The sequence below is a fragment of the Carcharhinus amblyrhynchos genome, chromosome 9 (assembly GCF_965287045.1).
Source record: "Carcharhinus amblyrhynchos chromosome 9, sCarAmb.v2.hapA, whole genome shotgun sequence".
Classification (NCBI taxonomy): Eukaryota; Metazoa; Chordata; class Chondrichthyes; order Carcharhiniformes; family Carcharhinidae; genus Carcharhinus; species Carcharhinus amblyrhynchos.
This window is the reverse complement of record NC_137332.1, coordinates 96,500,934-96,573,022: the sequence shown is the minus strand read 5'-3', so window position 1 is coordinate 96,573,022 and position 72,089 is coordinate 96,500,934. Positions and strand designations below refer to the sequence as shown.

The window sequence follows — 72,089 nt, the reverse complement described above, 5'->3', positions numbered from 1 at the left end:
GTGCATTTCTTGGTGCCACTCGTAGGCTTATATTAACACTGCAATGAAGTTGCTGCGAAAATCCTACAGTCGCCACAATCGGGTACACTCGGAGAGAATTTAGCATGGCCAATGCACCTAACCAGTACGTCTTTCAGAATGTGGGAGGAAGCCTGAGCAATCAGAGAAAACCCACGCGGCAACGAAGAAAACTTGCAGACTCTGCACAGACAATGATCCAAGTCAGGAGTTAGGCGTGCCCTGTTATTCAACGAGATCACGACTGATCTGTGCCAGCTTCAAATCATGTTCTGCTAACACGCTGTCCCCAATTCCGTGAGATTTGGGGAGCTAATAACACTACGAATGACTCTGAGTTTTCAAGATATACTCAACAAACTTCTCTCCATCCAATCCTCTAATGTTATGGCTGTCCTCGTTAAAGTCCCCGACTGTTACCGCCTTTTTTTTACCTGCAGCTATTTATAATCTACTTACATATTTGCTCCTAAATTTCCCGCTGACTATTTGAGGGCCTGTTGCACAATCTTATCAAAGTGATCTTTCCATTATTGCTTTTCAGTTATACCCACACAGACTCAGAGGGCGAACGATTGGATATAGTCCCTTTCAGTACTGATGTTCTCCCTAATGAGAAACGCAAATTCCTCCCCCACCCCCACCCCGCTCCTTTCTTGCTGCTCGTCTATCTTTCTCGAAGCATTCTACACTGGAACGTTGAGTTCTCAGTCTTGTCCCACCCTTGATCATGTTTAAGTAATAGCAATAATGTCCCAGTACCATGTAACTATCCATGCACCGAGTGGGTCTGCCTTGCCCATCGAGCCTCTTGCATTGTAATAAATGCAGTTTAATCCAGACTCCCCTTGGCCTCTGCCCGGCTTTCTCGGGCCATCTGTCCGATGATACTTTGTAAACTTTTCCATACCCATGGCTGATTATCTCTTTTCCTATACTCATTCCTTTTCACTGGTATATTTGATATGCTAAGCACTCTGAAATATCTCTCTAAAAATCCTCCACTGCTCCTCAATTGAACCACCATAAACTTTGTTCCCTGTCTGTCTTACCTAAGTCCTCCCTCATCCCATTGTAGTTTCCTTTGTTTAAGCACTAGCCACGGGTATTGGATTTTATCTTCTCACCCTTCATCTATATTTTAAACCATATAATGATCGTTCCTCCGTCTCTCTAACTGTGAGTCAATTCATTAAATCTGCCTCATTAAACAGGATCAGATCTAGGAAGCTTGCTCCCTCGTCAGTGTCATTGCATACTGTTAAGGAAACCGTAGCAGATGCATTCTATGAACTCCTCCTCAAGGCCATCTTCCCAGGCCTGGCTTGACCACGATGCCGCAATATATCGGCTAACATCCGAGATGATTATTGCCCTACCATTTTTACATGCATCAGATGTTTCTTTGTTTATTGTCGGTCCCACCGTGGTTATTATTCGGTGGTCTATCGGCTATACCTATCCGTGACTTTTTTTGCATTAATATTTCTGATCTCCACCCAAATTGGTAAAGCAATTACCTACAGAAAACCTAATTCATCTCTTACTACCGCTGTGATGTCATCCTTAAATATCAGAGCTACATCACATCCCTTACCTTCCTATCTGTCATTCTGAATATCTGATACACCTGGATATTTAACTCGAAGTCGTCAACACCCTGAAGCTATGCCTCTATAATTGCCAATAAATAATACTCATTCACGACGATTTGTGTGGTCAATATGGATTGTGTGGTGTATCTGGATTTTAGCAAAGCGTTTGATAAGGTTACCCCTGGTAGGCTATTGCAGAAAATACAAATGCATGGGATTGAGGCTGATTTAGCAGTTCGGTTCAGGAATTGGCTAGCTAATAGAAGACAGAGGGTGGTGGTTGATGGGAAATATTCAAGCTGGAGTTCAGTTACAAGTGGTGTACCTCAAGGATCTGTTTTAGGGCTACTGCTGTTTGTCATTATTATAAATGACCTAGATGAGGCTGTAGAAGGATGGATTAGTAAATTTGCTGACAACACCAAAGTCGGAGGAATTGTAGACAGTAAGGATGGATGTTACAGTTTGCATAGGGACATAGATAAGATGCAGAGCTGGGCCGAGAGGTGGCAGATGGAGTTTAATACGAAAAACTGTGAGGTGAATCACTTTGGTAAGAATAACATGAGTACAGAATATAGAGCTAATGGAAGGACTCTTAGTAGTGTTGACGAGCAGTGAGATCTCGGTGTACATGTGCATAGCTCCCTGAAAGTTGGCACCCAGGTTGATAAGGCTGTTAAGAAGGTGTACGGTGTGTTAGCTTTTATTGGTAGAGGGATTGAATTTCAGAGCTGTGAGGTCATGCTACAACTGTACAAAACTCTGGTGCGGCCACACTTGGAGTATTGCGCACAGTTCTGGTCGCTGCATTATAAGAAAGATGTGGAGGTATTGGAAAGGTTGCATAGGAGGTTTTCCAAGATGTTGCCTGGTATGGTAGGGTGGTCTTACGAGGAAAGTCTGAGGGACTGAGGTTAGTTCCATTGGAAAGAAGAAGATTACGAGGTGACCTGATGGAGGCATACAAGATGATCAAAGGATTGGATAGGGTGGGCTGTGAGAGCCTTTTACCTCGGATGGTGATGGCTAACAGAAGGGCACATAGCTTTAAATTAAGGGGTGGTAATTATAGGACGGATGTCAGAGGTAGGTGTTTTACTCAGAGGGTAGTAAGGTCGCGGAATGCCCTGCCTGCAGCAGTTGTGAACTCGCCAACTTTAAGGGCGTTCAAATGGTCAGTGGATAGGCATATGGATAACATTGGAATAGTTTAGGTCAGAGGGTCATTAGATTGGTTCCACTGGTCGGCACAACATCGAGGGCCGAAGGGCCTGTACTGCACTGTAATGTTCTATGTTCTATGTTCTAACTCATTGACCTTGTTTTAAGTGCTACGCGCATTTACGTAAATTGCTCTTATGTAAGTTTTTATACCTTCGTTTTGAATCCTAACTCCTCCATTATTAACGTCTTCTGTGTTCTTCTTTCCTTGAACATTTTTTCATAAGTTTTCCTGTAGTTGAATGCTCCTCCCCACATCCTAACTTTCTGCTTTGCTTCCCATTGACCATTATACTTGCCCTAGTTTTGCCTTTAGCTTCTCCCCCATTTGTTATATAAAAGTCCTTGCGACGAGCCCGTTTATACTTTCCGCTACAATTGTCCCAGATTGGTTCTGGCGAAAACTCTCCCAAGGGTAAGGATCCCTCCTATTCTAATGCTGATGCCAATGGACCGTGAAATACAACCCCTGTTTGCCGCACCACTCCTTTAGTCACGTGCTTACTTCTCTTTTTTCCCCCTCTCTAAGCCAATGCGCACGTGCCTCAGTTAATAATCCACATTTCTTCATCCAGACACATGGAACAGCCATGGGGACCAAATTCTGATCTTCGGGTAAGCGTTCTCCGAGGCAGCCTTCACGACACACGACAGCGCAGAGTCGCTGAGCAGAACCTGATAGCCAAGTTCCACACACGTGAGAACGGCCTCAACCAGGATCTTGGGTTCATGTCACATTATCTGTAACCCCCACAACTTGCCGGGACTTGCAAAATCTCACTAACTTTCCAATCTGGGAACAAAATACACAACTCTTTAACCTGTGCTTAAAGGTCTTTCCACTCACATTTTCTGTATCTTTAAAAATTGGTTAGCTGTAAAGGCTTACATTCCAATCATTATGCATGTAAATTGAGTTTGTGTCTTTGTGTCCTGTTTATGATCAGAACTCCCAGCCACCCGACGAAGGGACAGCTGTCCCGAAAGCGTGCGGCTTTTGTTACAGAAAATTCATTGCCAACATTGCATCAGCAGTTCTGGCCTCTTCCCATTTAGAATTTATTATTTAAATTGAATGCGTGTTTTTCTTGGACCTGATTTTCTTTTAAGTCTCTGCAGCACTTCTTACCACAAACCATTTTTCCAGCACTCCAGCCATGCCACTTATCAGCAGTAGGTTTCAAATGAAGTGGCAGTTCAGATTAATGGCATTGGAAACACTGAGTTAGGTAGGATGTGGAGAAAGAGTAAAAACAGCCAAATTGAATTTTGAATGGCTTTCTTTATCAATGTTAATGTGTATAACAATCTCCTCTAAATTATTTATTGTTTTACCATTCCAGATGGAAGAAGTTCGATATGAATGAACAGAAATCAACTTAATTCTGTAAATGCACCAATTTTTTTATATGTATGTATATTATTTTCCCGCATGCCTAGCTCGAATTATGCAGCATTCAGTTATTCGATAATGGAAGGTTCCGTGAAACAAAAAAAAACTGTTCTCTGACTGCTACTATATTCGTCTCCAAACAAGATATTCGTGAACACCCAACTCTCATGCAAATGTTAATTTTACTTATGTATAATTCCAGGAGGACATTGTACTAATGTGTTTTATTCCCTAATCAAATTAGCCATAATGAAACAGGTGCAGCTCACTGTGCTCGCATGGCCATGGTTAATGTCAAGCATTATTTAATTAATTTACTCTTATGAGATGTTTGCAAGCTATAAATAAACGGTTGCATACAATATAAAATGCCTGCTTGCTTGTTGTTCAAGTCTATAGGCACATTGTACACATCATGCAAAATGGGACTGCGAATAATCGCACGGATAGAAGGAATTTATTACCCTCTGCTTGCATTGGTTGGTGTTCCAGGTAAATCAATTGCAATACTTTTTTATTCAGCATAGGGTCATGTTACTGCATCACTGCCACATGTGCCTGCAGAATAATATGTATTGTTATCTGCCCTGTTATGGGATTGTTGTCAGTATAGCTTCAGTGCGCCAAAATGGCCTCCTTCAGCACTGTGGGAATTCTATGATTCTATGATATTGCTGGAGTAACTCTTCTTAATTCTCTCGTCCGTTTGCTCATTTCACTTGAATTTGGATGAGTGTCAGGTACATAGATTTCCATTCTAGCTCATCTCCGACTCATAATATTAAGGTGCAAGGCAATAGTTTCTAATGTATGCATAAACATGTACATCCTTTCAAGGCAAGCGACTTTGCCAATACGCTTCGACTTTCAACCAATTCAGGCTTCTCATCTGGTCAGTTTTCTGGACCATCAATGATCCTTCTTCGCAGGATTAGACAAAAAAAAATCCATTTGCAGGACTGAGATACTCGTTAAAATATCATGGTGGAATTGGTGCCTCAAACCTGAGGAAAATGTAATTAAGTCCGTTACTTTTACCACTGGATGATGTGCAAATTCGCTTTGAAGCCAAAAGGCATGTCCATCATCTCCAGGGCTTCCAATTCAATGGTTTACCAACCTGACTTTGCCCATAGCATGAGACAAGCAGGCGGATGAGCTCAAAGTCACAAGTTTATCTGAGTGGCTGTTCATCTCACCTCTTAGCATTTCTTTGAAGTGGCCTTGTTACTGTGACCCAAGTGATTGTATATACTAAAATTCTCGAGTTTCCTCTCATCTATCCAAGGAAAACACACGTGAAGGTGGTTCTTTGCCCGACTGCCGTTCTTTTTTTTCAACAGTGGTGATGGTTGTTCATTCTGAAGAAAACGGACGACGTTGCGAGTGGATTTGTGCTTGTTCCAATCAGATATTAGGTCCACATCGTGAGAGTCGATTGTTTGCTGCCAAAGTAATGTCCTTCGTCTAAACCAGAGTGCCAAGCTCCATCGTGCGTCCTTACCCTTCATTGAAATGTCGCTGCCGAGAGTCAGATAAGAAGGGATATCAGATCAGGAGTAGGAATAGGCATTCAGGTCAGACAGCCAGAATTGATGAAAGAGACATAAAGTCTGTTGTGAGTTTTCCATTCGCAGGAAGTTGGTCGAAGTCGCAGTCAAGATGGAAACTTAGTCAGCTTCAGGACTAGTGTGAGTAGTCGGATCGAGAGCATAATCCGATCCTCAAGAATATTATCAGATCCAGTGTGTAGTTAGAGGCGTAGGCGCGTCTGTAGAGCCGTCAGCTCCAGAGAACAGTCGAGGCATGGGGAAGGCTAGTCAAACAAAAGAGGCAATTGGGATCGCGTTGGTTGGGGGCGGTTGGCGAGGAGTGGAAATGGGCGGGGTTGAGTGGTGTGGCGGGATGATTCGAGAATTGATAGGGATAGACTAATGAGTTCGAAAGTTGTGTTTGTTTATTTCCCCTCTCCTCGAACATGTTCAGCTTGTCCAATCAGCTCCATGCCATACAATTTCTGGATTCTCCGACTCAGGGAAGGAGGCATCTGACTAGATTCCTGAAATAGAATGATCCACAATCGATAATTGATTTTTTTGTGTGTGCAATTCCCAGTACTTCAGCATGCATCACATTTGAATACCATATGCCGTTCTCCGATGAACGAGAGACCAAAAGGTCTTGGCCCAATGCACTCAGTTCCTCGACAATACTTCTCGCCTATGTTTTAATTCCTGTCTTTCTGCAAATGGCCGTGTTTCCTAAAGGATGCACGAAGCTGCCAACCCGTCTTCATTCCTTATGAGATAATCGGATATTGGCATCACTAACGTCGCCAATATTTGTTTTCCTTCCCCAACTGCACTTAAGAAGTCGAAGTACAGTTCTCAACTGAAAATAAACAAACCGTAGTCCATGTTCTTCTAGTTACAGCAAGAGCGTTTTTGTGGATTTCCATGGTTTTGATCCAGCCGCAGCGCAAGAACGGTTAGGCTGTGCCACAGAAAATGAAGAAAAAACGCATCTGACTGCCGATGACAATTTTTATTAACGTACTTTTTTATTCAGGGCCAACTGGGTTCAGAGACGTGATCGTTTGCATGAATAGCGTGAGGGAAATTGCCAAAATAGGTCTGGCAGCAGTATCTAGTCAAGTACCTTGTCATTGAAAAAGGGGCAAAAAGACATAAACGCTATCATCTAAAACCTCCGCACATCTGCAAATCACGTTACACAAGTCGACTATTACTTACATCTTGAGAATACTGGCTTATGTTCCAAGTTCAACCCATTCCATTTGCTTGACCTGAGTCCTCTTGCCAGGGTTCAATTTGCCTTATTCACTCGTGCAAATGAAAATCGGCAGCCCATTTTGTACGCTGCATGGTTCCTTTAACATCAGTGCTGGGAACGCAATTGTTTACAATTTGCATAGATGGGTTGGAGGTGGGGACTAAGTGTGGTACGTCAAAATTCTTAGATGCCACTGAGATGGGTGGTAGAGTAAAACTTGCAGAGTGAAGTGAAAGCCTGTAAAGGGATTGATTGTTTAAGTTACTGGACAATGGTCTGGCAGATGGAGTGCAATGTTGGGAAATGTCAGATCATCCATTTTTGTCGGAATGACTGCAAAACGGACTATTGTTTAATTGATAAGAATTTGCAGCATGCTGCTGTGCAGAGAGACATACGTGTCCTTACACGTGATCGCAGAAGTGTTCCTTGCACATAATTAAAAGGCAAATGGAGTTGTGTCATTCATTGCTGGAGGGATGGAGTTCAAAAACAGGGAGGTCATATTGCAACTGAATAAGGTGTTGGTGAGGCCACGTCTAGAGTACTGTCTATAGGGTTGATCCCCTTACTTGAGAAAGGAATACTGGCACTGGACGGGATGCAGCGGAGATTCGCTTGGTTGATGCTGTAGTTGAGGACTGAGTGGAATTCAGGAGAATTAGCGGAAATCATATAAGATTAAGAAGAGAGTAGATAAGGTAGAAGCAGGGTGATTTTCACTGGCATGTAAATCTAGAACTAGAGTCTTAAAAATAAGGGGGAGGAGATTTAGGACTGAGTTGAGGAGGAACTCCTTCACCCAAATCTGTGGAATTCTGGAATTCCCTGCCCAGCGAAGCAGTTGATGCTACCTTATTGAATGTTTTTTAAGGAAAGGAAAGATAAACATTTTAATGGGATATAGTGAGTGGGTGGATAATGGAGCTGAGTCGGTGAAAAGATCAACCATCATGTTACTGAATGGCAAAGCAGGCTTGAGGAGCCAGGTGACCTAATCCTGCTCCGAGATCGTATGGTTTTATGTTATGCTCTTATTGTTAGTTAACCTGGACGTTGAAACAACGGCCGCCCAAGTGAAGCCAACATACCAACAACAGAAGAAAAGTAGACAGCGAGATTCAGTGCAGCTTCTCGATTTGCTTATTTTTCTCGACATGTCTGAAACGTATTTGAAATACAACTCGACTCCAGTTTTTGAAAATTGACCTTGATGTATATCAAGCGCGAATCGAGCAGTATGGTAAGGTTTAATATAATAACATCAGCACAATGTGACCACAGGTGAAAATATGTATTCAGGTTACTTTCTTGGTGCAGTGTCGTGAGGCTCCGTGATGTTCCATGGCAAGTTAAACTACAATACGTGCCCACAGTTAGTGGAGCTTCGGCTCAGCATTAAGATGTGGGAGGCTGAGTTGCACATCGTGCCCTTCATTAATGAGGAGAACATTAAGTTGGCATTCTGCTCCAGGAGAGCAGGAGCGAGCTTTGTTGATAAGTTGGACGAAGGTGATATTATTTACTTTTTAGGGGAATACCTGGAATTAGAATCAGTGCGTATAAGTAAGGGGTCGGCCATTTTTAACAGCGTTAAGTGGAATAATTTGCTCTGAGAAAGTTTTCAATTTCTGCAGCTCTCTCCCTCTCTCAGGATCGGTTGGAAGTGGAGTAATTGGATATAGTTGAGGCAGAGCTACATATGTTGTTGATAAGTAAACTAACCGGGAATATGGAGCTCAGGTTACAATCAGGTTAGCTATTTTGTAATTGAATGATGGTGAAGACTCAAGGGCTTTAAAGGCCTAAGCCTGCTCCCAAGGATAGAATCCGTTGACTGCAGTAAGTGGCCATTCGTCCGATCAAGACTGCACCAACTCTCCAGCAGAGCATTTCAGCCAGTTCCTATTCCCGTAACCCCACGCATTTACACCGTTAATCCGCCTCAACCAAGCGTCCTCAGACACTTAGAGTTGTAGTTCAGGAGTTAGGGGCAAGCGTAGCCCAACTAACTCTTGCAGGATAAGCCCTCCACCCACTATGATTCTGATGGTGGGCGGGAAAGAAAATTCCCCCAAAGTGTGCAATTAGCATGTCAATTTGGCAGGAAACCAGGTCAACTAGAGGAAACCCATTTAGACACGGGGGGGGGGGGGGGAGAGTGCAAACTCCACAAAGTCAACTATAGCCGGAATTGAACCCGGATCTCTGCCGTTGAGTAGTAGCAATGCTCGTCTGTGTGCCACTATTTCACAAATAATTAACATAGAACATAGAGCACTACAGCACTAACAGGCCCTTCGGCGCACAAGTTGTGCCGATCATATCCCTACCTACCAGAGCTATCTATAATCCTCAATCCCGTTAAATCCCATGTACTTATCCAGAAGTCTCTTAAAAGACCCCAACGAGTTCGCCTCCACCACCACCGACGGCAGCCGATTCCACTCGCTTACCACCCTCTGAGTGAAAAACTTACTCCTGACATCTCCTCTGTACCTACTCCCCAGCACTTTAAACCTATGTCCTCTCGTAGCGGCCATTTCAGCCCTGGGAAATAGGCTCCGAGAATCTACCCTATCTATACCTCTCAACATCTTGCAAACCTCTATCAGGTCACCTCTCATCCTTCGTCTCTCCAGGAAGGAAAGACCGAGCTCCCTCAATCTATCCTCATAAGGCATGCCACCCAATCCAGGCAACATCCTTGTAAATTTCCTCCGCAACCTTTCAATAGCTTCCACATCCTTCTTGTAGTGAGGCGACCAGTACTCCAAGTGAGGTCTGACAAGGGTCTGATAAAGTTGCAGCATATATCTCCCGACTCCGAAACTCAATTCCTCGTATAATGAAGGCTAGTACACCATACGCCTTCTTGACCACATCCTCCACCTGCAAGGCTGATTTTAAGAGTCCTATGGGCCTGGACCCCAAGGTCCTTCTGATCCTCTACACTGCTAAGAGTCCTACCTTTGGTATTATACTCCTTCATCCCATTGGGCCTGCCAAAATGGACCACTACACATTTAACCGTGTTGAAGTCCATCAGCCAATTTTCAGCCCAATTTTGCATCCTGTCTATGTCTCGCTGCAACTTCTGACATCCTTCCAGACTATCCACAACACCACCAACCTTCGTGTCGTCGGCAAACTTACCAACCCATCCCTCCACTTCCTCATCCAGGTCATTTATGAATATGACAAACAGCAAGGGTCCTAGAACAGATCCCTGGGGCACTCCACTCGTGACCGACCTCCGTGAAGAAAAAGGCCCATCCACAACCACTCTGTGCCTTCAGCAGGCAAGCCAGTTCCCGATCCACAAGGCAACAGCCCCTTGGATCCCATGCCCTCTTACTTTTTCAAGAAGACTTACATGGTTGAATGATTTCCAGAAGCCGTTCATTTGTAGCCGCCTAGCTAACATGCATGCAAGCTCCGCGAATCTTACCTCGACTTGTTTTCTTTGCATGTTATGGAATTTCCTCTGCATAACGAAAAAAACCTGTTTTCAAAAGAAAGTTGGACCCCGTGACTCACCCGTGATGGCACATTAGACGTACCTAATTGGAGTGGTACACAAATACGCTATTTTTTCTTTGTTCCGGGTAAAAATATTGAACAGAAAATTTCGCCAGAGCTTATGATTTTCCTGACTACCGTGCTGTGATCATTGAACGTCTTCCTGAATGGTTCTTTGATGCATGTGGCAATTTTGAGCAAAGTTACTTCCAATGGTATCTCCAACAATGCGGATATCAATGTACTCATTTCTTCCGACAGCCTTTCAGTCCTGAGATCCTGCTCTGCATGTTGCTCCCTGAAGAAAATTATGGATCGTCTTGTGCTCCTGAGACTGTTGAGAGAAGGACGAAGCGCTTCCTGTACATCATGCCATTTCTTTTTTTTCATTGCTTCTCTTTACTCGTCCCTGAGGATTCTATTGTTTGGTGGGAAAAACGCACTTTTGTTTTCAGTAGCGTAAAAATGGGTAGAATATGTAATACCCTCTTCCTGTATTTCAGGAAATTGATGACCACGTTAGTTCGTTTATTTAGAATATTGTTTTCGATGCTACAAATTTCACCGTCTTTTTTGCATTCTTTCCTGCAGCCAACGTACTGACGATTTGGATTCTATGTCGTGGAAAATGCAATCTCTCCAAATGCATCACACGATATCTGGTGGCCATGGCAGTAGCAGATCTACTTGTCCTGATATTTAGTATAATACTGCATGAAATCAATGACATTTATTTTCCAAATTCGTTCCTGAACAATACCGAACCCTGCAGTCTGAAACACGTCATGGGTTTCATTGCTGTTGATTTCTCCGTCTGGTTAACAGTCTGTTTCACACTTGACCGCTTTGTGGCCATTTGCTGCCAGAAGTTAAGAGTGAAATATTGCAGAGAAGATATGGCGACCTGCGTTATAGTAACAGTTTGTGGGTTGTGCATTTTAGAAAATGCTCCAATTTATTTTGTGTATGAGCCTGGGGAAATGGTTAATGATGTTTCGTGGCACTGCTCTTTAAAAATAAGCTTCTATACCACAATGGGTTGGGTTGCATATTCCTGGATTGACAGCATTCTAACACCATGTGCCCCGTTCGTCCTCATTCTTTTGTTTAATATTTTGACAATTAAACATATTTTACTTGCCAATGAAATCCGCAAGGGTCTGCGGAGTAGTTCTTGGGCTGAAAATCAAAGTGACTCAGAAGTCGAGAGCCGAAGAAAGTCCGTCATCTTATTGCTTGCTATATCCGCTACTTTTATCCTACTCTGGCTGACGGCCTACCTATATTTCATATGTGTCAACCTCACCGATGCTAAGCACTTCAACAATGACTTCAGCCATCTGCTCGCCATAATGGGAGAGGTTGGTTACATGCTGCAGCTTCTCAGCCCATGTACGAACACGTTTATTTATGCAGTGGCACAGTCAAAATTCAGAACAGAGCTGAAACGTGCGATTACATATCCGTTGGTTCTAATTATTAAGTTAATTAAATAATTATGATCATAATTGACAGCACATAATTGTAACGAATTCTGGACATAGTACAATTAAGATGTTGGCTTGGAATATGACACTGTTGTCCTATTATTTGGATCACACAGGTTTTGTTTTCAATAGGCTAGTCCATCAATTAATATAATCAGAAAGGTGCAGCACAGATGCAGTTATCAGCTCGAATAATTTTTTGACTTGTCCAATTACAAGGTAACTTGTAGAACAATATGGATTGTTTTGTTAAATTGCAATTAAAATTGTATAAATATATCCCGAGACGCATTTTAATTGATTGTTTTTGTGGTGTTAGCCGTTCGTGTTTGGTATCCTGATATTAATACCTTTAAAAAAAATGACTATGTATCCACGTATGACAGGTAAGTTACAATTAAGGTGAATTCAGGCTGCAACTCCAGTTCTCAGCTCTGAAGAATAACAAGAATAAATTTCAATTATGATTTCCTCGTGACAGTAGTGAAACAGAAAACACTGTCTTATACGTATTCTGTCGGCTTGTCTGTTTTCAGATGTTATCCCCTGCTTTTTATAATTATCTGTGAAATCTAAAGTCTTCAGGATCTTTTCCACACTCTAGTCTAGAGAGGCGACATGGCCAATCGCCGCCTTACGTGTTGATGTCATCATATTTCTCCGCTTCGTTGCAAAACAATTCGTCCTGCTTCGATATTTATATAAATGTTCTATTACCCCCTGATCTTGACGTCCCTCCGGGCAAAACTATCCTCACCTTGGATAACCAGCGCTAGCATCAACTCAATGACTAACCACATGATGACGCCATCTCAATACCATTCTTGCATCACCACAGTGACTTCAACCATAATCTGCCTACTTTCAATTTTGATATCAAACCTTAAGTCTGCCTCAAACTTTCTCACGGCGGGAACAAAATTCGAATGTTTTCCTTTCCTTAGGAGTTTGCGGTGGCGAATCAAACACTGAATGTCAGCGTGAAATAATATGTTTTGATTTTAGTAAACCTATCCTATGGGACAAATTAATGCTGCAAATTCATCGTTTGTTTTATTTCACAATCAGCTGGTGGTTACGCCATGAGAAGTGCAAAAATTAGGTCATTCAAGGATCATGCAATTGAAAACTTCAGCGTCCAGTTATAATTGGAAACAAAATCGTTAAAAATAATGCTGTGGTATTGTGGTTTACTTATAAACTTTAACCATCGTTTTTAACTCTGTTGGTTTCCAATTCGTTCCATGATGTTTAATTTTGGCTCGTCCCTGCATATGCAAATGACTTTCGTCATACGAAACTGGATCAATCCCGTGTCAGCCTCAAGTTTCCGATGTGGACTGGAAAGGTGTTTAATTTTCATTGGCCAGTTTTCCGCGTTCACTAGCCCTCAATACATATACCGGCTTTGCTCTCTTATTATTACGATTTCACTCTTCAAAAATGGTGGGGAGCTTCCAACAACACTGAAATCTTGAGTGTTCCTTGTGTCCATTTTTAATTCGCACAGCAAACTCAAAAGGAGATGAAATGAAATAGGATTGGTTTAATTTCACACCGAGATCCACGCAAGAGGAGTTTCACAATGTACAGGACTTTTCACTCACACAATTAACGGGATCATGAAAAGGAAGAGAATTCAGGGCACTAGCGCACTAAACAAAAACTCAAGTGTGTCAAGAGACCAAAATCAGACATCGGCTGGAATGCTCCTTTTGAGGGAAAGTCGAACAGATTGTTAATGGTCTGCCTTTCTTAGAGAGGGCCTCACACGATTGGGAGAATGCAGATCAGACAGAACGGGTGTCAATTAGTCTGGCGACACGAGCCCCAAACGTCCAGCTATTGGCAGTTTGAATAAGCGCATATGAGTTCATTGTGCTACCACCTGCTTGAGCTCACAAAGCAGAGGCTTATGCATGCAGTTCTGTTCACATTTGAGGCTGAAGAATTAAATTGTCTGAGTTCTGTCCTCACGGAGAATAAAACAATGTAGCTTGAAGAGACAACATATGGCACCTCCCACCACCAGTGTTCGAAGTGTAACAAAAATGGATGTTGACCGAGCTTCAAACTTGAGGCGTATAATTGGAGTTAGAAATGTTTTTGGTCTTGAATACACTAGTTTTGGGTTCTTCCATATGGATCCCCTGTGAAAACATTGATTAAAAGGTCGGACTTTACACTCTAAAACGTTGAAGCATTTGTTACTTTGGAAGGCAGCAGTTAATGCCTGACATTGGCTACAATTTAAAGTAGTGCTGCTGATGAAATGCCTACACATACTTCTCGACATAGACGAGCCTAATTAAGCATAAACAAGGGTCATGGGTGGAGGGGGGGGGGACTCAACATGTTAAAATGGCGGCGCGGGCTCGTTGGGCCGAAGGGCCTGTTTCCCGGGCTGTTTTGTTCTTTGTCCTTTGTTCTTTGCAATATTTGGAGTAAAATTGTTCCTCCCCGGAAAGGCTAACATTCTAACCGATAATTCGCACCCCACTTTGCAATTCATTCTTTGCTTTGCTTCACACAGCAATGAAAGGAAAATCAATTTCGAATCATGTGAAACGCCTGCTAACGCTCAAAGGTTTTGTGCTGCTGTCCGGGCGCCAGGAGCAGAAACCGATCCCCGAAGAAATCAGGAGAGGTAAATAAGGTGATTCGGAAGGTATATGTGATACTTGTCTTTATTAACTGAGACATTGAATATAAAAACAGAAAGGTTATAGTGGAGCTGAATGAAGCGACAGCTGTAGCAGTGCATCCTGTTCTGGTTGCCACGCTATATAAAGGAAGTACTCGCAATAAAGAAGACGCACAGGACAATCACCAGGATGTTGCCTGGCCCCTGGCGTTTCTACAATCAAAATAAAGTGGGATTTTTTCCCTGAGCAGAGAAAGTTGACTGTGGACCTGATTGAGGAGTATAAAATTATGAGGTCAATAGATAGACAGGACAGGAAGGAACCTTTCCACTTAACAAAGTGGCCAATACGTAGAGAGACGGGATTATGTATGGATGTAATTTCAAGGACAGAATGTTTATCGCAGATGTGAGGAAAAACGTTTATTTACAGAGAGTGTTCGAAAGCTGGGACTCCCTGCCAGAAAGGATGGTAGAGGAGGGAATCTTCACAAAATATGAGACATATTTAGATGAATAATTGACATGCCATGGCATATGAAGTTCCGGGCTAAAAACTACAAAAATTAATTCGAATAAATCGATATTTGGGCAGGGCCATGATTGTTCAAAGTTGTTTTTTATTTCATGCTGAAAACTCTATTACACTATCACTTGATGGCCGAAGAAAAAAAATGAATACCAGCAGAATTGCGGGGGGCGGGGGGGGGCAGAAATACAGTAAAAAGTAGTAGAGCCAAAGAACAGAGAAATCAGAATAAGATTAAAGTTTATCCACTATGTGTGAAGCAAACATGAGTGCACTGCTGGATTTTTTTTTTGCAAACGTGGCTTCATTTTAGTTGTTGTTTCCTTCAATGCTGAAGAATTCAATTGAGCTGCTCTATCTCCGCTTCACCAGGCCACAAAGGGGAACTTCATCAGAAGAAAGAATAAAGTACTCATGGACACACTGCAAATTGATTTCTTCTTGCTGACTGATTACAACAGTTACAAGTTTTGCACTGAACAAAATGTGGTGGATATAGGTGTTACGTTTATATACAACAAAAACAAAGAACAAAGAACAACCCAGCACGGGAAACAGGCCCTTCAGCCCAACAAGCCCGCGCCGCCGCATCACCCTACACCTATTCTACCCTGCGTATCTACAAATAGAACCCCTGACTTAGCCAGATTCAGGGGAGAATAGTGTCAACCTGGTAAAACCAATCAGCCTAAGAGCACATCTTTGGGGTGTGGGAGGAAACCGGAGCGCCCGGAGGAAACCCACGCAACCACAGAGAGGATGCACAAACTCCCACAGACACAGGCCCAAATCCATGTATCTGCACAGCTAGCAGTGCTAGTCACCGAGCTGTTGCGGCGCCCGTCTACCGGTCCAGGATCAAGCACACACACCGACACGAAGTACTAGGCCACTCCCGGAACCTCCAGGAGCAGCCCACGCACAACCCACCGTGTGCATGCCCCTCGTTTGACAACACGGTGGACCTCCACCTGCGGAATCAAAAGACAAAAACGTTAATCACAAGCCTGCCTTTCCGGTGTCTCCCGAGGTTCTAACCCTTATTCAATAACCCCTACCATAACCCTCCATCCTCGTTTCACTCATGTGCCTATCTAACTGAACCTTAAACGAGTCCAACGTTCCCGCCTCCACCACCCCACTCGGTAGCGCGTTCCATACCCCCACTACTCTCTGCGTAAAGAACCTTCCTCTCATATCCAAATTATACCTCTCCCCCTTCACCCTTAAATCATGTCCTCTTGTATTCGTAACCCATCTAGGGAGCAGTCTCTCACTATTGACCCTGTCTATTCCCTTCAGTATCTTATATACCTCTATCATATCACCCCTCAATCTCCGTCTTTCCAAAGAGAACAGTCCCAGTTTCTCCAACCTTTCCTCATAACCCAACCCCTCCATGCCAGGCAACATCCTGGTAAACTTCCTCTGCACCCTTTCCAGAGCCTCCACGTCCTTCCGGTAGTAAGGTGACCAGAACTGGACGCAGTACTCCAAATGCGGTCTAACCAACGTTCTATACAACTGAAGCATTAGATGGCAGCTTTTAAACCCTACACCTCTTCCTATAAAGGCTAGCACTCCATAAGCCTTCCTGACAACATTCTCCACTTGTGTCACAACTTCATGGATTTGTGAACCTGCACTCCCAGGTCCCTCTGTGTTTCTATACTCCTAATCTGTCTACCTTTAATCACATAGCTCCTCTCTACATTATTCCTTCCAAAATGCATCACCTCGCATTTGTCAGGATTAAATTCCATCTGCCACCTATCTGCCCAATGCACCAACCTATCTATATCCTGTTGTATCACCTGACAATCCACTTCAGTACCCACCAACCCTGCCTTCTTGGTGTCATCAGCAAACTTGCTGATCACACCACCTACGCTCTCTTCCAAGTCATTTATGTAGACTACAAAGAGGAGAGGTCCCAGTACCGAGCCCTGCGGCACACCACTGGTCACTGGCCTCCAGCTGGACAAAGTCCCCTCCACAACTACCCTCTGTCTCCTATTGCCCAGCCAGTTCTCAATCCACCTAGCTACCTGACCCCGTATCCCATGCGCCTTAACCTTTTCTACCAGCCTACCATGAGGGACTTTGTCAAACGCCTTACTGAAATCCATATAGATGACATCAACGGCTTGCCCATCGTCAACCGTTTTTGTCACCTCCTCAAAGAATTCCACCAGATTCGTAAGGCAAGACCTCCCTCTAACAAAGCCATGTTGCGTATCCCCAATCAGACCGCAACGCTCCAAATGCTCATACATCCTACCCCTAAGTACTTTTTCCATTAATTTCCCTACCACCGATGTCAAACTCACCGGTCTATAATTCCCAGGGTTATCCCTACTACCTTTTTTGAACAGCGGTACCACATTTGCCACCCTCCAGTCTTCTGGGACCTCACCTGTGTCCAAAGAAGAGACAAAGATTAGCGCCAGAGGCCCAGCAATTTCATCTTTCACCTCCCTAAGCAGCCTGGGATAAATACCATCAGGCCCCGGAGCTTTATCCGTCCTTACGCTACCTAAAAGCCCTAGCACTTCCTCCCTCGTAATAGATATTTCCTGCAGCTGATCCTCAGCTCCCTCTAACAGACCGCACGATTCCGAACCCCTCTCCTTCGTGAATACCGACGCAAAGTATTCATTCAGGAGCTCCCCCATTCCCTCCGACTCAATACATAACTCCCTGCTTTTGTCCCTAAGAGGACCAATTTTCCCTCTAACTACTCTCTTGCTCCTAATATAGGAATAAAATGCCTTTGGATTCTCCTTAATCCTACCAGCCAAAGCCATTTCATGCCCTCTCTTCTCCCTTCTAATTCCCCTTTTTAGCTCCCTCCTACTCTCTCTATATTCCTCCAGCGCACTCTCCGTACCCAGTCGTTTCGACCTAACATATGCCTCCCTCTTCTTCCTTACCAAGTCTTCGATACCCCCTGTAATCCACGGCTCTCTAATCCTACCTTTCCCATCCTTCCTCTTAACCGGAACATACCTCCCCTGCAACCATTTCATTTTGCCTTTAAAAGCCTCCCACTTGCCAACCGTGGCCTTGCCAGCTAACAGTCCTTCCCAATCAGTGTCCTGCAGCTCCCTCCTAATCCTGCTATAGCTCGCCTTTCCCCAGTTTAGCACACTCCCGTTCGGCCGGCACTCGTCCCTTTCCATTTTTATCCTAAAGTAGACGGACTTGTGGTCACTATTAGCCACATGTTCACCTACCTCTACCTCTCCCACCTGCCCCGGCTCATTACCCAACACTAAATCCAGTATAGCCCCTCCCCTAGTCGGACTAGTTACATACTGCTCTAGAGACCCTTCCAAAACACATTTCACAAACTCCTCTCCCTCCGTACCCCCAGCTCTAGCCCCCTCCAATTCACTCCAGGAAGATTAAAGTCACCCACTACAACCACCCTATTCTTCCTGCACCTATCCAAAATGCCCCTGCAAATACCTTCCTCCACTGACCTCGGGCTGTTGGGTGGCCTATAGTATACCCCTAGCAATGTAATCTCTCCCTTTTTATTCCTCAACTCCACCCACAGTGACTCAATCCCTATCTCTTCCATATTGTCCTCCCTCTGCACTACTGTGATGTTTTCCTTTACCAACAGTGCCACCCCTCCACCTCTCTTCAACCCTCTTCTGTGACACCTAAAACACTTGTACCCAGGAACATTCAGCTGCCAGTCCTGCCCTTCCCTTAACCATGTCTCTGTTACAGCCACCACATCTAACTGCCTCACACACATCAAGGCCCTAAGCTCATCTGTTTTCCCTGTCACACTCCTAGCATTGAAACAGACACAGTTCAACCCACAAGTGTCCCTTGGAACCTCCTTCTCCCTGATACTTTTCCTTTCACCCGACTCTCTCCCAGCCACCTCCCCACCCCCCCTCCATATTAGTTTAAACCCTTCGTAAACACCCTAGCTAACCTCCCGCTAAGACATTAGTTCCCCTCCCGTTCAAATTCTCCCCACCCTTCCTGTACAATTGCCCTTCTCTCCTAAACACCTCCCAGTGATCCACAAAAGTAAAGCCCTCTACCCTACACCAATCCCTCAACCATGCATTCAGCTGCATGATCTCTTCATTCTTTGCCCTGCTAGTACTGGGCAGCAATCCAGAGAGTGCCACCCTGGAGGTCCTACTCTTTAGTTTGGCCCCCAGCTCCCTAAATTGCCTACGTACCTCTACCCTACTGCTCCTTCCTATGTCCCCCTCCCCTACATGTACTATGACCTCAGCCTGTGCCCCCTCCCCTTTCAAAATTCCTTCTACCCTGTCCGTTACGTCCTTTACCCCTGCTCCAGGGAGGCAGACCACCATCCTGGAGTCACGCCTCTGTCCACAGAACCTCCTCTTGATACCTCTGACCCTCCCGTCCCCTACCACTATCACCTTACCGGCCCCCTTCTGTCCCTATAAGTTAGTCTCCCCCTCCTGCCTATCTTTCTGTGCCCCTGTCAACGAACCTTGGGGGGCCTCTGGGGAGGCTGGGGGACCCTGACTGCTCTTCTTCTTCCTCTTTCCCCTCCTCACAGTCGTCCATCCTCCCTTCTCTTCAGCCCTTGAGACCTCCTCCTTCTCATGGTTCCCAGCCATTATCTCCTCGTTCTCCCTGACTAGAAACGCATCTTCCAGCCGCCCCTTGAGTTGCCTGACCCGGGCCCTCAAGCGCTGCAGTTCCAAACATTTACTGCAGATGTGGACCTTGGGGACACGTGACACCACCATGAACTCCCACATGTGGCACCTGACACAACTTACATTCTTCCCTATATTCCCTGCCATGTCCCAACCTCCTGTAAGCTCCCAAAGGTAGAAATCTGTCACTCACCTTCTCTAAACCTGCTCTCCCCTAAGCCCAGCGAGCCAAAGCCCTTCTCACTCTGTTCCCACTCACTCCGCTGCCCGCTCTATGCTGCTACCCCTATTTTTATACCCCCCGCTCCCCCTTAACGGCAATCCCCTGGCCTAACTTCCGGTACGGAAGTAAACTACACTCTAACAAGCCCCGAGAACCGGAAGTACAGGAAAAAAGCGGTTTTTACTTTAAATCAGTCACTCACCACAGCCACAGCCACCAGGTTCAATGCTCCGGAGAACAATGAGACATATATGTGAGAAATATTGAGCTTTGTTCCCCACAATATGAGAACAGGGGTATTAGAAGTTTTCATTCGAATCACATGATTAATGTATCGTTTTTCTCACATGTACCTCGAACCGAATATCTTTCCTAACGTTCCAATGTGCAGGACACCTGGGAAAATTAAATAAAAACCTCAAGGGCATATGTTCAAAGATTTTATTGTCTGCCTTTCTCTTGGTTGCAAAGGAAATTATTCTCATTATTTTTATTATTTTCACGGAACCATTGCCTACTTCAATGTCTACAGGAGCGTAGACCGCACGCTAGTCAAAAGTGCTACTGCTATAGCAAAGTTCCGGGTTCAACTGGCGGTCTTGGTGACTGTCACGTACTCCCGGTTTCTGCTTGGGTTTCCTTCAGAGCGCTCCGGTTTCCTCCCACGCTACAAAGATTTGCAGCATGGTGTGATTAGCCTTAATTAATGCAGGGATCAAGGCAATGGGGCGGGAGAAGTGAGCCGAGGCAGAGTGCTAATTCGCAGGGCGGTGTCGACGTGAAGGGCAAATGACGCCCTTCTGCAGTGTAGGGATTCTGTGGATCTTGTGTCGTTCAGCCACTATTTACTTTGTCTGTTCCTCCTCAGATAATTAGCCACTCTCAGTAACGATAGGTTCTGATTGCACCGTTATTTCAGAGAGTACATTCCAGATGTTAATGAGAGGCTGTTTGGGGAACTAGCACACCGCACCTGCCCCTCCCTCTCCTCCCACCCCCTCCCCCCCAAAACACCATCCCTCCCCATCCTACCCGCACCGCAGTTCACCATTTCGCCATTTCTTCTTTTGCCAAACTACTAAAAATCAGGGCTATCTCATCAGCAATGTCGCGACAACAAAATGAAGTTGATGCTAAGTGCACTGCATCTTATTGCTTTGAATACATAGAGTTCACCTGGTCGAAAACAGCAAGTGCCAATAGAAAAACGTTCTACAACACATATTCCAAAATATCCCGAACATCTACCTGGATTATTACTAATATTGTCAGATCAATCGGAAAGTGTATTTAGAACTGGGAGCATTTTTGTCCTTGAGAGGAGTCTGTCCTTCATAATGTTTGTCATATACTCCTTGCCCTTGCACAGTTTATCGCAACTGTTCATCGAACCATAGAAATCTTACAGTGCAGAAGGTGGCCATTTGGCTCATCGAGCCTCCATCGACCACAATCCCATCCAGGTCCTACCGCCTTATCCCTACGTATTTACCCGCTAATCCCTCCAACCTACGCATCTCAGGACATTAAGGGACAGTATTACCACGGCTAATCAACATAAACCGCACATCTTTGGACTACGGGAGGAAACCTGAGCGCCTGGAGGAACACCACGCAAACATAAGGAGAATGGGCAAACTTCACACAGATAGTGACCCAAGCCGGGAATCGAACCCAGGTCCCTGGAGTTGTGAAGCAATAGTACTAACCACCATGCTACCGTACCGCCCCAAAATCTGAGTGGAGAATGATGGCACGATCAAGGCAATTGTTACTATTGACCGAACCCATATTTATTTGTATTGACCAAACTGTCAATGCCCCCAGCCAATTTTGATTACTTGCATATATGCCGAAGTGCATTGGCAGTCACTGAAACATAGAGTATTTCTTGCATTTTGTCTCCCTCCCCTTTTGACAGTAAAATTGACAACGAGATTGCAATGTTCTGTCCGTATTTTGGCTCAATTAGAGCTTCAAATTGGTTATTAATTAACCATGTACGGCTTTTTTTTCATACTGCCTCAATTTTCTGGGTGGCTGAATGAGTTCAGTAACAATTCGCGAGAAAGAAAAACATTCTGTTCAGGCCTTCGGCGGGTATGAGTTGGGGACATTTCTTTTGTGTCAGGCACCCGGATGCACATACTAATGAGATGTTAATGGGTTAACATTCCATGAATCTCCTATGATCTTGGCCGTTTGTAAAAAAGGTTTTGCAAGCTGGGGTCCTGCAAAATTACAAATGCAGCTGGTTGTTTTAAGATACAGTGAATGGTCTTCATTAGCTTAAAAGTTGTGATCAACTGCATCTTGTTTGAAACAACTTGTTCTGATATCAGTGCATATTCCCTATGCTGAACTGTCACCCTAGCCTTGTAAATAGCGAAACTCTCGCTTTGTTAAATCAGTTTAGACTGGGCTTGGCTAAATGTTGTCCTTGTTTGCAGGAGATGACACACGCTTCATGGGCAAAGTAACGTCCCAAGATATGTATGAGAAAGGTTGCCATCTCACACTGGAGCAATGGTGGGCGTGCAATTTCAATGGCAACCGGGGCTGGGTTTTCGACATAATTTTACTTACATGCTATATTTGTATTTACTTTTGCTGTTGCTAAGCACGTGATCTAGGTGAAGTTATAGTATGTGTACGTGACTAATTGCTGTAAGAAGAGTATAAAGGGGGAGATCCCCTCCCATTCGAGGCAGCATCGCTAGTTAATCTCAGAACACGGTGATGACTTGGTAAAGCGATCCTCCAAAGAGCTTGTACCTGCTTGAATATAAAGGACTATGTGTTCTTTTACAGATCAGTGTCTTCCTCTTTATTTAATTTCAACACGGAAATCCACGCGAGAGGAGTTTCACAATGAACACACCTCTTCACTTATACAATAAATGAGATCAGAAAAAAGGAAAAGGATGCACGGAACTCTCACAGTAAATAAAAAGTTTATGTTTCCATGTTTATCAAGAGTCCAGAATCAGATGTCAACTATAATGGTCCATTTGAGGGAAAGACTAACAGATCGTTAGTTGCTGCCTCCTGCATGAGCTCACAAAGCAAAAGCTAATGCCTGCAGTTCTGTTCACATCTGAGATTGAACAATAACAGCCTGAATTCAGTTCTCATGGAAGATAATGCAATGTAGCTTGGAGAGAGAGCATATGACACTTCCAACCACCAGAGCTCGATTTGGGACAAAGATGAATATACACCTAGTTGGAATTTTGAGGCGAATAATGGCAAGTAGAAATCTTTTTTGTTCTGAAATCATTAGTTTCGGGTTCTTCACCAAGAATTTCCTGTGAAAAAATTGCGGAAGAACAATTCATGTTTCGGCCAATAATATAGAAAGGCATAAAAAGGCAATACTTCGATAATCATACGGGAATTTTCTATCAGGTGGATTGGGAAAGTGAGGTAGGCAATGGATCCCAAGAAAAGGAATTCGTGGAATGTCTAAGAGGTTTTTTTTTGGATCAGCTTATGATAGAGCCTTCTAGGGAACAGGGAATCCTGGATTTGATAAAGTGTAATAAGCAGATTTGATTCGGGAACTTAAGGTGAAGGAACCCTCAGGGAGCAGTGACAACAATATGATAGAATTTACCTTGCAATTTGAGAGGATAAACTGGAATCAGATGTTACTGTCTTATAATTAAATAAAAGTAACTACAAAAAAAAAGATGGAAGAGCTGCCGAGAGTTCATTGGAAAATGAGCCTAGCAGGGAAGAGACTGGAACAGCAATGGCAGGTGTTTTTCAGATTTATTGGTAGGCACAACAGAAATTATCCCAAGGAGGAGGAAGCATGCTAAGGAGGGGAGGGAGGGGTGGGGGGGGGGGGGGATAGTTAGGGGACGAGGCATCCAAGACAGAAGAGGGAAATCAAGGGCAACATAAAAGCAAAATAACAAGCATATAATGTGGCAAAGATTAGTGGAAAGCCAAAGGATTAGGAATCCTATAAAAACGAGCAGGGGACAACTAAAGTAGCATTAAGGGGCAGAAGATGAAATATAAAAGTAATAGAAAAGAAAATAGGAAAAGTTTTTTCTTTCAATATTTTAAATGTAATAGAGAGGGGAAAATAGCTATTGGATTACTGGAAAATGAGTTGGAGAAGTAATAATAGGAAACAAGGCAATGGCAGAGGAATTGAATAGTTACTTTGTATCAGTCTTCACGTTGGAAGACAGCAGTGGGGTACCAGAGCTCCCGGAGAGTTGGGGGCACAGGTGAGTGTAGTGGTCTCACTAGGGAGAAGGTTCTGTTAAAACTGAAAGGTTTGAAGTTGTATAAATCACCTGGATCAGATGGACTACACACCTGGATTCTAAAAGTGATAGCTGAGGAGATTGTGGAGACATTGGTGATGATCTTTCCGGAGTCACTGGAGGCAGGAAGGGTACCAGAGGACTGGAAAGTAGCTAATATAACACCGTTGTTAAGAAAAGAGGGAGGCAAGGAAAAGATGGGAAATTATCGGCCGATTAACCTGACTTTGTCATTGGCAAGATGTCAGAGTCCATTAATAATGTTGAGAACACAGAATAATTGGAAGTGCATGATAAATTAGGGCTGAATCAGCACAGCTTTGTCAAGAAAAGGTCATGTCTGATGAATCTGTTACAGTTTTTTTTAAGTAGGTAACAAGGAAGTTAAAGAACAAAGAACAAAGAACAACCCAGCACGGGAAACGGGCCCTTCGGCCCAACAAGCCCGCGCCGCCGCATCACCCTACACCTATTCTACCCTGCGTATCTGCAAATAGAACCCCTGACTTAGCCAGATTCAGGGGAGAATAGTGTCAATTTGGTAAAACCAATCAGCCTAAGAGCACATCTTCGGGGTGTGGGAGGAAACCGGAGCGCCCGGAGGAAACCCACGCAACCACAGGGAGAATGCACAAACTCCCACAGACACAGGCCCAAATCTATGTATCTGTACAGCTAGCAGTGCTAGTCACCGAGCTGTTGCGGCGCCCGTCTACCGGTCCAGGATCAAGCACACACACCGACACGAAGTACTAGGCCACTCCCGGAACCTCCAGGAGCAGCCCACGCACGACCCACCGTGTGCATGCCCCTCGTTTGACAACGAGGTGGACCTCCACCTGCGGAATCAAAAGACAAAAACGTTAATCACTAGCCTGCCTTTCCGGTGTCTCCCGAGGTTCTAACCCTTATTCAATAACCCCTACCATAACCCTCCATCCTCGTTTCACTCATGTGCCTATCTAACTGAAACTTAAACGAGTCCAACGTTCCCGCCTCCACCACCCCACTCGGTAGCGCGTTCCACACCCCCAAGTTAGATAAAAGAGAACCAGTGTTTTTTTTTAGATTTCCAGAAGGCCTTTGTCAAGGTGCCGCATTGGAGACTGTTAAATATCTTAAATGCCCATGTATTAAGGGTATGATCCTGGCATGCACAGAGGATTGGCTGACTGGCAGAAGGCAGAAAGTGGTGTTAAAGGGGTCTTTTTCAGGATGGGAGCCAGTAAAAAGTGGTCTACCACAAGGACTAGTGCTGCGATAACAACTTTTCACAATGTCTATTAACGATTTGGAAGAAAGCACTGTTAATTTTGCAGATGATAAAAAGATATGTAAAGATACATGTAATATTGAAGAAGCGTGGGTCTGCAGAAGGATTTGGATAGGTTAACAGAGTGGGCACAGAAGTGGTAGGTGGAATGCAATGTAGAAAAATGTGAGATTATGCACTTTGGAAGGAGGAACAGAGGTATATATTTTTTCCTAAATGGGAAAATGCTTTGGAAATCAGAAACAAAGAGACACTTGGGAGTCAGCGTTCAAGATTCTCTCAACGTTCATGTGCATGTTCCATCGGCAGTTGGGTAGGAAATGCAATGTTAGCATTCATGTGAGGAGGGCTAGAATACAAGATCGGGGATGTATTTCTGAGGTTCTATAAGGATCTGGTCCGACCTCATTTGGAGTATTGTGAGCAGTTTTGAGCCCCATATCCAAAGAATGATGTGCTGGCCTTGGAAAGGGGGCAGAGCAGGTCACAAAACTGATCTCTGAAATGAAGAGCGTGTCGTCCTCAACAACGGTTGAGGACTCTGGGTCTGTACTCATTGGAGTTTACAACAATGACGGGGGACATTCTTGAAACAGGTTACTGCGAGCCCTGGATCGCGTGGACGTGGGAAGGATGTTTCCACTAGTAGGAAAAGGCAGAACCAGGGGGGTACAACCTCAGGCTAAAGGCACGATGGCTTGAAACAGAGATGAGGAGGAACTTCTTCAGCCTTAGAGTGGTGAATCTGTGGAATTCTTTGCCGCAGAAGGCTATGGAAGCCAGGTCATTGAGTGTATTTAACACAGATAGATAGGTTCTTGATTAATAAGAGGATCAGTGGTTATGTGGAAAGGGCAGGAGAATAGGAATGAGAAAATATTAGCCATGATTGAATGGCGGAGCACACTCGATGGACTGAGTGGCCTAAATCTGCTCCTATATATAATGGCCTTATTAACTCCATTATAACAGAATAGCATTTGTCTTCGTTCGAATTTGGCTGTACACGACGCATCATTTGTGCGGTCATGCTGCTGCATTGGGTGGAATGTTTATTTCGAGAGCAAAACTTTACATTCCAAAACGTTGAAGCTCCTGTTACTTTGGAAAGCGTTAGGTAACGACCGGAGCTGGCGGCTCAGTCGTGCTGGTGCTGTCGTAAAATAACACAGAAACGTCGTCCGGCTAATGAAGCGTGTATACATACGTCTGGTCCTAAATCAATTTAATTCCATTTGTGTCCCCCCCGCCCAAACCCCGACCTATGAGAGGACGAATCGCGAAGCAGAAAAGTATACAGGCAATCTTTCATTCACTTTACCATCTTTCATCTCGAACACAGTAACCAGGGGAGTTGCTAGTACTCCATTGTAACTGTGCTTACTTTCCAGCGATTTTGGTCATTCGAAGGTAATTTATATGAATCTGCCTTTTGAAGCTGGCACAATGCTTGATTCTGGCATCAACACCCTCTGTTGGACGCTTTGCTGGCCTTTCACTCTCCTACATCTTCGAATGTGTCTGTTTTTTTACAGTATAATGAACACTGAGTGGTCGAATGTGGATTACGAAACTCTGGACGATGCACACAACTTGCGCGAATTCTCATTTTCGGATGTCAGATCCTCTTATCATAATATTGACCTGTTGCAGTACCGATTAAAATCTGTCTGTTCGTTTAATTGACCTGGCGATTCAGCTAATCATAGGGACAGGGATCGCATCAATTGCTGGGAGAATTGAAAACTTTAAACAATCGTTGGCCGCTTATAGAGTATTGGCTTGGGAGCTGGCACCACTGGAGAGTTTCAAACGTTCGGTGGTAGTGCATCCCTTAACTAGTTTGAACCTTTGGAAGCCCAGATGACAAGAAGCTGTCTCTCCCCGCCCGCGTATCCGTGTTGGCTAAGGCTACAGTACAAAAGTATAGCGGGAAAGGCATTGGTTCCAAACTGTTTTGAGGACGCTCTGCACATGAGTTGGTTAATGGTTTATGTGCCGCTTGTGACAAGAATGAAGTTGGCTTATCGGTTGCATGAGCCATCCTACTCTCTGCTACTGGACGATTTTTGCACCTTCCGAATCCACAGTTTGTTTCGCCCTCAAGTAGTCCGCAAAAAGAGAAACTGCCTCCCTGTACAGGTACTTTGGTTTGGACGGTGCGCTACCCGAACTTGTTCCACGCCCTGCGGACCACAACTGCCTGACAACGGAAGTGAAAACTTAGCATGTTCTCGGCTGGCCCTACATATCTGGAGACAGTAGTCACCTCCACGCTTTTGGAGGTATTTGAAAATCCTTGGCTTAGTCGCCAGATTTGAAGACTGGGGTTTGGTAGCGAGACCGCCTGCCAGCACAACAATTTGTCAGCTCAATAGGGGGTTGATCTTGCTTGAGGTAAATTCCTCACTGGAACAGCCATGTTCGGGGAATTCCTACGCACCGTTCTTCAAAAACGGAAGAGAGATTTTCGGAAAATCGGACACCCTGCACATCGAGCAGGTTACGGCTTAACATTCCTTGCACCGTGGCTGGGAGTGTCTGAGGACGTTTTACGCATCGCTCTTTTAAACGTGAAAGTAAGATTTTTGCACATCAGGTCTCCAGTTCCCCAGGGGGGTTATAACCTCGTTTCATTTCAAAATGCCTTTCTGGGTATTCTCCTGACTGTTTCGTTTCTTGCATCAGGAATTCTCTGATTCAAGTTCAGCTTTGAGATTTTTGTAAGAACTATTATGCATTCCAGTTCGCTTCCCTGGACCTAGTTAAATTTATCTCACCTTGAATTGACTTTGCTGCATTCGAACAGCCCACCCCTTGCCAATTCGGGCGGCACGGTGGCACAGTGGCACTGCTGCCTCACAGAGCCAGGGACTTCGGTTTGATTCCCGGCGTGGATCACTGTGCGGAGTTTGCATGTTCTCTGTGTCTGCGTGTGTTTTCACCAGGTGCTCCACTTTCTTTCCACAGTCCTCAGATGCGCAGGTTGCGTGCAATGGTCATGTTAAGTTTTCCATCAGCGTACCGAATACTCCCCGCCAGAGTGTGGGAAATCGGGGATTTTTACAGTAACTTGATTACTGTGTGAACGTAAGCCTACTAATACATAAAATTTTCTGTAAACTTATTTACCTTTGCTAGCCTTACACCCTTCTGCAGATCATTTTTACTTGATCTTGGTGTCCTTTAATTTGTCTGGCTGAAAGCCTTCTGAAATCTAGATATATTTTCTGGAGACAGCACATTCCTGAGGATTTGATTCGCTCACTATTGGACGTCAAAAGTCTGTTTAACACTTCTGCCATGTGGCAAAGGACGATATGAAATGCCATCAGTTGTCCAGTCACTCCTGTATAATACCCTGTCTGGGAGCACAGTGCTTGGGTCTTCGCTAAGGCAATTCCGTGCAAATTCGCTTTTTCCGTCTTCCTTTGGGGAACTGCTTCGTTGCTTCTTGAGCTCTCAGTCTCATCCCCAGCGTTTTTTTCTTTTCTCTGGTCTTTCCTCTGTGCTTCTCTTCTTAAAAAGTTCTACTTCATTTGTTTACCAGCTGCTTCATAGCCAGGATACATATTTTGAAGCGGGTCCCTAATCATTTTTCGTTTTTGATTATCCTAATTGTTTTGTATACGGACTGAGGTTTAAATGCTGCAAAACGGTTTGGAGAGCTTCCGGATTTTACGCCTCAGGAGAAATTGTCATGACATTTTTCTGACTAAAATTCTGAATTCTCCCTGAATGATGAAGTTAGGACTTCACTTGTTCGTGGTTGCATAGCCGCCTTTGCAACATAATTCATCAAGTTTTTCTAAAATATATCGCTACGGTACGTTCATTTTCATACATCACTTCCAGCCACCAGTTTCTCTCTTTTGGTTTTCAAGTGCTGCTTGTATATGTAATATTGCTCAGCCCCTTTAAATTCAAATTGGATCAAGCCCGGACGAGCCCCTCAATTGCATTACCGACAGGGAGTTATTCAATTTATACTGCATTAAGCTCCTCAATGCGTACCAGTCCATAAACCTAAATAAGTTTGTATTTGCGTGTTTCCCAGGTCAGTAATATTGAAGTAATCTAAGGTGCCATTAATAATTCGAAGTAAGATTAAATACGAAAGGTTAGCGTATCTTTACGCACATACAAACAAAAACACACACGTACACACACAAAACGAATTTGGCAAAATCCGTCCCACTTCACATATACGATAAGCGGAAGAGTGGAAAATGATGGTTCAGGACATGACGATGACAAAATACAAGATGATATCAAAGTCACATACCATTGAAATATTCCTTTAGGAGGAAATGAGGGTAGTATGATCTTTCTTTCAAGAGTGGCAAGTCTACATTGGGAAAAGGCATGTAGGGTATTTTTTTTTCGGAGGAACCAATTCCAAGGTTCCACCAGTTATCAATGAGTGCCAATTTTTTTTTTGCGCTGCCACCGGATTGATGGTAGATAACACATGCTGTTCGCTGGAGTTCTACTCACACAGTAGATTAACAATCGGCGTTCAGTGTCACCAGACAATTTTGCAGTACAAGTTGAGGCCAGGTCATGTGAGGCACATTGCACCACCACTCCTGGACGTGACGCTAATGATGTTTCTTCCCATGGTACGTATTTTGCTTAATTCGAGTTAGGATATGTTTTGTTCTTGGACAAAGTGGTGTTGCGTTGTGAGTCGAGTTCCTACTTACGTTACTCGCAACTAAGATGTGAAGACTTGTTTTTTTTTTCGAGGCTGGATACAGCAAATCCATTGTTTATCGGGCACCATGTTACCTGGTTTGGATTATTAACCTTCTTCCAGAAATTTGAAGTTCCTTTGATGTTTTGAAGCTATTGGAAATAAGCAGTAACGAGGAAGCACCATCCGCTCAGCTGCGCAATTGTCCATTTAGAAAGAGTACTGAAGCATTGATATTATCAAAAATACCCTGAGAGTTCCAGAGCACGATCCTGTTTGTTTTCATAGCGTTCCAACGCTGAGAAAAATATTTTGTTGCTCATTTTTTTTTTCTATAACGTATATGCAGTTCATCAATGCGCTAGTTTCAATGTCATTTCACCTCTTTATGCCTTTGGCATTCTTTTTTTTTTGAAAAAGCAATGGCCTATAACTTCTACAGAATGGAAATAATAATAATAATAGTAATAATAATAATCGGAACCAGATTGGGGCTGCACAGTGTACTGCGGAGGGCAAACACAGAAGTGAGGTGCATGGACAATTGGGCGTATTTGGGATGCCCTTCTGGGGTCAACGTAAGACTAGTAGAATGTTTAGGAGTGAATGGGAAGAGGGGAGTACTGGAGCAGAATGAGACTGCTCGACCACCGGCCATGAATTCAAAAAGGGCCGAATATTTGACAGCATTGTTGGTACAGAGGTTTCAATTGCATGGTGTGTGCCGTCTTGCATTGAACTGGGTTCGGACCGAAGTGTGGAGTGGTTGGATCGGGCTATTGTCGTGCTGAGGCAGTTTTCGGAAAAGATATCAAGTCTGTACGGAATGACGGGAGAGGGGCTGGTGTTCAGATGGTGGCTGATGTGCTGTGCCAAATTGGACCATAGGTGTGTCAGACTCGAAACGGGTGATGCGGCTGATCCCGGGAGACCATCATCATTAGAAGGAAATAATATCGTACTGAATGGATACGTCTGCTAGAAAAGATGGTTCAAACGAAAATTCGCAAGGTTTCTCATTGGCTTCGAACGAACATTAGCGGTGATTTAGCCGCTGTTCTCAGAAGACACTGATCCGATCAATCCGAGATTAATAACACACAGACTTGAACAACACACCAAACAATTCATCCGCGTGTAACTCAACGGGCCTCAATAGTTTTCTCATCGGAACTCATATTCCCCACTCTACCTTTGCGGAAACTAAAACATGCAGCCCTCAAAACATGCGCAAGTTGAAGATCGAATACATTTGCAAGGAGAGTCGGGTTTCGAAGCATCATATCCACTTAATATCATGCCAGTTAAATCAGATAATCCATAACGAGGAGGTTCGTTTGTAATAAATGTACATATGTTTGGGCAAATGGGCAAATTGTGTCCGTATCAGATATGGTTAAATTGAAATGTCATTCAGAAGATGATAAAATAAAGTTTATTATCGAAATAAACGTTACAATGTTGAACAATTCAATGGGAGCCAAGCTGATCTAAGGCCTGAAGTCATTTACCAACCTTCACCCTACATCCATGACTAACTTTGGTCTTCCTAATTGATCGATCTCAGACTTGAAGCAGGCAATTGGTACGGCACAAGCTCTCATGGACAGAAGTGAATTCGTACCTTACCATAGAAGCCTACAGTGCAGGAAAAGACCATTTGATTCATGGAACCTGCACTGACACTCTAAAAGAGCATTTTCTACCACTAAATCCCCTTAAAGGAATGTGGCGGTGAGGCACATTCTTCGCCCGATGCATGCCGTTTGGTGCAGGCACACATCCAGATCTGTTCAAGGGGGGGAGCAGAAGGTACAACCAACGAAAGCGAGTATTTGGCCATATACTCAAGTTCTGAATGATGTGTGGATCAGAAAGGAACTTAGAGATGGCGTGTGCACATCCGGCTTCTGAGCTTATTCTATTGTGTGCTGCAGTTGCGAGTTTGGAAGCCGGCATCGAAGTTTCCTCAGTGGACTCTTCATATGGCACTCACTGTTAATCCTGTTATTCGAAGGGGCTGAACGAAGGACATTTGAAGAATATGCCATTGAAAGCTTGCTCTGCTTCTCGCCGGATAACAAAAAAAGGAGCTTAGGAAAAGGAGTCCCCCGTTTATTATCTCCATCGTGCTCCACCATCCAACCAGAATACAAGTGATCACCTACAATAATATTTCCCCGTGCTGTCTGCACCACAAGAAGACATGAGTGTCTAGAGATCTTTTGATTATTTCACTGAACATATTCAAGGATGTATCTTCTGCAGCGGACTTAGTTAAATAATTCAAGATATTACCAATCGCCTAGATGAAGGCAATGAAGAAAGTTGTCTGCAATTGCAACAGGATCTTGACCAATTGGGCCAGAAGGCTGACAAATGGCAGATGGAGTTTAATTTAGACAAATGTGAGGTGATGCATTTTGGTAGATTGAACCAGGGCAGGACTTATTCAGTTAATGGTACGGCGTTGGAGAGAGTTACAGAACAAAGAGATCTAGGAGTTCATAGCACCTAGACATTGGAGTCACATGTGGGCACAATGGTGAAGAAAGCCTTTGGCACGCTTGGTTTCATCGGAAAGAGCATTGAATACTGGATTTGGAATGTCTTGTTGAAGCTGTACAATGCATTGGTGAGGCGACACTTGGAATACAGTGTGCAGTTCTGGTCACCCATTATAGACTCGGTATTATTAAATTAGAAAGTGTTGAGAAAAAAAAAACTAGGATGTTACTGGGACTTAATGGTTTGAGTTATAAGGAGAGGATGCATAGACTGGGACTCGTTTGTTTTTTCTCTCTGGAGCGTATGAGGCTGAGGGGTGTTCTTCTAAAGGTCTATAAAATAATGAAGGGCTAGATAGTCAATATATTTTCCCAAAAGTAGGGAAGTCTCAAACTAGAGGGCATAGATTTAAGGTAAGAGGAGGAAATGCAAAATTGTCCAGAGGGGCAGGTTTAAGGTGAGTGTACAAAGGGGCAATTATTTTCGCACAGAGCATGGTGAGTGCCTGGAACGAACTGCCAGAGGTAGTAGTAGAGGTGGGTACAATTTTGTCCTTTAAAAAGCATTTAGCTAGTTACACGGGTAAATGGGTATCGAGGGATATGGAACAAATACAGGCAATTGGGATTAGCTTACGGGTTTAAAAGAAAAGTGAAATGGGCAAGTTGGGCCGAAGGGCCTGTTTCCGTGCTGCAAACCTCTATGATTCTATGATTATGAGTCTACGACATTTCTCCTCATTTCAGGCCTAAGCCTTGCTACTTATGGAAGTGGCCCAAAATTCTATACAGTGCTCCTGTTGCGAATATAAACTTTGGCTATATAATTGAAACAAAATGTCTTTACTCATGTACTCAGTGCACTATTTTGGTAAATGCCCACATGTCTGTTGTCTTTCCAACCATTTTCTGCAGCTGCGAGTTAGCTTTCATCGACTTATGATGAAGAACATCCTTTGGACATCAATGTTTCAGAATTTCCTATCATTTACGACTTTGTTAGCACGCCATTCTACCTAGAAAATGGATAACCGCACAAATCCAAACTGTACTCCGCCTGTCATAGAGTCACAGATTCAGAGAGGTTTACAGCATGCAAGTAGGCCCTTCTGTTCAACTTGTCCGTGCCACCCATTTTTAAATACTAAGCTAATCCCAATTGCCCACGTTTAGCCCAAATCCCTGTGTACAGATCTTACTCATGTAACTGTCTAAACGCATTTTAAAAAACAGTATTGCACCTGCCTCTACTACTGCCTCAGATAGCTTCTTCCAGACACTCTGTGTGAAAAAAAAACTGCCCTTCTGGGCGCTTTAGTATTTCTCCCCTCTCACATTAAACCAATGCCTTCTAGTTTCAGATTGGCCTACCTTTGGGAAATTATATTGACTATCTTGCTGATCTATGATCCTCATTAATTTATAGACCTCTAAAAGATCACCCTTAAGTCTCCTACACTCCAGAGTAAAAAAGTCCCAGTCGATCCAACCTCTCCTTATAGCTCAAACCATCAAATCCCGACAGCATCCTAGTAAATATTTTCTGCACTCTTTCTAGTTTAATAATATGCTTTCTATAAGAGGCCAGAACTGTACACAGTATTCCAAGTGTGGCCTTACTAATGTCTTATCCAACTTCAACAAGACGTCCCAACTTCTGTATTTAATGTTCTGACCAATGAAACCAAGCATGCAGAATGCCTTTTTCACCACTCTGCCCACCTGTGACTACACTTGCAAGGAGCTATCAACCTGTACCCCCAGATCTCTTTGTTCTACAACACTCTCCGAAGCCCTACTGTTAAATGAGTAAGTTCATTTAACGCAGCCAATCTACCAAAATGTGTCACCTCACATTTACCTAAATTAAACTCCATCTGTTATTCATCAGCTCACAATTCCAATTCATCACGATTCCTTGAAACCCTAAATAACCATCTTCACGATCAACTATGCCACCAATCTTGGTGTGAGCTGCAAACTTACTAACCATGTCTACTAAATTGTCATCAAAATCATTACTATAAATGGCAAATAACAGGGGAACTGGCAGCCATCCGCTGGTCACAGATCTCCAGTTTGATAAATTACTCTCCACAACCACCATCTGTCTCCTGTCATCAGACCAATTTTACATTGAACTGATCACCTCACACTGAATCCTGTGAGATTTAACTTTACATAGCAACATACAATGCGTTACCTTGTCAAAGGCCCTGCTAAAGTCTATGTAGACAACATCAACTGCACTGCCCTCATCAAACTGCTTGGTTGCCCCTTCAAAAAACTCAGTCACATTTGTGAAACATGATTTTCCATCCACAAAGCCATGTTGACTGTCCCTAATCAGTCCTTGCGTCTTTAAATGCCTGTAGGCCCTGTCTCTCAAAAAAAGAACTTCTTTCAACTTACCCACTATCGATGTGAGGCTCACTGGCCTGTAGTTCCCAAGCTAATCCCTGCAGTTCTTCTTAAAGAAAAGCACAACGTTTGCCTCTCTCCAATTTTCAGGCACCTCACGTGTAATTATCGATGATTCAAATATCTCTGCAAGGGGACCCGCAATTTCCTCCCTAGCCTCCAGCAATGTGTTGGGATACACTTCATCAGGTCCCGGGGATTTGTTTACCTTGGTGCGCTTTAAGACTTCCAGCACTTCCTTCTCTGTTACTGGTATACTCCTCAAGACATCACTCTTTATGTTCCCATGTTCCCTAACAACCATGTTTTTTTTTTCTCAGCAGTGAATACTGATGAGAAAATAATCATTTATGATCTCACCCATCTCTTGTGGATCCACACATAGATGGCCTTGTTGACCCTTAAGAGGTCTTACCTCTCCTCAATTACACTTTTTAACTTTGTGCATTCGTAGAACCTCTTTGGATTCTTATTTGCCATATCTACCAAAACAATCTTGTGGTCCCTTTTTGCTCTTCTGATTTCTGTCTCAACTCTACAGCTACACCCTCTATACTTTTCAAGGGATCTACTTTATCCCAGCTGCGTATGCATATCATATGCCCCCTTCTTCTTCTTGACCAGCTCGTCAATATCCCGAGTTATTCAGGGTTCCCTACTTCTACCAGACTTGTCCTTCACTCTAAGAGGAATGTACTTTCTCTGAATCATGGTTAACACCATTTTGAAAGCCTACCACTTATTACATGTCCCCTTGCATTCCCAGAGGCTCCCCCAAAGAACTGCTGAAAGTTCCTGCCTGACCCCATCAAACTTAGCCTTGCCCCAATTTAGAATTTTAACTTTCGGGCCAGATGAATTATTTTCCAAAGCTGCCTTAAAACTAATGGAACTATGGTCACTGGTCCCAAAGTTATTCCTCACGAACACTTCTGTCGTCTGTCTTTCCTTGTTTCCCAAGAGGAGGTCAAGTTTTGCCCCCTCTCTAATCGGGCCATCCACATCCTGAATGACAAATTCCTCTTGAGTACACGCAATAAATTTCTCTCCGCCCAAGCCTGTAATACAAATGTTGTCCTACACAATGTATGGATAGTCAAAATCCCTACTTTCACCACCCTATTTTCCCCCCTCTGGGAGCTATCTGTAATCTGGTTCTATACTTTCTCATCCATTTTCCACCTACTGTTTGGGGGCCGATAGTACCACTCTGTCAAAATGTTTCCCCCTTATTTCTCAGTTCTACCTATATAGACTGAGAGGGCGGAGCCTCAGATGTATCCCCTCTTAGTCCTGCCGTGATGTTTTCCTTAATCAAAAGTGCTGCTCTCCCTTCTCTCTTACCTCCTGTTCTGTCTTTCTGATTGCATCTGTGCCCTGGCACTTTATCCCATGTTCCATGTACCCATCCATGCCCTGGTTTCAACTGTCTTGCCCATCAGGCCTCTTGCACCGAAATAAATTATGTTTACTCTGGACGTCCTTTGATCTCTGTCTTGCTTTTGCCAGATCTTTCCATTATTAGGATTACTGACACGTCCTTCACCATTTATTGTTCTCGCTTTAACTTCTGTGCGGTCCTCCATCTTCTCTTCTGTCTGCCTTTGGATCCCACACCCCTGCCAAACGAGTTCAAACCCTCCCGAGTGGCTCCATGTAATGTCCCTCACACAGTCTGCTCGAACTGCTTCAGACCTCGTTACATCAGCCTAAGTTTGATTGTTGTCGAGTACTTGTCCAGTAGTTCCGCAATATATGCATGAGAGATGAATTATCTGCGGAGCTGTAATAGCAACTGAAGAAGTTTGTATTCCATTTCAACCTCCAAAATTTCAAAGTCTGTTTCTTTTTTTTGCGTAGCTAATCAGAAGTAAATTGTCGACCATACTACTTTACTGAAGTGAATTCTGAACACTGTTTAAATTTACTTGAACTGCAGTGTTTCTTGAAAAGAATAAAAATGAATTTGATAAGCTATTTATTATATCAAAGCAGAAAGCAACCGACAATTTTCTTGACTAAGACGAGCACATTTGAAATGTTCGAGTATTTATGGTTACTACATAAAATAGCTTTGAATGACCCTACAATGAAAATGTACTCAGGGCGTAGAATATTGCACTCGAAATTTAAAACTGAAAACTGGAAAAAAAAATCGACTGTCATGGGATGAAAATTCTATTCTGATCTCCATAATATTCCACCGATAGTACATTTCAGTTCCCTGGCCAATACAAGTTAAATTGTCTTGACTAAATATATTTGTTCAAATGACTGTAATTAATCTCCATCAGCAAGGCGTGTCCTTGCGGCACTTGTGCATTCGCCAGTGTATAAATACATTGTTTTTTGAAAACACGTGCACACCCACAGCAGGAAGAGAAGTTTTGTTTTAAGAAAATGGGTCTGCCGATAATCATACAGATAGAAAACATATACTACCCTATTCTAGCTGTGATTGGAATTCCTGGTAAGTCAATTATATCTAGTTGATATTTCGTATTTACATATTCAAATACATAGATCTCCTGCAGTTGCTGTAATGATATACTCTGACGTACACATATGATTATTTATGGGCATGTAGCATTGCCATAAAGTAAATAAAAATACAAGGTTCCAGGTTTTGGTAAGAAAAAAAGGGATAACAGAGCTTATCATGACATATATCAGCACTGTAATATCTCTAATGCCTTCACAACTAGACGTGGTAATCGAAATAGTTTCGCTGAAATTCTTCAAGGGTTGTTTTCTTGTATCTCGACGAGTTACTCGACAAATAGTCATATCAAATGACGAGACAGTGTTTTAAATAATTTATTTACAATCGTAATCTTCATTGATGTCGGCAATTGCTATTGACTACCAGTCATGAAATAAAAATAAATGACCTTGGGCATCCCACCTTACTCATCTGGCATAAAATGCATTAATCATAGTATCGGTTGCAATTTTCTAAAAATGTAATAATTTAAACTCTGTCAATGTTGACGGACACAAATATAGAAAAAGAAATCCAGTGACCATGATGTAAACCCTTGTATTGCTCATCCCACAATTTAACATTTTTTCCCTGAAGAGCAATTCGAGAAAAGAAAAACATCAGCATATCTGCAATATCTCGTACTTCGTAATCATCTCCCGATTTATGGAAAAGAAATAGATCACTCGAACGTGTAACAATGTTAACCGTTGTCATGAGATATAGAATTTTAAGAATGGGAGGCCTTCTCAGTGTATATTTCTCCGAGCACCGGGGAAGAGGTTCTGATTTTCTGGATTCTGCTTTAACAAAGGTTTATCTATCCTCGAAACTTCAGGTTTTGTTTTCTCCTTATAGATGCTGCCAGACCTGCTGAGATTTTCCAGCGTTTTCTCTTTTGTTTCGGATTTCAGCATCCGCAGTAATTAGCTTTTATTGGATGCTCTCGTTAGCCATGTATTCGCATCCTCCTGGATAAATTAAATATTTCTCTTCAAGTAGCTTTAGAAAGGTGAGGTGAAGGCTCGTGAAATTTCTATTGCTATCGTGCAAAGGACATTGGAATAGATTGCAGAAATCATCTTTTGCATCGGATCGAAGACATTCAACGATTTAGTGAAGTAGAAATGCATGTTGGGCAGGAGCGCAGTAGGAGAATCAATCTGGTATTATCATCCGTATACAGTGTAGTCTGAATCAAATTAACTGTAGCGGGCGAGAGATGAGGGGTGGGCATAATCGCGCTTGTTCAATGCAGAGGGGAAATTTTCGTTCCTGTTATCGCAGGCGACAACAGAATCCAACCGGCATTTCTTCCTTTGAAAGTAACGCAGGATGAAGTGTTGCTTCTTTCCTCAATATATCATTTTTAAATACGATCCTTTATTTGCATACCTTCTGTCGAGCAGAATAGCAACTTTGTAGGGACTATGCTTTAACGCAGAGAATCCATAAGATTCATGTTATACATCAACTTGGTATTAGTAGTTTCAGAATTCTGCACTGATAGGGGATACGCTAGTCTTCAACCTTGCTGCTCATAAAAAATGATATATTTGCAACTTATTGTAGCATATTCTGAGTTCATGCATATTGTGTGCGTTGGAATTATTCGTTGACGACGTATGACGTTCTGCAGTGGAAATTGATGTTCAGCAAAAGTCTAAAACCGAGCGCCCTCTAGATAAAACACAGATGTCGTGACTGACTAAGGCATTCCCTTAACCAATCAGGATGAAGAATCGATTATGTATGAACCATAAGCTACATGTATTGTTTCAATCCAAAACTAACTAAAGACGTTAAGCACAAAGAAGGAATAGAAATAAATGAGTGAAGAAGATTGAATAATTACAGCAAGAAAAAAGTCTTTACGTAAGTATTTGACGAAATTGAGTTCCACACTAAGAGTTAAGTTTGGTGCCAGGCAGGAAAGGCGTTGGCAATATTTTACTTTTAGAAACCTGCCAAAAGATAAATTATGACAAGAGGACGGCAGAACTTCATATCAAGAGTTTGCATATAAACCTCCGTTCACTGACGCGACTTTGTATATTGATAACGATAATGATTACACTTTGTCCGCTTTTCAGCTAATTTGGTCACAATCGTCATTCTAAACCGTGGATTGTATGGTCTCTCCAAATGTATCACTCGTTATCTACTGGCGATGGCAGTGGCCGACTTAATGATCCTAATATTTGAAGTAATACTTTATGAGATTAAAGATGCGTATTTCCCCTATACGTTCCTGAACTATACTCCTATTTGTAGTCTCAATATCGCCGTACTTTTTGTTTCCATTGATTGCTCTGTGTGGCTAACTGTTGCTTTCACCTTCGATCGATACGTTGCTATTTGTTGTCAAAAGCTGCGAGCAAAATATTGCACAGCACGAACTGCTTTTGTGGTTATATCAGTTGTGTGTTCACTGAGTAGTTTACAGAATATCCCAATATACTTCATTTATGAACCACGGGAAATAATTGACAACGTACCGTGGTCCTGCTACGTGAAGCTAAGTTTTTATACATCACCCATCTGGAAAGCGTTTATGTGGTTGGAAAACCTTTTGATCCCACTTCTTCCATTCGTTTTTATTCTTTTGCTCAATGGTCTGACCACTAGGCACATCGTGATGGCCAACCGAGTGAGAAGATCATTGCGAGGTAACAACAATGTTGAGAATCAAAATGACCCAGAGCTGAAGAACAGGAGAAAATCGATGATTTTATTGCTCGCCATCTCAGGCAATTTTATACTGTTATGGATGGTGATTTTTATATTTTTCTTAATCGTGCACTTTACAGATGTGCAAATTTTTGAAGCAAATTATAACGACCCGTTCACCATTATGGAACAATCCGGGTATATGCTGAGCTGTTTGAGCTCATGTACGAACACTTTTATTTATGCGGTCTCACAGAGAAAATTCAGAGAGGAATTGAAACATTTGATATTGCGTTGCCTGGTTCCTATTGTGAGTAGAAAAAAATAAATCCAAGACAAAACATGCTGACTGGTTCGAAGCTCAACCATCAACATTCATGCCACCCAGTGCCGCCACAAAGTAGCAGCAGTGTATAACATCTACAAATGCACTGCAAGTTTCCTTAGATAGCGCCGTCCAAATCCACGACCACTTCTTCGCAGAAGCCTAAAGGCCGCAGATGTGTAAAAGATTAATATTTTAAGCTACATCGTCAAGGCACGCAACAACATGAATTGGAAATGTGTTATCGTTCCTTTACTGCCCCTTCGTCAAAATTCGGAGAACCCCATGATAACAGAAATACGAGTGCACGTACACCCATGGAGTGCACTGCTTTCGCCACCATCTTCTCAAGTACAACTAGCAATCCGCAATAAATTTAGACTGACAGTGTGTTGCCCAAATCCCTGAGAAAATAAAATAAATGAAGCAGTTTCTCTGTTCTTAATGCAGTATATTTTTCCTAGCATTAATAAAGCTTCTCTTTGCAAACAATATCTGGATATGAATTGAGGCTGCAGTTTTATCTTTATATTCAGAATCAGGACCTGTCCCCTAAAAGATGCACGAAACTCCCAACCCGCCAATCTTCCTTCCTATGAGATAATCGAATATCGGCATCACGAACAAAACCACCATTTCTTTTTGTTCCGTAATTGCCCTTTAAGAAGTTGGAGTACAGTTCCCAACTGAAAAAAAACGCAGTCCATTTTTTCTAGTTACAAGAGTGTTGTGCGACTTTTTCATGATTTTGATCCAGCCGCAGTGCAGGGAAAGCCAGAATCTGCAACGGAAAATGTTAAATAAACTCAGTTTGCTTGCTGATGAGAATTTTTATCAACGTTTCTGATTATTCTGGGAGTAATTGGGTTCAGGAAACTGATAGTTTGCATGAACACCTTGGGGGAAATTAGCAAAATGAATTTGACAGCTGTACCTAGCCAAGTATATTGTCATTGTCAAAGAAGGGACAAACAAGATATAATGGTTGCCATCTAAATCCTCCGCACACGTTCTTGACAAAACTGGCTTATGTTCCAACTTCAATCCCTTTCATTTGCCTGACCTGAATCCTCTAGCCAGTTTTTTTTTTCTTATTCACGACCCCGAAACAAGCAAGTGGAAATCGGCAGCCCGTTTTGTACGCCGCATGGTTCCATTAAGATCAGTAATGGGCCCGCAATTGTTTACAATTTGTGTAGACGGTTTGGAATTGGGGACCAAGTGCAGTACGTCAAATTTCTTAGATGCCACTAAGATGGGTGGTAGAGCAAAATGTGCAGAGGACACTGAAAGTCTGTAGAAGGATATAGATAGATTAAGTGAGAGGGCAAGGGTCTGGCAGATGGAGTACAGTGTTGGGAAATGTCAGTTCATCATTTTTTGTACGAATGGCTGCAAAAATGACTATGATTTAAATGGTAAAGTTTGCAGCATGCTGCTGTGCAGAGGCACGGTAAGAATTCTCACAACACCAGCCTACCCGAAGATAAAAGGCCGAATGCCCGTGACGGCTGAAGTGTTCCCCAACAGGGAGAGAACACCCTTGCCTGGTGACTGTCGAGCGGTGTTACGAACAAACATCAGGCAAGAATATTCTCTTCCTGTTGAGGAACACTTCAGCGGTCACAGGCATTGAGCCTCTGATCTTCGGGTAAGCGTTTTCCAAGGCCGCCTTCATGACACACGACAAAGCAGAGTCGCTGAGCATAGACTGATCTCACGTTTCGCACACATGAGGACGGCCTCAACCGGGATCGTGGGTTCATGTCACACTATCATGCCACAATGTGCCTGGGCTTGCAAAATCTCACTAACTGTCCTGTCTGGTGACAATACACATCTCTTTAACCTGTGCTTAAAGCTCTCTCCACTCACATTGCCTGTGCCTTTGAGACTTAATTACCTGTAAAGACTCGCATTCCAATCATTAGTTTGTAAATTCAGTTTGTGTCTTTATATGCCCTGTTTGTGAATAGAACTCCCACGCACCTGAGGAAGGAGCACCAAGCGCTCCAAAAGTTAGTGACCTTTGCTACCAAATAAACGTGCTGGACTTTAATCTGGTGTTGTGAGACTTCTTACTGCGTTTACCCCAAACAACGCCGGCATCTCCACATCATGGCTGTGCAGAGGGACATGCGTGCCCTTGCGCATTTTCGCAAAAGTGTTCCTTTGCAGACATTGCACGTAATTAGGAAGGCCAATGGAGTTTTGCCCTTCATTGCTAGAGGGCCGGAATTTTAAAATATAGGAAGGTTGTGTGCTGGTGAGACTATACCTAGAGTCCTGTCCACAGCTTTGGTCGTCTTACTTGGAAAAAAGGATATAATGGCATTGGACGGATATTCACTTGGTCGATTCTGGAGTTGAGAAGTTTGGTTTCTGAGGAGATACTGAGTAGACTGGGACTACACTAAATGGAATTCAGGAGAATGAGTAGAGAGCTTATAGAATCATATAAGATTATGAAGGGAATAGATAAGGGAGAAGCAGAAATGTTTTCACTGGCATGCGAAACTAACTAGGGTCTTAAATGTAAGGGAGAGCAGATTTAGGACTGAGTTGCAAAGGAACTTCTTCACCCAAATCTGCGGATCACTGGAATTCCCTATCCAGTTAAGCAGCTGACACTGCCTCACTGAACGTTTATTTTTTAAGGCAATGAAAGGTACACATTTTAATGGGATATAATGAATGAGTAAGTAAGTGGACCTGACCAACCATCATCTTATTGAATGGTAGAGCAGGCTTGAGGGGCCAGATTGTCTAACCCTGCTCCTAGTTCTTACAGTTTTATGTTATTATGTTACTATTCGTTAACCTGAACGTTAACACAACGGCCGTCCAAATGAAACCAATATAGGAATAACAGAAGGAAATTGGACAGCCAGATTCAGTGCAACTTCACGGTTTGTTTAATTTTCTCGACAGGTCTGAAACATATTTGAAACACAACTTGTATCCTGTTTTTGAAATTTGCACTTGATATATAACAACCACGAATCGAGCAGTGACATGGCAAGATTTAACATAATAACGCCAGCACGATGTGACCAAAGTTGAAAACATTAAGTCAGGTTACCTCCTTGGTGCAGTTTGGGGAGGCTCCGGTGTGTTCCATGGCAAGTCATACTACAATAAGTGTCCACAGTTAGAGGAGCTTCGCCTCAGCGTTAATATGTTGGACACTGAGTTGCATGTTGTGCCATTCGTCAATCAGGAGAACAATTCAGGCGGAATTCTGCTCCAGGCGAGAAGGAACGGGCTTTATTGATGAGTTGGACGAAGCTAATATTATTGTATTCAACGGAGAATCTGGAACTAGGGTCACTTTATGTAAAAAAAAAGCGTCGGCCATTTTTAACAGAGATAAGCAGAAATATTTGTTCTGAGAAGGTTTTCCATCTATGCAGCTCTCTCGCTCAAGATCAGTTGGAAGTGGGGTATTTCGTTATAGTTAAGGCAGAGCTACATATGTTCTTGATAAGTAAGCTTTCCGGGGATATGGAGATAAGGTTAGCTATTTACTAATTTAATGACAGTGAAGACTCGATGGTTATAGTGGTCTACGCCTCTTCTTTAGCATAGAATTCGCAAAATGCAGAAGGAGGTCATTCGTCCGATCAAATCTGCATCGACACTCCAGCAGAACATTCCACCCAGATCCTATCCCTATCACCCCACGCATTTACCAAGCAATTCCTCCTCAATCAAACTTCATGAAACACTAAGGGCCCGATTTCCGGATTTGGGGGCGAATGCAGCCCAATGAACTTTTGCAATGTCCCCTCTCCGCCCGCTCCGACTTCCAGGGCGGGCGGGGCAGAAAATTCACCCAAAGTGTGCAATCAGCATGGTCAATTTGGGAGGAAACCAGGCCAACCGGAGGAAATCCATGTAGATACCGGAGCACTGTGCAAAGTCCACAAAATCAGCTATGGCCGAAATTGAATCCGGGTCTCTGCCGTTGTGTAGCATCAGTGCCACCTGTGCCACCAATAATTAACATGCTTGAATTAAATGCAGAAGCCGTTCATTTGTAGCCGCGTAGCCGGCATGTATGCAAACTCCGCAAATCTTACCTCGACTTGTTTTCTTTGCATGGCATGTAATCACCTCTATATGACAGGTAAAATAAAAAAGTTTTAAAGTTAAGAGACAGATCCCATGACTCACAGCCGTATTAGAAGTATCTAACTGGAGTGACACACAAATACGCCAAAATTTATTGGTCCGGGTAATTCTATTGTATAGGGGATTTCGCCAGAATGAGGTTTGTCTATTATTTACCTGATTACTGTACTGTGATCATTAAACTTCTTCCAGAATTGCTCTATGATACATGTGAAAATTTAGAGCAAAGTTATTTCCAATCGCATGTCCAACAATGCGGATATCAATGTCCTCTTTATTTCCGACAGCCTCCCAGTCCTGAGATCCTGCTGTGCATATTGCTCCCAGAAGACAACGAGGAAACGCCCTGTGCTCCTGAAACTGCTGAGAAATCGACGAAACCGCTTGCTGTATATCAAGTCTTTTTTTTTAAATGTTTCGCTACGCAGGTCTCTAGGGATTCACCCGTTTAGTGGGAAAAAAACGTTGTATTGAGTTTAACAGTGGATATATGGAGAGAATATATAATGTCATCATCCTGCATTGCAGGAAATTCATAGTTAACTTATTTAGAATACTGTTTTCAATGCTACAAATTTCACCATTTTCTACATTTTTTTCCCTTGTAGCCAAATTATTGACGATTGGAATTCTATCCCGTGGAAAACGCAATCCCTCCAAATGCATCATACGATATCTGGTGGCCATGGCAGTAGCAGAGTTGCTTGTCCTGATATTTAGCATAATACTGTATGAAATCAGTGACATTTATTTTCCAAATTCCATTCTGAACTATACGGCTGCCTGCAGTTTTGGGTTTCATTGACATTGATTTCTCCATCTGGTTAACAGTCTGTTTCATATTTGACCGAGTTGTGGTCATTTGTTCCCAGAACCTAAGAGTGAAATACAGTAAAGAAGATACAGCGACCTTCATTATAACAACGGTTTGTGGGCTGTGGATTTTCGAAAATACTCCAATTTATAAGCCCGAAAATAGTTAATGATGTATATTGGCACTGCTGTTTAAAACTAAGCTTCCACACCACCGAGGGATGGGTCCCATTTTTCTGGATTGACAGCATCCTAACACCATGTATTCCGTTCGTCCTCATACTTTTTCTGTTTGATATTTTGATAATTAAACATATTTTACTCTCCACTGAATTCTGCAAGAGCCTGCGGAGTAGCTACTGCATTGAAAATCAAAGTGACCCAGAAGTAAAGAGCCGAAGAAAGTTAGTGATCTTATTAGCTGCTATTTGTGCTACTTTTATTTTGCTCTGGCTGACAGCCTACCTATATTTCACATTTGTCAACTTCACAGATACTCAGCACTTCAGCCACGACTTTAGTCATCCGCTCGGCATAATGGGGCAGGTTGGTTACATGCTTCAGCTTCTCAGTCACTTTATGAACAGTGTTATTTGTGCAGTGGCGCAGTCGCAATTCAGAACAGAGCTAAAGTGTGTGATTACATATCCTTTGGTTCTAGTTACTAAATTAATTAACTGATTATGATCACAACTGATAGCACATAACTGTAACAAATTCTAAATGCTATACGTACAGCAATTAATATGTTAGTTTGGAATATGGCATTGCAGTTCTATTATTTGGATCACATACGTGTGGTTTTGAAGAAGCAAGCCCCGCAGTCAAAACGGTCACAAAGGTGTAGCATAGATTCCGTCGTGGGGTTTAATAAATGTTACAACCATCTACTTACAAAGTATCCTAACTTGTGTACAATGCAGAATTTTTATTAAATTGAAATTCAAAATGTATCAATATATGCCGAGAATATATTTATATATATATACTATATATGCAGTGTGAGTCATTCGTGTCTGGCATCCTGATATTCATGCATTTTTGTTTAAATATGACTGTGTGCCCACGTGCGACAAATGAGTTTCCTATTTACAATTAAGGCACTTTTAGGCTGCAATTCCAGGTCTCAGTTCTGAAAAATAAAAATTAAATTTTAATATTGCTATCCTCGTTGTATTAATCAAACAGTAAAAACTGACTTAAATATTTCGTCAGCTTATCAGTTTGCAGGTGTTGTCGCTTCTTTCTAAGTGTCTATGAAATCATAAGTCTTCTGCGTCGCTTCTGCGTTCTGGGCTTTCAGGGAGGCGACATGGCCAATTGCCACCTTCTGTCTTCATATCATCATAATACCTCTATTGGTAGCAAAAATATTCAACAAATTCGTTACGCTTCTATATTTATATAACTGTTCTGTGACCCACTAATCTTCTTGCCCCTCCGGGCAAAGTTATCCTCGCCTCATAATTACTGCTATTATCCAATTAATGACTAACCGCATCATTACACTGCTCTCAACATCATTCTTGCATCATCACAGTGACTTCAACTATAACTTTGCAATTTGCTTTCTTTCAATTTTGACATTGGTCCTTAAGTCTGCCTCAAATTTTCTCACGGTGGGGAGCAAATTCGGAAGTTTTCCGAATTTGCGATGGCGATTCTGACGTTGAATGCCAGTTTTAAATAATATGTTTTGATTTAAGCAAACTGGAGAAGGTCTAGACAAGATTTACCAGGATGTTGCCTGGTAAGGAGGGCATTAGCTTTGAGGAGAGGTTGGAGAAACTTGGTTTGTTCTCAGTGGAACGACAGAGGTTACGGGGTTACCTGATAGAAGTCTACAAGATTATGAGAAACGTGGACAGAGTGGATAGTCAGTAGCATCCCCCCCCCCCCAACACACCCCGCCCCTCCACTAGCCCCTCTCCCCCGCCAAGGATGGAAGAATCAATTACTAGTAGGCACAAGTTTAAGGTGCGAGGGGCATTATTTAAAGGCAATGTATGAGGCAGGGGTTTTACACAGAGTAATGGGTGTCTGGAACTCATTCCGGGGGGAGGTTGTGGAAGTGAATACTGTAGTGACTTTTAAGGACCATCTTGGCAAATACATGTATAGGATGGGAATAGAGGGATATGGTCCCTGGAAGGCTAGGGTTTTTAATTCAGTCGGGCGGCATGATCGGCACAGGCTTGGAAGGCCGAAGAGCCTGTTCCTGCGCTATATTTTTCTTTGTTCTTTGTTCTTTGATTCTAGGGGACAGATTGTTGCAGCAAATGTCGTGGTTCCCCAAGACGACAACTTATTTAACCCGATTAAAACAGAGAGTCTGAGTTGTAATCTTCCAAGCAATAGGCTTTATTTCCAGTACAAGAGAAATAAAGCCGGGAGGTCCGGAACACTCCACAGAGCCCTCGGCTTACAGTCTTTTTATGCACATTTCAGCTCCATATCTCAAGATTCTTATCTCGCTTTTACAATGCGACCTCGTTTAGCCACCATTGTTTCTGTACTGACCCCTTATTTACCTTGCTTGAGATTGGTCACCCATTGTTACGTCTCTTTTCCTCTCGAAACCATGGTAGTTACATCCTTTGCCCTTATCTTTACGACTCTGCTTGTACAATAGTGGTTTAGCTGACTTAGGCCGAATGTGAAGAAAAACATGCTCACTTTATTCTTTCTTGCTTGTTACGATCATATATTAAGCTGGACAGCTGTATAGTACCCATTGTCTCCCCAAGTAACTGCTGTTTACTTTCATTCGGGTCGCATGCACTGATTTCATCAGCTATACTTGATTATGTGAAGTAACCTACTAGTCCCATCCTATCACCCATCCTAAATCTATTTCAGGAAGACACTCTAATACTATCCGTGATTCCATACTTCATACCCAGTTTAGGTACAATTATTCAGTACAAATTCTCTGAGTACAAACATGCTTACATACTGAGTACAAATTTCCTTACATATCCCCCCTTTGAGACTATCCCCTAGTCTCATCCCAATTACCAAGGCCAGCTCAGATAGTCCCCCTTGTTTGGCCCTGTTCATATGCACATATTTAATCACACTTGTAGGCAACGTGGGGGAGCCAAGTACTTTGGTCAGGGATCAATGTCCCCATTCTAGTCTTATCATGGCTTGTCTAGCAAAAGTCCTGATTTTTAGGTTGCTCCCCCAGATTGCCTGCCCCTAACAGTCATCAGCCAAAAACCTTCCCACCCTTGTCTAGGGAAGGGAAAAAGACTGATTCCTGTGTACAGACTAAGTCTCTTGGTCTCCGTAGGCATCGGTGAGGTTGTAGAACGATCCTCCACTAGTGCAGCTATTTCGCAAACTGACAGGTTTCAATTTCAACCAGGGTCATTGTGAATTCATCCAGCAGGGGCAGTTCAATGTTTCCCCATTCCTTAGTTGTCCCTCCCAAACGTGGGTTGCCGGTTACTTGTGTCACCATTTGTCGCACTGCCAATCTAGCAAGGAGGGATCTCAAGACAGGTAAAAAACAGCAAAATATTAATCCCAGGATGGTTATTGTCATGGCTGCCACAACTCCAGCTTTAGCAAACCAGACCCCCCATCTCCCTAACATATTGTCCAGCCAATTCCATACCCCATTGTGACTGTGGCTGCCTTTTCGTATGCCCACCAAGCTGCTGCCAGACCTTGATAGCAAGGAGGATACCCCATTGCTACGTCGTCTAGCTTGGTGCTGTAATATGCTACAGCCTGCCTTCGTCTGCCCTTGCAATTCTCCTGCATTAACACTGCTGTAGCAAATCCTGCTTCTCTGTTACTCACAAATAAGTCAAAAGGTTTGTCATAGGTTGGTAAAGCCAATGCTGGTGCCTGTGCTATTTCTTTCTTTATATTCTCAAATGCTTCTGAAGCATCTTTGTCCCATTTTAGTTTGGCTTTTAATTCTTCACACCCTGCCTCCTTTTCCCATTTCTCCTGTATCTCGGGTTTCTGTTCTTCATCAAATATCATTGTGCTGTGTAGCTCTGTCCTTGGCCATTCGGCCTGTGGAACCCAAGTGTCTATCAGCTCCCCCCAAACTTCCCATACCTGTTTTTTAACTTGTTCCTCTATGTCTCCCAACCAGTACACATTAACCCCTTCCTTTCCTGGTACTCCAAGTAAATACACTCCCATCAAATCAATTCCTTGTTCTGTACATTCTAATTTTAGTCCTAAACCTAGGATTGCATCTCTTCCTAATAAATTTAATGGCATTCTATCACACACTAATATAGGTACATGAGTAGTTTTGCTTCCAATGGTGACAGGTACCGGCGTTGTCAGCTGAGTTAACGTTACTTTCCCCGAGAACCCCACAGTTTTCACAAACTGGTTTGATAATGGTAGGTGATTCGCATATTTTGTTTGTATGCACGTACACGTGGCGCCGGTGTCTATCATCATGGGGACCTCAACCCCTCCTACTCTAACCCCAATTATGGGTTCCTGATCTGCTGTATCTGTTATTTGTACGTACTGTCCTACCATTTCAGGGTTCTCTGGGCCCCCCTATAGGGAGCTCTGAAAATTCACAGGTCCCTGCAGCACAGGGGTGTTACTCAACGGCATTTGCGCCATTTGCTGGCCTATCTGCTGCTGGTTTTCTCCCTGCCTGTAAGAGTTCTGTGGGCAATTTCTTTTTATATGTCCTGCTTCCCCGCACCCCCAGCATACGCCTGGAGGGCCAGGCGGCGGTCCCTGCCTTAGAAGCTGCTGATTTCCCTGTCCCTGTCCTCTCTGATTCTGATAGGGTGGCCTGCCACTTCCCTGTCCTTTCTCATTTCTATTCCAATCAGTCTGATTTTGTGGAGCATAAGGGTTTTGATAATTTAAGCCATAGCCTCCTGGGTTCATGGACAGCAGGAAGGCAGAAATGTTATAGGTTATGATGGGCTGGCCTCCATCTCCGTTTCTCCCTAGCATCGGTGCAGGTATTTCCTCTGTCTTTTGGTTCACCACCATCGGTGCTATTTTCTTGGGTGTGGGGTCTTCTTTCACTTTCAGCTTTTCCTTACTTTTAATTTCTTCCAGCTGGGCTTGCAGGAGTTTGCGTTGTATCTCCTTCAACTGTTTGTCTGCATTTTTTTCCTCCCTGCGGTGTCTCTCCACTGCATGGGCAACATAGTCCACAAACTCTTAGTAGTTTTTCGAATCCAGGCCCACCACTTCTTCCAGTCTTGCCTTAGCTGAAGTCGGCAGGCCTGCCAGGATTGCGGTTCGGAACAGGGAGTTGGTTAGCGGGTCTGTTAGAATGTCCCTCTCCGTGTCCCTTCTCCACCTTCTTAATTGGTTTTCTATGTACACGGCCGCATTCTCTTCCTCACCCAACGGTTCCCCTCTCAGAGTTTTTATATCCATCCGATTGGGGTACATATCCCTTAGTGCTTGCCAAATGTCGTGGCGGTATGGATCCATTAGTGTCCCATCCACATCCGGGTCATAGGCTGCAGTCGGGATGCCAGCACGTCTCATTACTTCAGCCATTTGGTCCATTCCTAACACTTTTGTCAGGAGAGCTTTGATGTCACCCAGCGCCATCCTCTTTCCCATCATTCCAGCCTCCAGCTGTCCAATCCACCTTCCAGCTCCGTCCAAAATATTGGGTAATTCGTTAATTAAATTGGGCAAGTCCTGACCTGACCAAGGAATATATTGCAGTCTGCCACCCTTCAGAATCACCGGGAACGTCCCTTTCTCTCTTTGATCCACTGCTGGATATTTTACAGGTTGGTGTCTTTTCCGCATTGATTTTCTTCGTCCCCCTAACACTGACTGTCTCTCCTCCTCTTCACTACTTTCTTCTGTCCCTTCTTCCATTCTTTCTCTCTCTGGGTGCTTCCATGTCCAGGCTTTCCCAAACTTTCGTCTGTCACCCCCTCTTTGTACTTCCCAGCATTTTCCTCTGTGTTTCTTTCTTTCTCTTTTTCCTCTTTCCTCACTCCGACTCTCTTTCCTTCTATCTTTTCTTGTGGTATCTCACTTTCACATTCGTGGAGATCCTCTCTCATTTTTTGCTCGCATTCTTTTCTGGCCCCAGTCCCTTCTCTTCCGTGCCTCTTGTCTCTTTCTCCTTCTATTACCTTTTTTGCCCATTCCAAAAGATCTACCGCGTTTACTTCTGCCTCTAACTGCCTCCTCCTTTGAATTAACCCATCCAGGTTTTCTTCCATCCTCTTAGTCTCTTCCTCAATACCTTGTCTCCTTTCTTCCTCCTTCTGTGCCCACTGTTCCTTTGTCATTTGCTTCACGTCAAACTCTCCCTCAAAATTCATTGTACCTGATATAACTGGGTACAGTCCTACGGGATTTGACCCTTCCAGGTATGGGGGTGGGGCTACGTTTGGGTCCTCCAGTTCCTTTTTTTCCTGAGTCTGGACTGGCATTAGCATCCTACCCCTCCCCCATGCCCTTCTTCTCTCTCTCCCTTCTTCTTCGAACAACGCTAATATCTCTAACTCCTTTTCTCGCTTCTCCCTTCTTTTGCTCGATCTATCCTTGATTTTATAGTTCTTTATCATTCCCTTCTGATCCTCACACCTCTTTATGCACCAGGTGCCTTCCTCCGGCCACTGTGTATTTGTCTTACTTGTTCTTTTAGCCCACTTTTTAGAGATATGTGCTATATCCCCTCTGAGGGCTGGGAACTTATCCTCTAACATCTCCACTGGTGTTTTAGCTTTGCTTGCCATTATTCGTCTTTTCAGATTGGTATCGCAATTTTTATCACTTAATTTGTCAGAGTTTGGTATCACAGTGACTACCACCCGATGTATTGCCTTTCCGTGGTCAGTCCCCTGTTCACTTTTCCCCTGTGATTCCCCTGCCAGTATTTGTAAGTCTAACCGGGGTTCCGATATCCACTTCCCCGTAGCCCCCTGTCCTGGCACTATCTTTCTTTACTCCGGCGATCTCTCAGACAGATTCTTTCTTACTCTCATCTGAACATCACATCCCAGGCATCCTTTTCTAGCCTTTACACTCACTTCAAACTTCTGAGCTTCGCATAGGGGGCTACCCCTCTTAACAACTGGTCTAAGGCTGGGTGTAAAGACAGACACCTCCTTATTTGCACGTGCTCAGCTCAGACCTCTCACACACTCACACTCTTTCATCACAGATGAGCACCTACTGTACTTTGATTCACTCCCTTAAATTCGGTAATCTATTCCGGAGCTCCGGTTGTGGCCATTCAACCGGACCCGTAAACAGATCCCAGGTTTCAGCACCAATTCTTGTAGGTAAAGATACCTCTGAGACTAATTGTGAGTCAAAGTACAGCAGTTTAATTAACTAAAGCCTGATTCAGAAAATCCAAAATAAGATTTATTTTTATCACCTTTAAATATCCTCACTAAATCAAGACCCTTGCACCTTCTTACAATTCTGGTACAATAAAACAAAACATCACTTGGAACACAGATGCACGAAGAAATACTGAAAGCATTCTAATGTGCAATCTACATGTTTAATTATTTCTACAGCTCTGCCTTTGTAACCAACACAGGCAAGTACAAAATCAAATCTACTGTGTGCCTAAATGGTTAACTCTCCTTACAACTTTAAGATGCAATGTAATGCCACCTTTCCCACTTGGCAGAATTCAAATCTCTGTCCGATCCCTACATAATTTAGTAAACTTAAAGCAACTCACTTTGATTGGCTATACCTATTACATCACCTGAGGGTCTCAATTACACAGTTCCACCCTCTCTCTCTCTCTCTCTCTCTCTGTACCATACAGAGTCAGCCTGCTTGTCTCTTTTTTTAACCCTTTACTGGTGGGAGCTCACTGGCCTCTAATAAATTTGATGGGTGTCTCATGTCGTGACAAATCCCCTTCTCTCTCAAACAGTCATATAGTCATGCACAATTCCAAATACATAACTGCTATTAGCGTTCACCCCGCACCTCAGTAAAAGCCTATGTCAGGGTTCCCAGTTCCACTGACATACTTCTCTCTACTCTTTCTGCTTCCTCATCACATAACCTCCCCTTAGTTTTAACTACCGTATTAGGTAAGAGAGCAATCTCTCACAGATCTCTCTCCCTCTCGGGTGACGTCTTTTCCCCGAGGTCCTGGGTAGGTTCGGACTGGCAGGCCTTCCTACACTTACTCTCCTTGGGCAAGTCGTAACCTGGAATCCCGCTCCAAACCGCTTGACTTAACCTAGTTGCATCGATTAGCGTTCGGTTCTTTTTGCGTCGCACTTTTTACCCATTCACAGACAACACAGTATTCGCAGCGCGCTTTGCATGCAAAACTCTACCCTTCAGATCAGACTCAGTCTCTCAAAATGTTTTCCCCAATTTAGTTTTACCTTTGCAGGATGTTCTTTGGGTTGGGGAGATCCAGGACCAGCAGAGAGCCGGGTGCGCCGGGCCTCGAGATCCCTTTTTCCGACAACAAGGATTTACATGCAATATAAGTCTGCTCACCTTGCTGTCAGAATGCCGGCTTTGGGATGTCCAGCCCCAGTCGGACCACCGTCTCCGCTGCTCCTTCCAGATGCTATTTTCTGGGCGATTTCCCACAACACCCTGCTCGCAGCGCCAATTTTGTCGTGGTTCCCCAAGACGACAACTTATTTAACCCGATTAAAACAGAGAGTCTGAGTTGTAATCTTCCAAGCAATAGGCTTTATTTCCAGTACAAGAGAAATAAAGCCGGGAGGTCCGGAACACTCCACAGAGCCCTCGGCTTACAGTCTTTTTATGCACATTTCAGCTCCATATCTCAAGATTCTTATCTCGCTTTTACAATGCGACCTCGTTTAGCCACCATTGTTTCTGTACTGACCCCTTATTTACCTTGCTTGAGATTGGTCACCCATTGTTACGTCTCTTTTCCTCTCGAAACCATGGTAGTTACATCCTTTGCCCTTATCTTTACGACTCTGCTTGTACAATAGTGGTTTAGCTGACTTAGGCCGAATGTGAAGAAAAACATGCTCACTTTATTCTTTCTTGCTTGTTACGATCATATATTAAGCTGGACAGCTGTATAGTACCCATTGTCTCCCCAAGTAACTGCTGTTTACTTTCATTCGGGTCGCATGCACTGATTTCATCAGCTATACTTGATTATGTGAAGTAACCTACTAGTCCCATCCTATCACCCATCCTAAATCTATTTCAGGAAGACACTCTAATACTATCCGTGATTCCATACTTCATACCCAGTTTAGGTACAATTATTCAGTACAAATTCTCTGAGTACAAACATGCTTACATACTGAGTACAAATTTCCTTACACAAACTCGCCGTTTATTTTGTTCTACAATCAGCAGTGGATACACCATGAGACGTAAAAAGCATAGGCCCTTCAAGAGTGATGCCGCAGAGTAGATAACGTAAATGAAAGTTTGAGTGTCCAATTATATTTGTGAACTAAATTGCCGAAAAAGGCAATGCTGCGGGATGTGGTTTCCGAATGATAATTTTCAACCATCGATTTTAAATTTGTTGGCTTCCAATTATAGTGTTTACTTTTGTCTGGTCTCTTACATTGTGCTCTGGTCATATTAAATTGGATCAATTCCGCATGAGCCTCAAATTTCCGTCGTGGGCTGGAGGGGGTTCAATTTATATTGACATTTTTTTCCTGTTCAATAGCCCTCCATAAACAAACCTCCATAATTATTATGATTCTCCGCTTCGTAAATGGTAGGTATTTCCCACAACCCTGAAGTACTAAGGGTTCCAATTGTCCATTATTAATTTTCACGGCAAGCCGAAGGAAGATGAAATGAAATAGGATTGGCTTAATTTCACTCCGAGATACACGCGACAGGAGTTTCACAATGAACAGCTATTCGCATTCGCAAATTCAGGAAACGAAAGAGGATTCGGGGCACTGTCGCACCAAATAAAAGTTCATGTTTACCTGTGTGGCACGGGTCCAGAATCAGACGTCATCTGAAATGCTCCTTTTGAAGGAAAGGCTAACAAATTGTTAGTCATCTGTCTTTTCCAGAGAGGGACTCAAACGATTGGGAGAAGGCAGATCAGGCAGACCTGGCGTCGCTTAGTCTGGCGATAAGAGATCGAGCTATTAGCAGTTTGGATAAAGGCACAGGAGTTCATTGCGTTGCCACCTGCTTGAGCTCATGAAGCAGAGGCGATTGCCTACAGTTCTGTTCGTATTTGCGATTGAACAATAATTTTCTGACTTCAGTTCTCACGAAACGTAATGCAATGCAGCTTGAAGAGAGAATATGTGACATCTCCCACAACCAGTGCTCGATGTGGGGCAAAGATTTATCTTCACCTAGCTGGGAACTTGAGGCGAATAATTAGAGTTATAAAGCTTTTGATCTTCAAAATACTAATTTCGAAAATGCAGTAGAACAATTACAGCTTCGACTATTAACTACATTATAGCAGATTAGGATCTACCTTTGTGGAATTTGGCTGGGCGAACGCATCACTTGCATGGTTATCTTTCGGCATTGGGTGGAATGTTTAGCCTTGGGCAAAAATTTACACCCCAAAACGTTGAAGCTTTTCTCACCTTGGAATGACTGACACTGGCTTCGTGCTGTCGTAAATGGCACAGAAAGAAAATATAGTTTAAAGTAACCCAGGGGATGAAGTGTGTATACATACGCCTCGACTTAGACACGCCTAAATCTATTTAATTTCATTTGTTTTTTTTATCTACAGCTACCTTTGGGAGGATGGATCGCGAAGCAGAAAAGTGTGAAGGCAAACTTTTATTCACAGCGGCATCTCGAACACAGTAATCAGGGGAATTGGTAGTACGCTACTGTAAGTTATCTTACTTTCCAGCAAGCTTGGTCATTCAATGAGGCGTTAAATGAAATCTGTCTTTGAAAGCTGATATAGTGCTTGATTCCAGCTTCAATGCACTCTGTTGGACGCTTCGCACGCTTTTCCCTCTGCTGCATTTTCGGATGGGCCTGTGTTTTTTGCAGGTTGATGAACACTGAGTGGTCGAATGTGCATAAGCAACTCTCGACGATGCAGACACATGAGCGAATCCTCATTTTCGGAAGTGAAATCCTCTTACCAAAAAGTTAATCTGTTTTTGTATTGCTTGGATCCTGCCAGTTCAATTGACTGACCTGGCGATTCAGTTGCGTGAACATCGGGACTGGAACGCACCAGTTGACGGGAAAATCGGTAAGTTTAAACAACCGTAGGCCGCTTATAGGATATTGACTTGGAGCTTACCACTACTGTAGAGTTTAAACATTCTGTTCTGGTGCATCCCTCAACTCGGTTCAGCCTTTCGGGGCCCGGATGACAGAAAAAGATTGTTGTTGCAAAGTACTTTGCCCGCTCGCACACGCGTGTTGGCTAAGGCAAGAGCATAGCGGGTTAGGCATGGTGTCCAAACTGTTTGGGGTCCCTTTGCGGATGCGTTGGATAATGGTTTATGTGCCGCTTGTGATACCACTGAAGATGGTTAATCGAATGTGTGAGGCATCACCCTCACAGATGCTGGGCATTTTTTGCACTTTCTGAATCCACAATTTGCTTCGTTCTCAAAAAGATCCACTGACTTCCTGGAAAAGTACTTCGGAGTTGGAAGGCGCGCTGCTCTAAACTGTCCCATGCTCTATGTGCCCGACAATGGAGGTGAAAACAACGCTACGCCCTCTGCTGCCTGTTCACATTTGGGAAAGCAGTTTCCTTTGAGGGTATTTTTGGGGGTATTTGAAAATCCTTGGCTTTGTGGCCACATTTGAAAAGTGGGGTTTGGTGGCGAGGCTGCCTGAACAAAGAGCACATTTACCAGCTCTTGTGGGGTTAACTCTGGTTGACGTAAATTCCGGGACTTTCTGCGCATCCTTCTTCTAAAATGGAAGAGTTGTTTTCGGAAAACCGGACATCAAGCAGATTACGGTTTCATTCCTCACATGATTGCTGGGCGTGTCTGAGGACGTTCTACTGATGGCTCCTTTAAAAGTGAAAATAAGACTCTTTTTTTCCACCAAGCCTCGAGTTCTCCAGCAAGGGAATAGCCTGGTTTCATTTCAAAACGACTACTTGGGTATTCGCCTGAGTATTTCGTCTTTTGTTTCAGGAATTTTCTGATCCATGTTCGGCATTGAGATTTTTGCAGGGGTCACTTCGCATTCCAATTGGCTTCTGTGGACCTCGTTAAATTTATCTGGTCTTCAAATATCATTGCTGCGTTAGAACGGCCGGCCCCTTGGTCTCCTTTACCTTTGCCAGCATAACATCCTCTTGCAGATTCCCTTTGATTGATTTGGTGTCTTTTAATGTGTCCGGCTGCAAACCTTTTGAAATCCAGGTATCTTTTTTTGGACACAGCATATTCCTGAGGGATTGAGTCGCTCACTATTGGGTGCCAGGTTTTTTTAACCCATCTGCAACGTAGAAAAGAAAGTTATGAATTTGCATGAGTTGCCCCGTCTTCCCTCTATAGTACGCTGTCTGGGAGCACAGTGCTTGGATGTTCCTTAAGACAAGTTCGCACAAGTTCGTTTTTACCTTCTTAATTTTTGGAACTCCCTCTTTCCTTGTTTAGCTCTCAGACTCATCGCCAGCACTTTTTTTTTTCTGATAAGCGTGTTCCCTGTGCAGGTCCTCTTCTGAACAGTTCTGCTTTCCAGCTTTACCTGCTGTTTCATAGCCAGTGTGCGTATGTTGAATGCAGGTCTTCGTTCATTCATCTGTTTTGAATGATGACTGAGGTTTAAATGCTGCAAAAACATCTGAGGAACTTCGGACTCTTATGCCTCAAGAGGATTTTTTATGACTAGTTCCCTGACTAAAATTCTGAATTCTCACTGAATAGCGAAGTTAGGATTTCGCTGCCTAGTTATTACATACCCGTTTTCGTCATATAATTCACCACGCTTTTCTCAAAATATCGCGGTGGTGCGTTCATTTTCATACATCACTTCTAGCCATCAGTTTCCCTTTTTCGGTTTTCAAGTGCTGCTTTCACATGTAATATTGCCCCGTCGCTTTAAATTCAATTTGGATCAAGCCCCGGACGAGCTCCTCGCTTACATCACGGGCAGGGAGTTAGACAATTTATACTGCCTTGAGTTCCCTAATGTGTATCAATCTCTAACGGAAATAACTCTTCCCGTGTTATTAATTTTGTCGTGTTTTCCCAAACGATGAATATTGAAGTAAGTTAATGTTCCAATAATAACGTAAGATTAAATACGAAACGTTAGTGTATTTTTCCAGGCACAAACAACAACGTACGCACAAAAGACGATTTTTTTTTCAAATCCATCCCTTTTCACGTGTACGATAAGCACAAGAGTGAAAAACAGATGGTTTGGGACATGAGCATGACAGAATACAAGCTGAGTCCAGAATCACATGGCCATTGGAATGTTCCTTTAGGGGTAAATCAGGATAGAATAGAATGGAAGAATAGAATTCCTACAGAGCAGAAGAGGCCTTTCGGCCCACCGAGTCTGTACTGACTACTAACCCGCCCAGGCCCTATCCCCATAACCCCATGTATTTATCCTAACTAATCCCCTAACACTAAGGAGGAATTTAGCATAGCCAACCCACCTAACCCGCATATCTTTTGACTATGGGAGGAAACCGGAGCACTCGGAGGAAACCCACGCAGACGCGGGAAGAATGTGCAAGCTCCACACAGACGTTGGAGAATACAACACAAGTCCTTGGCGCTGTGATAGTTTGATGTTTCTCTCCGCAATGGCAAGGAAATGTTGGGAAAAGGCACATTGAGTGCGTTACTCTGGAGAAACGAGTTCCAATGTTTCACCAGTCATGAATGAGTGCCAATTTTCTTTGGTGCCGCAGAGTGTGACGGGGAGGGGAAATACAGGGCCATATCTGCAAGTGGTGTTCTTGGAATCTTGAGGCGTAGTTGGGATGTCGGATTTAACTGAGGGTCGGATCGGAAAAAAGAATAGGAGTGAGTGGGATGCAGTGGAGTTGAGCAGCATGAGGGTGCTGGTGTGTGCGGAATGATTTGAAAGAGGGCCGAATGTCTGACAGCATTGTTGGGGTCAGGGGGCAGGGATTTCATTTGGGCGGACTGACTTCGGGTCGCAGTGGGAAACGTTTACATCGGGCCGTGGTTGGGTGGAGGGAGTTTTCGGAAAAGATGTCAATCGGTCCGGGATGGCAGAAGATGGAAGGTCTGTTCAAACTAAGTGGTCGTATGTGCTGTGCCAAATCCAGCTGAGGAGTAGCCGAGTTTGATGATGGGGCCGATGTAGGGGTATAGATAATTTGAGAGATCTTCTATTTGTGCTGCACGACCTGGATCTTCAGAATAGTCAGTCTGAATTTAGAATTCGTTTTGCCCTTCCAATTCTTATAGACAAACTATCAGGGTAAAGCCTGCAAAATTATCCTCAAGTGGAAATTTAAATTGTTTTCTTTTCGGACGGTTCCCAGACCAGCACAATTGGCAGCTCTGGGCAGTTGTCGGGGCAACGCTGACTAAAAAATGTTCCTGAGGGATTCTTCAGCAAATCACTGGGTTAGCCTCAAATGCGACGCAATGAAGCCAGCACGCTTACACGAATTATGCCTGGAATTCTGTGTTTCAATTATGAGAAGAGATTATACAACTTCGACATGCTTTCGTCGTAAACATAAAGACATGATCGGATCGAAGTCGTCGAGATGCTGACAAGAGACGGCATGATAAATAAACGAAAACAATTTCCACTGGTTGGAAATTCTGGAACTATGGTGCACATTCTAAATATTAGTGTCAGCCACTTCAGGAGAAATGTTCAGAAGCATTTCTATACAAAAAGGACGCTCGAAGTTGGAATTCTCTTGCACAGATGGCTGTTGATGTTCAATCAGTTGCTATATTTAAACCTGAGATATACATTTTTGAAGCCAAGTTTTTTTTTCAGGGATGTGGGCCAAAGGCTGGTATATGGAGTTAGGGCACAGATCACCCATGATTTCATTAAATGGCGAACACATCTGGTGGGCTGAATTACCTACACCCGTTTCAATGTTGGTGTGTTATGACTTTTATTTTTCTTATTTATTTCTTTCAAATTGTTTTCCTATTTGTAACTGGTAACGTTAAGTTCCATTTTTCAATTCATTGTCTGTTCGTTTGAATTCACATAGGCTTTGGTTTCTTCAGCGCATCATCTTACCTTACACTGTTATTAGTGCACCAATTTCCATCCCGGGACTGCATCATACAACCTTTTGTTTCACAAATAATCCTGTGAGCGGATGCATTTCCCATGACGCTCGTTGTTATCCGCAACTTTCTTCATCTGTGATTCTCGTTTAGTCACATGTGAAGCCTTTGCTGCGTTATGATCTGATCTTCAAATGCCACTAAGAACAAAGTGTAATCACGGTAGTACGGTGGCTAGCATTGTCCCTTACCGGGCTAGTGACTGGTTTTGATTCATCGGCTTGGGTCACTGTCTGTGCGAAGTCTGCACGTTCTCCCCATGTCTCAATGGGTTTCCCCTTGGTGTCCGGTTTGTTCCCATAGTCCGAAAGACATGCTGGTTAGGTGCATTGGCCATACTAAGTTCTCTCTCGCTGTACCCGAACAGCCGCTAGAGTGTGGCGACTCGGGACTTTCCACAATAACGTCACCTAAGCATTTTCCCATTTAAAAAATAGCTCATGCCTCCATCCCTCCTTTCAAAGTGCATGACTCATACTTTGCCGCATTGCATTCCATCTGCCACTTCTTTGCCCACTCTCCTAACCTGTCCAAATCCTTCTGCAGTCCCCCACTCCCTCAATGATATCTCCCCCTCTGCATATTTTTGTATCATCTGCAAACTTACTAACAGTGCATTCAGTTCCTTCCTTCGAATCATTATTTTATGTTGTGAAAATGTGTGGTCCCAGCACACCACTAGTCACCGGCTGCCATCCTGAAAAAGACCCCTTTATCCCTACCCTCTGCTTTCTGTCAGTCAACCAATTCTCTAACCCTGCCAGGATCTTAACCTTAACACTTAACTTATTTAACAGTCTCCAAGCCGCACCCTGTCAAAGGCCTTCTGGAAATCTAACCAAATCACGTCCATTGGTTCTTCTTCATCTAACTTTCTTGCTATCTCATCAAAGAACTCGAACAGATTTGTCAGACATTCCAGCCACATGCAATGACAGAGGCTAACTTCTGAGAACAGCCGTAAATCATTGATTTCAACATCAAATGAAGCGCACGGACTATATTTATATAGATCTGTACAGCGAAAATAATCAAGAATTTCCTGCTCAAAAAATGGTATACTCAGACATTGCAAGACAATTGGCATCGTCAATTTAAACGCACATCAAGCTGAAACTGTCTATTTGATTTGGAGATGTAGACTGTTAATTACACAATGTTCAGTGCTAACCCCGCGACTCATGAGACACTGAATTAGCATTTGTCTAATTAATATGGGGCCAGCATTCAGGCTTGGGTTTCTAAGTTACAGAAATAGCTGTTATGTTGTGTTTTGGAGCAGAGAATGTTTGACTGGCGGTATTTTAATGTAATTTGATATTGCAATAAGTGAACTCCAAAGCCCGTGATCTGCATTTCTATGCAGTTTACCCAGTGGCTTCAGGCGCATTTCTGTTTCATATATGCTGGGACTAGTAATTGCCGCTTCTTCCGCTGAGGTTTGATGATACAATCTATTGTGTGTTTTCTTTTCAGTCACTAGGAAGCTTATTCTGTGCTGATTACTTTCCCGATTCTGGTTCAGCATTGATTTAGTTTAAATACACTTCGTCGAAGTGCTGTTGTCAGTGTAATAGGCTGATCGATTACGTTGGTTTCGTTCACACTCATTTTCCTTTTTACTGGAGATACTTTAGATTCTTGGTACTTTGTTTGATTGTAATTACTGATTTAGGTTACTGATCCTGCATCCATTTCCTGCTCCAAGTTTTGAGTGCTAGTTTACTTCATGTTTTATTAGCTTAATTGAGCGCCCTTGTTTAGTATATTGGCGGAGGTTAATTTTATCCCGTTTGTTCTGTGTTTAGACTCAGTCTGCGACTCCTCCTGAGTTAACTTGCAAATACAGATACATTCTGCGCTATCGCTTTAAATAGCTGTGACTGGTCCATGATTTTGCCAGGAATTTTTAAAAATAGTCTTCGTTGCTTTCAGAAATTCATTTCGCATGTAGTGAAATATATATTGTCAACCACAAGTTTAAATGAAGTTAACGGAACTAGTTTGTACACGAGTTATAATTAATCATTTCTGCCACAAATAATGATCAGTTTTGTTTCCAATGTGAGGGTAAAAAGAGATAGGTTTCATATACCAAAGGCGTATATATCTTTATTTCCTGAGTGGAAAAAAACATGTTTGCTGATGCTCCTGCTCCTGGTGAACTATTATTTCAATAAAATCCATTCCACTGTATTCCTGTCAATGTCTATTCGTGTATTCCCATTTTACTCCCGTTGCTGTTCCTGTTACTTTTTAAACAGTATTGCTAACTAGAGAAGCATTGTTTTAGTTAATTATTGGTTTAGTGAAGTTTTAGTCAATAGGTTCAGTGAAGTTTCTTGCTCAGTGTTTGAATTTGGCTTATTCTTTTTTTCACTACAACAGTGTCCATGCCTTGTTCAGAGTTAAACAATTGGCACATTTTCATTTTGATTTTCCACATTAGATGTAACCTTCTTAAGAGAAAAATGTACTTTGAAAGTAAAATGACAACCGGACATCTAGAATCAGATTATTCTAGGTAAATATTTATTGTACCGATCTACAATGCCATGTGGTCAGGCATATCAGAACTAAATTGTGAAATTTATGTTTTAATGACTCAGAATTCAGCTCCTGCAATCTTTCTGGCTTTACACCATTGCCGTTTTCAAATCAATGTTTTTTTTGACGATGATTTGATATCGTAATAAGTATGATTTGTGTGAGTTATGTTTTATCTCGTATTTTTTTCAGTGCATTCACCGCTATTTTTCACAGGCGAGGGATTGTCTCAGTCCATCACAGACTGTTTCCAGCAATATGTTTCGATTATTTAATAAAAAACCAATGGATTCTAACTGTAGGATCCTGAATGGAGGATCGTTTTGAAGTTTTACTCTTCATATATAATTCAAAAGTTAATCAATTGTCTCAGAATGCTGACAGGTATATTAGAACTCTTCCGGTCCTTCAAATGGTCTCTGAGACCTTTGGATAATACACCTCATCGTCATGGTGAATTGTCTATATAACGTAAATTTACATTATGGTAGAATTTGTTTTTGTCATCAAGGTGTAGAATTGATTCTTCCATGAATAACAGCATTTTGGACTGATTTTGATTTGATTTGATTTATTCTTGTCATATATATTAGTATACAGTGAAAAGTATTGTTTCTTGCATGCTATACGGGCAAAGCATACCGTTCATAGAAAAGAAAAGGGGACAGTGCAGAATGTAGTGTTACAGTCATACCAAGGACATAGAGAAAGATCAACTTACTGCGAGGTAAGTCCATTCAATATTCTGATGACAGCAGGGAAGAAGCTGTTGTTGAGTTGGTTGGTAGGTGACCTCAGACTTCTGTATTTTTTTCCGTGGAAGGGAGTATGTTCGGGGTGCGTGGGGTCCTTGATTATGCTGGCTCTTTTCTGAGGCAGCGGGAAGTGTAGGCAGAGTCAATGTATTGGGAGGCTTGTTTGTGTGATGGATTTGTCTTCCTTCACAACCCTTTGTAGTTTCTTGCACCCTTCGGCAGAGCAGAAGCCTTACCAAGCTGTGATAGAACCAGAAAGAACGCTCTCTATGGTGCATCTATAAGAGTTGGTGAGAGTCGTAGTGGACATGCCAAATTTCCTCAGTCATCTGAGAAGATAGAGGTGTTGATGGGCTTACTTATCTATAGTATCAGCATGGGGGGAGGGGGGCAGGATAGCTTGTTGGTGATCTGGATACCTAAGAACTTGAAGCTCTCGACCATTTCTATTTCGCCCCATTGATGTACAGGAGCATGTTCTCCACTACGCTTCTTGAAGTAGATGACTATCTCCTTCGTTTTGTTCACATTGAGAGGGAGATTATTGTCATCGCACTAGTTTACCAGATTCTCTATCTCATTCCTGTACTCCATTTTGTCATTGTTTAAGATCCAACCTGCTTCGGTGGTGCCATCAGCAAACTTGAAAATCGAGTTCGAGGGGAATTTAACCACACAGTTATAGGTATAAAGGGTGTATAGTAGGGAGCTGAGGGCACAACCTTGTGGGGCCGGTGTTGGGGATGATCGTGATGCTTCATTACTGGAAATGCTAACTACCTGGATCATTTTTTATTTAAAGCATAATTGGCAATTGGTTGATAAGTAAAGTAGTTTGATCTTTAGCTATTGTTATCTTGTCTTTTCCTGTTAGTGTAAAATACCTGTATAGTACATGGGGAGAATGTCCAAACTCCACACACACAGTAACCAAAGGCTGGAATCGAACCTGGCTCCCTGACGCTGTGAGGCAGTGTAAAACATTCATTTCAAGTATACAAGACCTGAACAAATTGAAGTTGATTATCAAAAGTAACAGATAACTTGCTTGCCGCATTTGTCCAGAAATGGCTATCCCCAAAAACAGCAAAATCTAAATAACCCTCCTCAGCACTCAAAGAAATTAAAATCTCTAAATCTTACACCATCAAAATCGTGGAAGATTTGCATTGACAGAAATATAGCTTGAGCAGTCGCATTCATATAGTGGCTATTTGCGCAAGCTATGGGTTTTGGAACATCACCCGTCATAACGCTATGGATGTATCTAAATCAGTGGTTGAAGGCAGCAACTCATGCCAATTATGCTTGGGTGTGTATTGATGGACAACAAATGCTGATCTTGTGATCACTCACCAGATCGCAGGAAGGAACACAGATTATACCATATGCTATTTGTTGTTGATGAGATTTATTAACTCGCAGACAGATTAAACGGAGTTCAGTGGAAAATCAATATCAGCTGAATGGCTATTGTTGCCTGAATGTTGAGTCTCTATTGTTCAATTTGCACAAAGGTATTAGGTAGGATTCATCTTTGGCCACATTTAATGTTTCTTTCAACGGAATTGAGTGGCGGTCAGATCTGAAAAAGATGTGCTCAGAGGTCTCAAGGAGAAATTTGATGTCTTTATTTTTAATCCATGTATAGCAGGGACATAATCGCGAAACGCAAAGACAAAGTGAGGCAAAATGAAAAATATCTAAATAAAATTACTGAGGGTGAGATATTATTTGAAATGTTTTCATGAAATGAGAAAACATTTCAACTAAAGGGAAGTAATAAGCTTCAGGAGCGATTATGGATGTGTAATTATCTTGCTGCATTCAGGAAAGGTCCAGAAGATATTAAGTGAAATTAAATAAAATTATTTGTTTGGTCAAGCCTGACATTTACATTTGCCAAAGAAGGTAGAATAATCCCAAGTCATTATTGCCCCTGCAGTGCCGAATGTTTTAGAACATAGAACATAGAACATAGAACATAGAACATAGAACATTACAGCGCAGAACAGGCCCTTCGGCCCACGATGTTGCGCCGACCAGTTACAAAAACAATGACCCACTAGCCTATACCAATCCCTTTTCGTCCATAAACCTATCCAGAGATCTCTTAAACGCCCCCAAACTAGACGCATCTACAACTGCAGCAGGCAGGGCATTCCAATCCCTCACCACCCGCTGGGTAAAGAACCTACCCCTGACATCCGTCCTGTAGCTACCCCCCCTTAATTTAAAGTCATGCCCCCTCGTGCTAGCTTTCTCCATCCGAGGAAAAAGGCTATCACTATCCACCCTATCTAAACCTCTAATCATCTTATATGTTTCAATAAGATCCCCTCTTAGCCGCCTTCTTCCCAACGAAAACAACCCTAGATCCCTCAGTCTCTCCTCATAGGACCTCCCCACCATACCAGGCAACATCCTAGTAAACCTCCTCTGCACCCTCTCCAACGCCTCCACATCCTTCTTGTAATGCGGGGACCAGAACTGCACACAGTACTCCAAGTGCGGCCGCACTAGAGCAGTGTACAGTTGCAACATTACACTGCGACTCCTAAATTCAATCCCCCTACCAATAAACGCCAAGACACCGTACGCCTTCTTGACAACCTTATCTACTTGATTCCCAACTTTCAGGGATCTATGTACACACACACCTAGATCCCTCTGTTCATCCACACTATTCAAAGTCCTCCCGTTAGCCCTATACTCGACACATCTGTTGCTCCTACCAAAGTGAATTACCTCACACTTCTCCGCATTAAATTCCATCCGCCACCTCTCGGCCCAGCTCTGCAACCTATCTAAGTCTCCCTGCAGACTATGACACCCTTCCTCACAATCTACCACACCTCCAACTTTGGTGTCATCAGCAAATTTACTAATCCACCCAACTATACCCTCATCCAGATCATTAATAAAAATTACAAACAACAGTGGCCCCAAAACAGATCCCTGAGGCACACCACTCGTAACTGCACTCCATGATGAATATTTACCATCCACCACCACCCTCTGTCTCCTATCTGATAGCCAATTCCTGATCCAACTTCCTAGATTACCCACAATCCCATACATCTGCATTTTCTGCAGAAGCCTACCATGGTGAACCTTATCGAACGCCTTACTAAAATCCATGTATACCACGTCAACTGCCTTACCCCCATCCACCTCTTTGGTCACCTTCTCAAAAAACTCAATAAGGTTAGTAAGGCACGACCTACCTGCTACAAAACCATGCTGACTATTTCTAATCAATTCATTACACTCCAAATAACTATAAATCCTATCCCTAATAATTTTTTCTAAGACCTTGCCCACAACAGAAGTAAGACTCACCGGTCTATAATTCCCGGCAAAGTCTCTGTTCCCCTTCTTAAACAATGGGACAACATTCGCTATCCTCCAATCCTCCGGGACTACACCAGAGACCAATGACGACCTGAAGATCTGAGCCAGAGGCTCTGCAATCACCTCTCTAGCCTCCCAGAGAATCCTAGGGTAGATCCCATCCGGACCAGGGGACTTATCTATTTTCAGCCCCTCAAGAATTTCCAGCACATCCTCTTTATCAACCGTAATACTGTCTATTTTACACCCCTGCAACCCAATGTCCTCCTCAGCTATATTCATGTCCCCCTGCGTGAACACCGAAGAGAAATATTGGTTCAATACTTCTCCAATCTCCTCCGGTTCCACACACAACTTCCCCCTGCTGTCTGTAACTGGCCCTAATCTTGCCCTGACCAACCTTCTGTTCTTGACATACTTATAGAACGCCTTAGGATTCTCCTTAATCCTATCAGCCAAAGTCTTCTCATGTCCTCTTTTAGCCCTTCTCAACTCACTCTTCAACTCCCTCCTAGCCAATCTAAAGCTTTCTAGTGCACTATCTGAGCCCTCCAATCTCATCCGAACATAAGCCTCCTTTTTCTTTTTAACCATCGACTCAACTCTTTTAGTGCACCACGGTTCCCTAGATCTACCAAATCCACCATGCCTGACAGGGACATACCTATCAAGGACTCGCAGTAGCTGCTCCTTGAAAAAATTCCACATTTCAGATGTTCCCAGTCCCTGTAATCCCCTAATCCAATCCATGCTTCCTAATTCACTCCTGATAGCCTCATAATCGCCCTTACCCCAGCTAAAATTGCTGACCCGAGGTTCACGCCTATCTCTTCCCATCACTAAGGTGAACGTAACCGAATTGTGGTCACTATCACCAAAATGCACACCAACTTCCAAGTCTAGCACCTGGTCTGGCTCATTTCCCAGCACCAAATCCAATATAGCCTCACCTCTAGTTGGCCTGTCTACATACTGAGACAAAAAACCTTCCTGCACGCTTTGTACAAACACTGACCCCTCTAGCGAGCTAGAACTATAGCAACTCCAATCAATATTCGTAAAGTTAAAGTCCCCCATAACAATTACCCTATTACTTTCACTCCTAACCAGGATTGTCTCCGCAATCCTTTCCTCAACCTCTCTAGAACTTTTAGGAGGTCTATAAAAGACTCCCAACAGGGTGACCTCTCCTCTCCTATTTCTAATCTCCGCCCATACTACCTCAACTGACAAGTCCTCATCAAACTTTCTCTCCGACACTGTGATACAGTCCTTGACTAGCAATGCTACCCCACCCCCCCTTCTACCTTCTTCTCTACTCCGACTAAAGCATTTGTACCCCGGAACCTGCAACATCCATTCCTGACCCTGCTCTATCCAAGTCTCAGAAATGGCCACAACATCAAAGTCCCAGGTACTGATCCACGCTGCAAGTTCATCCACTTTATTGCGAATACTCCTCGCATTAAAGTACACGCATTTCAAACCCTGCTCCGCCCCACCCCCACTATGCCGTGCCTTGCATTCCCCAACTATGCCCCCCTCACTTTCACCCCCTTTCCTCACTATCCCTCCCCCCCTCCGAATCAGTTTAAACCTTCCTGCATCGCTTTTGCAAATTTACCCCCCAGGATATTGATTCCCCTCTGGTTCAGGTGTAGACCATCCCTCTTATAGAGGTCCCACCTTCCCCAGAATGAGCCCCAATTGCTCAAGTACCTGAACCCCTCCCTCCTGCACCATCCCCTCAGCCACGAGTTCAAACTTTCCCTCTCCCTATTCCTCTCTAATCTATCCCGTGGCACAGGCAAGAGTCCAGATATAACTACTCTTTCTGACTTCGCCTTGAGTTTCCACCCCAACTCCATAAATCTTTGCTTAATATCCCCTTCCCTTAATCTCCCTATGTCATGTGTCCCCACATGAACTATAACTTGGGGTTGATCTCCCTCTCCCCTAAGAGTCCTGAATACTCTGTCCGATACATCCTGGACCCCAGCCCCTGGTAGGCAACACACCAGCCCAGAGTCCCTACCCTTACCTCCAACTCTCCTATCCGTCCCCATAACTGTGGAGTCCCCAATCACGAGGCCCAATCTCTTACCCCTAACCACCTGAGGCTTGCCAATAGGCTCACCCCCAGAGACCTGCTCCCTTTGGCTATCCCCAGTTGATTTCTCCTCAACTGTAGCCTCCAGGACCGAAAACCTATTTTGGAGGGGAACAGCCCCAGGGGATTGTCCCCCCAACTGCTTTTTGCCCCTCTCTGCACTAATTTATAGTGTTAGGGGCACGAGAAAAAAAAACTACAACTACCGGTAAGCGTCCTAGTGACGACTTCCGGTTTCTAACTAATTTAAAAAAAAACCGCCGAAACTCGCGACTTAACACTAAAAATAAAAAGTTAAACGGAATAAACAGAAAAATATACCTTATTTTTGCCTCCTCGCACGCCCAAAAATCGCTGCCTCTCGACTCAGCTCCACAGGAACAATTTGGCTCTCTCTTCTGGATAAAGGGAAGCCAAGGTATGAGATTGATCGCTACTCCAAATTGAAAAGTTATGCAATCTGTCCTGACTGAAATGCAAATACCTATATGTTACAACATGGTACCGGGTCTCTTCTCCCAAGCAACCCGAGCCTGCATTTCCTCCCAATATGACCGAATTAGTCTAATTCACATTTTCCTCATTGCTTTCATTCAAACAGATGCTAACTCCAAAAAGCCCAATAGCAGTTAGCATTGCTGCCTCTCAGAGCCAGGAACTCAGATTTGATTCCCAGCATGGGTGACTTCTCTGCAGTTTGGACATCCTCCTCTTGTCTGTGTGGGTTTCTTCTGGGTGCTCCAGTTTCCTCCCACAGTCAGAAAGATGTGCTGTTTTGTTGCATTGGCCATGCTAAATCCTCCCTGATTGTCGCCAAAGAGGCGCCGGATGCGGCAACCAGGGGATTTTCACAGTGACCTCAATGCAGTGTTAATGTAAGCCTACTTGTGACACTCAAACAGAACTCTCAAACAGAAAGGTGAATAAAGGAACAAGCCAAGTCGCTGCCAGGTCATGTACATTCACGAATAACTTGCTCAGTGATGTTCAGTAAGGCTTCCAGCGTGGCCATCGGGCTCCTGAAGATGTAGAGCTTGGTTTTCACGGGAAGAAAAATAGCAGAGTTTAAAAGTTGATGATGATGAGTGGCATCTAATTGCATGTGGTACAACGCGACCCAACTAAAAGTAAAATGAATAAGGGTAAAGGAGACAAAGAGCCAATGATTATATATTTGCCTAGCGAATTGGAAGATGATATTGCCTCGGAGACCAAGCCTTTCTAGCTAAGTTCTTCCTTTTCTCACAAAATCCTTCCTGTTCACGATTTTCAACTGCTTCAAAAGTAAGAATTTCGAACCCACCAGGCTTCAAGAGTGGCTTTTCTATGATTGTGCAGAGCCCCATTGTCAATTTTCAGATAATGAAATATTACATCATTGCACACCACAAGACCCAAACAATATGCAAATGGTGGCAAGTAAAAGCCCATGAAAGCGGCTTCTCGTGTTATTCAGTAACATTGTAATAATGCATCAGCCACAGTCTAAGGGTTCCTATTAATGGGAAACTCAAATTATTTAGCCATATAGACCAAGGGTGCTCCTGCAGGTGACGGCCAGATGATCCTGCAGCTAGTGAGCAACCTTCTGACCCAGCAAACCCTGAATCACATGAAAGAAACAGATGTGATGGCATACAATGTGACTGACGCAGTTTGATGACCATTTCAAGAAACTCGGCACAATGTGAGCCTCTTGGTAAACGGGCCATGACTGCTGAACTGAGCCTTCATTGTTTATTTCTTACAATGTGCACCACTGTCACAGTCCAACGTTTCTTCCATAAGACAAGGACAGCAATTGACTGGGAATACCATCGCCTGCACGTTTTCCTAAAAGTTACTCGCTGTCGTCACTTCGACTTTGATCACCGTTCTCACAGCTTTGTGAGTTACATCTCTGACACTCCGAAACTAAAAGCATTCAGTGTGTGCCTTTAGTACATGGCGACAGTCCTTTCCTGAAGACCTACAAGCATCTTCACACAGGAACCGAGTGATTAACAATAATGCCGACGGCTTGAAAAATAAATGAAAATTTTGAACCTTTCAGTCCTGTTCCCCCTATTTGTGGACACCTTGATCTTCCTTAGGTTAACACGTGACAACTTATCAAACAGAAACGGAAAATGCTGGAAAACCTCAGCAGCTCTGATAGCATCTGTGGAGAGAGAATAAAGCCAACGTTTCGAATCTGAATGATCCTTTGTGAGAGAGAAGAACAAAGAAAATCAGAGGAGATTTACTCTATGAGGGTGTTGTAATCGGACAAAAAGAGTGTAATTGATGAAGGAGGCTGAGAAAAGCACTAAAAGAATCCATAAAGTGATCTGAATGTGTGAATGACAAAACAGAAGCGCAAATTAATACGGGACTGCCTGAGGAATGCGGCAGTTGCTCAGAAGGGGGGACCGGGGGATTGGA

General features: G+C 43.2%; 1 protein-coding gene across 1 annotated transcript; it reads left to right on the top strand.

Moving 5' to 3' along the window:
• The first annotated feature begins 37,675 nt into the window (after positions 1 to 37,675).
• LOC145348634 (putative G-protein coupled receptor 139) lies at positions 37,676 to 63,773 on the top strand. Its single transcript, XM_080196800.1, has 6 exons — positions 37,676 to 37,745; positions 39,851 to 40,737; positions 56,393 to 56,468; positions 56,801 to 56,872; positions 58,922 to 59,085; positions 63,639 to 63,773. Exons 1-6 carry the CDS (start codon positions 37,676 to 37,678, stop codon positions 63,771 to 63,773), a joined length of 1,404 nt encoding a protein of 467 aa, XP_080052926.1.
• The last annotated feature ends 8,316 nt before the right edge of the window (positions 63,774 to 72,089 follow it).

Bases quoted from the DNA above. Each gene is read 5' to 3' on its own strand.
- LOC145348634 (XM_080196800.1), top strand. From the start codon at position 37,676: ATGGGTCTGCCGATAATCATACAGATAGAAAACATATACTACCCTATT. The intron at 37,746-39,850 runs GTAAGTCAATTA...TCCGCTTTTCAG, and splicing joins AGCTGTGATTGGAATTCCTG to CTAATTTGGTCACAATCGTC. The intron at 56,873-58,921 runs GTAAGTTTAAAC...GTATTTTTCCAG, and splicing joins ACCAGTTGACGGGAAAATCG to GCACAAACAACAACGTACGC.